Below are 68,045 nucleotides of genomic sequence, written 5' to 3'. Positions count from 1 at the left end.
CACGTATATTGTATTCGCCACATCGCCCAAAACTTCATGCGGGAGATCAAGGACAGACATCTAAGAAAGGCCCTAGTCAATGCTGGTTATGCGTTGACCCAACCCACATTCCAGCATTATCGGAGTGAGATTGTAATGACAAATCCAGAGGCAGGTACTTGGGTAGATAATCTTTCCAGGGACAAATGGACAAGGGCTTACGACAATGGCGTGCGATGGGGCCATATGACAACTAATCTCGTGGAATCCATGAATGGCGTTTTCAAAGGCATCCGTAACCTTCCAATCACAGCACTGGTGGAAGCCACATACTTTAGGATGGCTTCACTCTTCTCAACAAGAGGCAGGAGATGGGGTGATGTTAGACAAGCTGGTCAACTATTAAGCGATAGTTGCATGAAATTTGTGCAACAGCAAGCGGCAAAAGCGAACACTCATCAAGTGACTTCTTTCGACCGATTCAATCGCACGTTCAGTGTGCGCGAGACAATTGACCACAATGAAGGGCTGCCAAGGCAACAATATAGGGTTCTGCTTGACGAAGATTGGTGCGACTGTGGAAGGTTTCAAGCTTTTCGTATGCCTTGCTCACACGTCATAGCTGCATGTGCGTATGCCCACCGCGACGCTATATCACCACTGTCTCCGATTTACAAGACTCAGACGTTGCTCAGAGTTTACAGTGTTGCGTTTCCTGTGGTGGCCAAGGAGGATTACTGGCCTGAGTATGATGGAGAGGTAGTTTGGCACAACGACGCAATGCGGCGAAAGAAAAAAGGGCGTCCCAATAGTACACGGATTAGGACCGAAATGGACGTCCGCGACAAAATGGAACGAAAATGCAGCATTTGCCGTCAGGTTGGGCACAACATAAAGAGATGCCCTAATCGTGGCTCGTCATCGTCGCAAGTTTAGTATAATCTGTATTTTTTTTAATGCAATGTTTCAGTTTCGCTTACTACCTCTTGTAACCGTTCACCTCTTGTAACCGTTCATCGGTCTTTCGTTAATAAATAGAGCTTTAATAAAAAACCGATATCGATGACGCATACATTACATTATTTAGGGTTAATAAGATTTTACAGACTTGATTTATTAGACGTTTTGACGAAAATAATAAACCGAAATTGAAAACGGTACGCGAAAATACCCGAAACGGGTTAATTTTGAAAAAAAAAATGGCCCACACATAGGAGCCAAATGGTTTGGCGCCTATGTGTTACTCCATGGCCATATGCGCCATTTCAAATGGCTTCCACATTCTTGCCCTAATTTTTCCTTCTTATGCGCCAAATGGTTTGGCTTGTGTGACATGCATGCGCCATTTCATTTGGCGCATTCTCTTCCAGTATGTCCCAAACCTAGACAGTTTGGTAAATACCCTGAAAAGGTGGTTTTTTCTGTATTTTATTTATTAAACCTGGTTATTTTAATTTTTTTTTCGATAAATGAAGTAATGTCAGAGAAAAAAGGTTGTTTCATTGTAACAAATATAATATAACAAAGTAAGATTAGAAACAGTAGAGTAACAAGATATACAAAAATTTGTGGGCAAAACAACAATGAAAAACGGAAACACACGTACCTAAGACAAGATTACCTGAGACCTTGAGAGGAGCACACTCTTAGAACCCAAGCATTTCACCGCTAGACCACACACACGCACGCAAGAGAGATGTAGCATAAATGAAATGGTGTGTTTTGTTTGTCTGTTGGGTAATGCAAAGGTTCACAAACTATAGCAAATAAAGGGTGAAAGAAAAGTTGTATAACATTGTCTATTGGGTAAACGAAAATTTCAACAAAAAACTCTACAATTTGAAAAATGTGTGCCACTTGGATGAATGGAATAATATCATTGGTTGATTAATTCCATTGAATTAGCAAGTTACCAAAATGACCTTTGTTTAGTGTAAATTTAATTTTAATGGAAGAGCAATTAAGGGTGTTAATATTTAATAGGCATGTTTCATTATTAATTTTATTAATTAGGTAGTTGATAGGTATTGTTTGTTTTAGTTGTGAAAATCTGCACGACATAGTACTTTAGAAAAAGAGTCTCGTTGGGTCAAGTAGTATGTGAATTTTATATAATTTAATCTTAATTTCAATTTTCAAATAATGCGAAACTAATTTGGCTAACACGGAAAAACATTCATGTGACAACTCTCAGGAAAATACTTAGATGGACACAGCCATAACACGTGGATTTACACACAACCAATCATATTTTTTTATTAATTAAATAATAAAACTAAAATTATCTCTCTCCTCCATTATCACAACCACCCTCCATGTTGGCAATTAAAAACGAAATTAAATTTTAAATAAATTTAAATTCTCTCTTTTCTTATTGGTTGTTCCTAAATATATGGATTTAGGTTCGTGTCCATGCAAGAATTGCTCCAACTCTCAAAACAATAAGTATTGCTAGAGAGACAAAAAAAAATTACTACGGTAGAACCTCTCTATATTGAAATGATTTTTTTTAAATTTAATAATTATTTAAAATATATTTTTTATAATATTTTCTTCAGCACGCATTTCAAAATATAAACAAACATTTTCATACTTATTTAAACTTAAGTCATTGAAAACTCTTTTATATTTTTAATTTAGGTTTAATTGAATTTTTATTCCTTCTATTTTACCTTAATCATAAAATTAATCTTTCTATTTTAAATTCAAACATACATATTCATTCATTTTACAATTTTGCATTTAAAATTGATGATGAGTTCTTTTTTTAATGATGTGTCATTTGTTAAACGTGACAAATCAACATTTAAAATTTTTTTTTGTAGAATTTTAAAATAAAATATAAGTTATATGTCATTAAAAATAGTCACGTCATTAATTTTCAATAAAAGAAAGTAAAGACTCATTGTGATCCCTCAAAAAATTACACAACACAAATTAGTCTTTCACAATAACATGAACCCGATTTAGTCTCTTACAAAATTTAACCGGACCATACTAGTCCTTATGTTAATATTGTTAATATTTTTTTTAAACCAATTTTTCCTAGTTTTAAACCGTGATTGGACTACCACATTGAATTTTATTTATTTTTCATTTTTTAAATACTAAATTGATTTCTATTTTTAATTTCATTTTTAAACAATTATAAATTAATATATAAAAAAGCCAAAATTATTTTTTATAAGGAGTTGAACTCAAGCCCTTTAAAACACATCTTATGTCTTTACCACTAGACCAATGTACATTCATGATAAGTAATTCTCATGATTTATAGTAATCTTAAACAATTCTGAATTTAACACAAAAAAATATAAAATTTGTACCAATAGGATCTCAAACCCAAGTCCCTTCAAATTAAATGAAAGTCAACTTAATGCAATAAAATTTGATTTGTTTATTTGTAAATGATAGTCATTTTACAAATAATAGAAATTCATTTATCTAGGTGTAAATGATAATCACTTTACTAACCGTAGAAATTGATTTGTCTAGTTGTAAATGATAATCACTTTATTAACAATAGAAATTTATTTGTCTAATCGTAAATTATAGTCACTTTACTAACAATTGAAATTGATTTGTCTAGTTGTAAATGATAATCACTTTATTAACAATAGAAATTGATTTGTCTAGTTGTAAATGATAGTCACTTTTTTTTGGATAAAGAGAGGGCCGAAGCCCAAAAGAAAAACAAACTACAAAGAAAACTCTAGAGAGTTTAATACTCCTAAAGCATCATCCTCCAAGAGAGGCTTCAAAAAACTCGGCGACTGGTCGAAAATAGTGGAAACCTTTGTCATGCAACCATGATTAGCTAACATATTCACGCATCTATTCGCAACTCTATAGGAATGGGATATTATCACAATCTCATGCTCATATATAAGCTGCTTGATATTTCGCAGAATAGCAACACACTCTAAATGCCTTATCGTGCCTTTTTCAATAGCCTTTACTACTATTGTTGAATCTACATTAACTTCCACACTTCTTATTCCTATAGTCTTAGTTAACTTAAGGCCTTCAAATACATCCCAAAAATCCACAAGTAACGCACTACATTCACCTAGGAAATTTAAGAAACCTATCCTCCAAGCACCCATGTGATCTCTAACAAGACCTCCACAACCAGCCATCCCATTACTTTTGCTAGCACCATCAGTATTTAGCTTTGCCATAGTCACCACTAGAGGTTGCCATCGAACATCTCCTCTTATTATTCTTTCTCCCTTGAAAGATTGGTAAAGAATTTGAGCTTTAGCATACTCATTCTTCCTTTGAAGAATATGCATTATCGGTTCATAAGGGCGCTCAAATCCTTTTATATGAATTTCCTTATTTCTTTATTCCCATAAAGTATGGAAAGCAATAACCCACACAACTTCCAATTCTCGTTACCCACACAAATTCCAATTCTCGTTACCATTATTCATTTGGCTAGAGTCAATTCCTTTGGCTTTCCCAATATTCATTCCATCTTCAACCTGATATTTGTTTTTCAAAAATTGACACCAAAGCAACTGCGAATCCGTACAAACTTTCCAACTCAGCTTCATAAGGCAAATCACATTTAGGTTATGGAGATCCCTTAAACCTATACCACCCAACTCCTTTGGTTTTGTTAAGGTGTCCCATTCTATATCATGCATCCTTTTTTTTATCATTGCTATCCCCCCATATAAATTTCCTTTGTAACTTTTGAATATCATCAATGCATGATTTATGTATCATGTTTGTCATTATCAAATGCAATAGAATGGCTTCAATTACACTCTTAGCCAAAGTTATGCAACCTGCCAATGACAAACAATTTCTCTTCCAGCTATTAAGCTTCAAGGCTACTTGATCCATAATGTATTGAAGATCCTAACTACCCAGCTTCTGACCACTAATCGGGACTCCAAGATAATTTCCAAAGCACCTTGTAACTCTAAAGTTAGAAATCTGCAACCATCTTGTTTTCAAATCCCGAGTAACATCTTTAGAGAATTGTATACTCATCTTTTCATGACTAACTTCTTGTCCAGACATGTCACCAAATTCCCTCGAAATTTTCATGACACACTGTTGTTCTTATGTAAAAACATTAGTGTGATAGAGCTTGCCCTCAGAGGATAGGAAAGCTTGCAAGCACTATGATATTTGTGGGTAGCTTAGGGGATTTGGAAGTAGTGGGCTGAGCACTGTGTTCCAAGATGAGTGTCTTGCTTATCCCTCTGGCGGGAGCCCCTTTTATAGTTTATTTTGGCCTTCATAACCTCATTAAAGAGGTGACTTTTGGCCTTCCGTCGTTACATACATTGGCTTAGCCATTAATGCGAGGTTCACTGATGACACATTCAATCATTAGTCACTGTCGACTTGTACATAACGGCTAGGCGTTACTTCCGGACTATATCATGACCCTTCGTATTCCATCCCTACTCGGCCCTTTACCAGTACTCGACTGAGGTATTTGTTTATGGGGCATCGACACCCGGCTATGACAACCCGGATGAATCCGTATACCATCCCATATCCGGCTAGTGAGGTGTGTATGAGTATGCTCGTCTGCAGGTCGCGACCTGACAAGAATCCCGAGCCCGGAACAACTACATTTGTTTCTCATAAGCTTCTCCAAATAACAGTAAATCATCAGCAAACATGAGGTGAGAAATCACTATCCCATGTCTACCAACTTTAATCCCCTTCCACTTTTTGCTCTTGTTGGCTTCTTCAATCAAATGTGAAAGCCTGTCCATGCACATAACAAATAAGTAAGGAGATATTGGATCTCCTTGACGGATTCCCCTCTGAGGTCAAAAATAAGAGTTGCTAGCACCATTCCAATTCACATTTGTCTCCACGCTTGTTACTTCATGCATTATCACATTGATCATATGATTATGAATTTCAACTTCTTGAAGAACATTCAAAATGCACTTCTAACTCAACTTATCATAGGCCTTGGAAAGATCTACTTTTATGGCAAAATGTCCCTTCCTCCTTGTAACTTTATCCATTGTGTGCAAAACCTCCTTAACAATAATGATATTCTCATGTATTAATCTCCCGGGAACAAATCTGGTTTGAAATGGCAAAATCAACTTATGCATATGCTTCTTCAATCTACACACAATCATCTTACTAATTGCCTTGTAGATTGTATTACATAGAGATATCGGCCTGAATTGAGCTACTGTAGTGGGGTTCTCTACCTTCGGAATTAAACAGATATTTGTTTGATTAGTGGTTGCTGACTCAGTTGGTCTCTCCCACAACTTCTTGACAAACTTACAAACATTTTCCCTAACTAAATCCCATGACTTTTGATTAACGCCAGCAGGAGATCCATCAGGTCCCGGTGCCTTCCACGGTTTCATGTCATAAATTGCATGCTTAATCTCCTCATTGGTAACTTGCGCCTTCAGCTTCTCAATAGCTTCATTCTCAAATTTTGGAAAAGTTACTGTTGTTTTTCTCCAACTCTTCCAATTATTATTATAAGTGAAGAGTTTTATATAAAAATCATTCACCATGGCTTTTAACTAGGCTTCCTCTTCCACCCAAACACTTACATCATTTTTGCGCATCACTATCTTATTTCTCCTCCTTCTGGTCACATCCTATAGGTGATAATACTTTGTATTACGATCTCCACCGGCCATCTATTTGGATGTCGAACATTGAAACCACATAATATCTTCCTGTTCAAGGATAATATTGAGATCCTTTTGCAACTTTTTCTCCAGTCTCAATAAGGCTCTCACATTATATATGTCTTGTATGCTTTTTTGGATCCCATGCAATCTGGCCATAAACTCCCTCTTAATCTTCTGGACATGCTTTAGCGTAGTACACCTCCATTCTTGAGCATCAGTTTCAATCTTCTTTAAATTCTCCAAAAGATCAGTATCATTCTTCCAGATGCCCCGAATAGAAATTGATTTGTCTAGTTGTAAATGATAGTCACTTTATTAACAATAGAAATTGATTTGTCTTGTTGTAAATAATAGTCACTTTACTAACAATAGAAATTGATTTTTCTGGTTCTAAATGATAGTCACTTTATTAAAAATAGAAATTGATTTGTCTAGTTGTAAAGTGAATATCATTTAACCTGAAGGGACTTGGGTTTGAGACCTCATAAGTAAAAATTTATGTTCGAAATTTGTTAATATTAGTAGAAATCATGGGAATTACTTTTCTTGAATGTACATTGGTCTAGTGGTAAAGACACAAAGATGTCTTTTAAAGACCCTGATTTAAATTCCTTATAAGAAACAATTTTGGATTTTTTGACATTATTAATTCATAAATGTTTAAAAATGAAATTAAAAATAAAAATCAATTTCTGAAAAAAAATTGGTTTAAAAGTAGAAAAAAACCGGTTTGAAAAAAATATTAGCAGAAGGACTGATATGATGCATAAAAATTAATTTAGTATTTAAAAAATAAAAATAAAATCCAACGTGGCAGTCCAGTCACAGATTAAAAGTATGAAAAAAATGAATTAAAAGTAGAAAAAAAACCGATTTGAAAAATATATTAACAGAAGAATTGATATGTTAGCAGAAGAACTGATATGATCCGATTAATTTTTGTAATAGATTAAGTCGTTTATGAGAAACCAAAATGAATCTTCACTCATAAAAAAAATTGAAAATAAAACCAAACACCTTTGTAGAATTTAAAGATAAAATTTATAAGTTAAACTTCATAAAAAAAATTGATATGTTATCAATTCTCAATTCAAATTTTTTAGAAGAGGGACCAACATTAATTAAATTTAAAATGGAAAACTATTTATGTGAATGAGGTAAAATGGAACTGTAATTAATGGTTAGACTCACGCATATTAAGATCATTCATATTTAATTTATAATCGATTGCATGCTATTTTATTTTCATGACATAAATTGATCATCTATAAATATTAAAATTGACTCATAAATCTCGTGTGATATAACTATATGAAAATAACAAATTCATATCGAGCAATATAACATGCCAACTATATATTTTTATTTTATTTTTCACACTCATACAAAATACAATCACATGGATTAATTATGAAATACTTTGTATTAGAAGAAAATAGAGATACAAACACTTGTTTAAAAAAACATTTTCACCAATCTTACTTTCTATCTAAACTATTTTATTTATTTTCGTTATTATATTTTTAATATACTATAACTATAAAATGTAGGTAGGGATTGTGGTATATGCAGAGTTATTTTTTTTTTTTGCTCATTTTTTCTTTTATATTTTCTCCTATTTTATATATTAATGTGTTTGAAGTTGGTTAAATATTTTATAGTTTGAATCAGTAGTTGATCTATTAAGAAAATAATTTATTAGGATTATTGAGAATATAATATTTTAATATTCTATTTTACAAGATTTATTATCAAGGCAACCCAAACTCTTTTTTAGTCTCAACAAAACAAAGCAAATTACTTATAAATGTAACATGAAATTATTGTTAAAAAATGGAAAACTTAAAAAAAAATTATTATTAATTTTAGTTTTGTGTTCCTTATTAGTAAAACTTTCTTTGATGGTAAAATTGTTTTGGATTTATAATTTAAAACCAAAATTTATTTATACACATACTAAATAAAATTAAAATAAATAAATTATATCTAAATTATATCTAAAATATTCTATCAAACTCAACAAATGGAATCAAATGGCATAGTCTTGGTGAAAGAATCATTGAAATGCATGTCTTTTTTCCCATGTTTGATTGAATTTGAGATAGAAGATAAAAAATAAGATATACTATTTTAATTGACGATTACTATGATTCTTTTATATAATCATGTTTAATAACTTAGAAAATAAAATTGAGTTGTTGTATAATTTACTCTTATTTTAAAGATTTTGTGAGAAGTAATGTAAGCTCTTGCGTATGTGATCTTTACATATGGAATAATTCTTGATAATATGGAATAATTTATAATCATAAAAAGTAAGTGTTAATTTTAGAATTGGTTTCATTTACCCTACAAAATTTACCCTGCAAAATCAAATTACCTTTGAGTGAGTGCTGACAGTAAATATAAGGAGTAGTTATAGGTGCGCATTGCTTCTACAATTGTTTCCTTATTAGTCCTTGATGTAAAGGCTTTCTTTATTGTTGATTATAATGGTGGAATATACAGAACTATTATGGGTTTTAAGCTTTTATATGTGTCTATACAAATGTGTGTGCATACAAAATTGTATTATAAATGAACGGTATCCTAGAACCTGTAATAAGAGATTTTGTTTGTGATATGTTTGTTTAAATTTTAATCTACAGATGGTAAATCAAATACTTCAATTTATTATTGAAAAATTTGAACGGACACTAATACACTAAAAAATAGTGACATTTTCATTTAATTTATGTGATAAAAAATTTAAAAATCAAATGTTTATTTTAAGAAGATCAAAATTTTTTATTATAAAAATGTTATGTTGATAGTGACATTCTTTTAACTTATTCGATAGTGATTTATTTGGAATTAACTTATTTATATTTTTAGCTTATTTATATTTTATTTGGTTTTTTTAAGTATAAAAAAAATGGAAATGGTTATTTTAAACAATTATTAGTAATAATATGCATGTTGAAAAATCTAAAATCAATTACTATAATATAATAAAATGTACAGTATAAGTATACAAATAGTTAGACATATATATAAGATAAGAATGAAATTACCTATGTAGACGCACGGGTCACTATCACAACAATATTTTTTTTTGTAAGTATTTATAGTTATTAGTCATATATTTAAATATTTATAATTATTAGACATATCTAAAAAATAGCCATGGTTAACAAAAAGTTTAAAAAAATAAAGGCTAAATTACAGTTTTTGTCTCTATTTTGTCTGATTTACGAATTTAGTCCCCTTATTTTAAATTTAAACAGTTTTGGTCCCCCTATTTTATATTTAAACAATTTTAGTCCCCCTCTCATATTTTGACAAAGAAAATCGATGAAATTTTTTATTTTTTAACTTATATTTTTATCTACAAAATTCAATAATAAATTTATATACGATGATTTGTCATGTTTTACAAGTAATTTGTCATTTAAAAAGTGAAAATATTGTTAATTTTAAGTGAAAAAAGTATGAAAGGGGGTCAAAATTGTTTAAATATAAAATAGGAGGACCAAAACTGTTTAAATTTAAAATAGTGAGATTAATTTCGTGAATCCGAAAAAATAGGGAGACCGAAACGGTAATTAAGCCAAAAATAAAAGTTATTAACAACCCAGTCTTTAAGTTTTAGATATTTATCAAAACATTTAATCATAGGTAGAATATATAAAACATGTTAAAATACTTTAATATTATGTTAGAGCATCTTTATTTATTTTCTCAGATCAATTTCTTATATTCTTAACGTACCTAGATTATATCATTATATCAATTTCTAAATTCGTCTTTCCTATCTATAACAAATTTTCACATTATTTAAGGTTTGTGTGTTAGAATTTTGGGTTACAAATATAATTTTTAATGTGTTAGGATATTATTTAATTTGTTAAAATTAAAGTGATCTAATTGATATTAAGTCAATGACTAAAAACATACATGTCATGAAAGGTTAATGTGTAGATAACATAAGTTAATATTTAATTTGACGAGGGGCCAAATTAGAATATTGAATACCGAGAAGTAATCCTAAAACAATTACTTATATGGGTTATGGTCCTAATTTATAGAGGAATTATTCATACGGTTTATCTGGCTTTCTCTCTTCATCCCCATCAGAAAATAACCCTAAGACACTCTACAAATCAGAAGATCATATACCCACAAACCTTCAACAATTTCAATGGCAAACTCAGGTACCTTCTGCTTTCACTCTCATCTTGAATTCAAGTATCGGTTCATAAGGATATGAGATCAGAAAGATTAGATCAAAATTGTGTTCTTGATTCCTATATCGGTAGAAATCATACAATTATGACCAAATCTTATAAGTGGTATGAGAGCCACGCATACTTGATTAAATTTGATTTATTGGAATTTTTTTGAAATTAAGGTTCCAAAATTTGGGATTTTTTTTTATCTTCCAAATTTTTATGATGTTCGTCATCAAACTCATGTTGGATGCTAAATTAAAATCAGTCAATTTTGCATAAAATCGCAGTCAGGGAGCAATGACGTTCGCCACCCTTAGTGATGGGCTGAACGCCATGTTCCAAAGCCCAGTTATGGGCGCGATTTTGCTGATGACCGTCGGGGCTGGCTGATGAGTACCCCCTTTTAGATGGCGACTGACATCGTTGGGTGGCGGGTAATCCTAGACGGTCATCGTCTGGTGACGACCTTCATGGCCTGTGACGACTAGACCATCACCCTAACTGATTCAATGTCGTTTTTTTTAAAATTCAGCAATATATTGTTTTTGTTGTGAATTCAATACCAAGAACAAAGTATAATGCAAGGGAAGAATAAAGAACAAGGAAGAAGAAGAACACAAGAATTGGTTATAACTGCTATTCTTCTACTTTCTCTTAAAACAAGATTACAAGTTTACAAGAATAATAAATAACCTCTCTCACCCTAAATTAGGATTTTCAGCTTAGCAACGATGAGAGACTAGTATGCTATTTATAATAGAACCTAACATACTAATTAATGGGCTTTTTCCACAAGGCCCATTACACAAGCCAACTTAATAAACAAGCTAACTCAATAAATTAGGGTTTAAATACTAAAACCTAATTTAACATGCTAATAACCCTAGCATCTTTGACACAAGCATGTGAGCAACCTTCGACTTCATGCTTAATCCCGTCGAACCAAAAAGCTACACTTCGACCATACTAGAGTTCGATCCAATATCTCCCAGTTTTTGTTGTGCTTCACATATCAAAACAAACACAAATTGAAACACGAGCATGCTGTACTAGTTTGCATGGTCGTGTCCCTTATTTGTTAATCCATTAATTTTGGTACAATTTTGTTCAATTTTTTGCTTCGAATGTATTTTATACAATATTTTAACATTTAAAATGAGTCAATTAAAATAAAAGGTCACCAAAGTTACATTTTTTTAGATTACTTACAATAAATGTTAAATGATTTGTTGGTGTGTTTATCCATACAAGTATTAACTAACCCAAATGACAATGGATGTTTGGCCAGATTTCATACGCACCTATGATGGTAAACATGTGATAATTATAAGGATTCATATTTGAATGATAAATCAATCCAAAAAGGACTTTATTATTTGTCATGTTTTATTATCAAAGTTTGACCATTACAACAAGAGTAGCACTAGCAATTGATATTAGTGTCCAATGACTTGATATTGAGGGTTACTAATAAGAATCAAGTGAAGATGATTTGTGGTACTAAAAATAGATGTTAGGGCAACTTATAACCAATTAATTATAAGTACACACTAACTAATGGCACAATAAAAATAAAAATATTTTTAATTAACTCATTATCCCTTTTTGTCGTGAATCTTGTCTTCCAATCATGACATCCAATCATGACAATATGTTTTTTCTTGTATTATTTTAAAATGAAATATTACAATTAGGTAGGGCTGGACATCCACACGGTTTGACCCTAAACCTACAAATCGAACCAACCCACATGTGAGATTGTAAGACTCTACTTCTGACCATATTTTTTTTCCGAGTATGGGTTCAATCAGTTTGGCTTAAGCCTATGTATTTTCTCAAGTTCGGGTTAGAGCTTCACACAGAAAAAATAACTCCCAACATGATAAATACAATAAACTTTAAAATAAAAGCGAGAAAATGAAATAAAAGTAAGAAAATAAAATGAAAGTAAGAAATAGAAACAAAGCAAACAGAAAACCAAACAACCCTAAAACTAAAAGGGATGCTTGACTCATATTAGGGAAAATTCCCCAGAATAGTCGTCAGTTGTCGCGGCCGTGTTTGCGCTGAAAATTCGTAAACAAGCACTAGTCCTCCAAAAACAACTATGTTCTAGTTACTCGAAGAATCGACTAGATTGATCTTAAGACATATTCTAGATTTCGAGATTTTGCCATTTGTTTGGTACACATTCTTTTAGTTGTTATGGTAATTAATTTGTAAGTAAAAGGATGAAGTAAATGCATAAACGTAAAGACATCGACTTTGAAAGGTAAAGAGAATTTAAAAGACTTTGATGCAATAAAGGTAAAACTGGTAAAAAAACTAGTAATTGAATTAAATGGTGGTGAATCATACATACATTTTTCAGCACTCGTTTCTCGATATATGTTGGTGCTTTGAGTATAACTGAGTATTTGTAGAGATTTGAACACACTTAAAATGTAATGCTAAGATTCTAATTTATACTAATTCAACCCTAACCGCCTTTTCCTAACAGAATGTCACGTTCGCCATTTGGATGCTTCTCGACCTCTAAGGCCTCCACGTGTCCTTTTTGGATAAGACTCATCATTTGAATTTAAATCTTCTTCCTTTTGAGGCGCCAAACTTAATTAACGTGACCGTCGAAGCTTATTCTTCACAAAAGCTCCAAAATATTCTAAGTCTTTATCTTCGTTTCAATGATATTTCCTTAGTTAGCACTTGATATGATTAAACCCTTTCAAACACTTGATATTTTGAATAATCTTCGTAAGCTAGATTTTGCATCTTTCTTTGAAATAACTTTCTCTTCAATAATCTTCATCTCACTTTGTAACACTCTTCTAAACCCCGCGGCAATTAATAGATAAATCAGAGTAAAACATGAAACAAGGGTGTCACAATTATTTAAAAACAATCAATAACCAGCCTTAGTCTTAAGTCATGCTTCATTAGGAAATGAATTATCAAAACATAATCATGTTCATCACAGCAGAAAGAATACATCGCCAATACAACCAATGGAAATAAAATTCAACACCAATTAAAATAGAGTAATCTCATAAAACTCTAAACTATCATTCCCCGGTGTTACAAGATCAGAGCATGACCGACACGACCCAAAATAACAGATAAACTTTACGAGTCATCCTCACCGAGCACTAATGCTGCTACTCCTCAATCTGAAAAATGACAACAAGTAAGGGTGAGTCTCATTCACAATTAACCAATGTTATGCATTCATAAACAACAAAACATCATAATATATCATTCACCCAATTTGTCATATATTCAGATTTCAATCATCATTCATCAACCACAGCAAATACACACCAAACATAATACTGAAATCATTTCAATCATGTTATAACAACAATGCATATGACCAACTGATACTATGCATGTGGTACCAATAAACCGTGGAAATAATCCACCTGACCGATCTAAATCTCATCGAGATACGGCCCAACCGACACAAATTCCACACAGTGGGAATTATGTCCACCATTAATCCAATCATCACCGGGATCCATCACCGAATGCATATGAATGAATGCACACATATAACATACTTAAAACATCACCGATCCGATGCAACGCATCGTCTCACCATAACTCACCATTTTCATCACTGATAAAGTATGTCCATGTTTGCACAATCATTCAATTATTCACACATTCATTACGACAACAACAATCATAATTCATCCAGCATCACACCAAAATATTGTCATATTCACACATTCATATATATGCACAATATTCCATTTCACAAGCAATTAAACAAATATTTAAATTTAAGTCGGGCCACCGCCCATCTCACCAATTCATCTTATAAAATATTCAATTTGCTTTACAACGCCCAAAACGGCACTAAGAAAGGATACACGGATCAAAAGATACGCTATTTCAAAGTTCTAATAATTTTCTACGCTACAGGGTCCGATTAGCGACCTTCAAGCATGCTTATGCATCTAAAATTCAATAACCCCGCTTCAAGCGACGCATCACAGTAGCTTTCTACGTTGGGACCTCCGCTTAGCGCACCGGCTCCGCTTAGCATGCCCTTTTATTTTCTAAAATACAAACAGCATCCGCTTAGCGAGCCTAGCTCCGCTTAGCGGACGTGCGATTTCACACATCCTCAACCCAAAATTGATTCCAAACACCAATTACAGACATATAATCATCAATTACATCGTCATACATCATCATACATCAATACAACACATTATCAACCAACAATTCATGCAATTTCATCAATTATCATATCCTTAAACCTAGCAATTCCAATCCCAATAAACCCAATTGAATCGAATCATATCTCAATCCATTCTATCCCCTATAATCGCATAATAGAAATTAACCGGAAGAGTCCCCCATTACCTTGGTTAAAATCCTTGAAAGCTCTTCCTCTTCTTCTCTTTTCTCTGCTTCTTTCACGTTCTTCTCTTTTCTCCAAAATTGGTTCTAATTTCTCTTTTTCCACATTTACTCTATTTTATGACAATAGAATAAACTTTAGTAAAAGGCCTAACCATCACACCTCCCCTTTACTAACTACAACACAAGCCCAATAACTTTCTTATCCATAATCTTTAAATAATTCCAATAAAATGCCAATTAATTTCCAATAATTAATTTAAATCTTAATTAAATTAAAATGGAAAATATGGGGTGTTAAAACTCTCCCCCACTAAAAGAGTTTTCGTCCTCGAAAACATACCTCAAGTGAAAAGTTCAGGATATGAGTCCTTCATCTGACTCTCTAGCTCCCATGTGACATTTCCACCTGCTGCTCCTCCCCAAGCTACTCGCACCAAAGCTATCTCTTTACCACGTAACTGCTTTATCTTTCGGTCTTCGATCCTCATAAGCAATTAGGGTGTTTTGAGAAATAAAGCTGTTGTTCTGGTGTAGCTCGCGTCGCGCCGGATTAGGGCACGTCGCGCGTTGTAGGAGCAAAAGAATAAATTTTTGGCAGAACTGAGAGTGTGTCACGCCGGATTAGGGCGCGTCGCGCGCTATGGCAGTTTGGTACATTTAGTACAGGGCGCGTCGCGCCCACTCCGAAATTTTGTTTTCGTATAAATAGTTCAGCTTTGTGTTTTTAGGTTTTTATCACCTCTTCTTGGACAAAGTTGAGCTTTGGTCCATTCTTTGTAGTTTAGAGGTTCAAGCAACACTATTGGATGTCTCATCATGTCGATTTAGCTTGGGTGGTCTTCGATTGTGCCGACAAACACGAAAAGTTTCCGCTTGATCTTCTTCTTCCTTGTGACCCATTCCAATGGTGGGGTTTGTATGTATATATTTCCTCTCTTGTATGTATATTTGTTGATCTTGGGATCGTTTATATATTCACTTTACAAATCATCATTGTTGTTGTTTTTGATCTTTTTGCTTAAATGCTTCGGATTTGTGTTGTGTTAGGAGTAAATTAATGGTAAATTCATGTGTTAATATAAGTGATTTCTTCTCTAAACCAATGCAAAAATGTGATGAATCCATAGGTTTTTATTAAGAATTGAACTGAATAAGTTTAGTTCGTGCGTAAAGCAAATCGAATCACTTGTGGGTGTTATTGTTGCAGGTTTTGAGCTGAATAAGAACTTAAGAAGAACATGAGGAGGAAAGAAAGCTGGAAGTCTCAAAGGCTGAAGAAAAAGATGGAAAGTACAAAGGGCGCGCCGCGAGAGTTCCTAGGCGCGCCGCGAAAATACTTCTGTTTGAGGGGCGCGCCGCGCCAGCCCGTTGCCGCGCCGCGGCCTCGGCGTTAAAAGCCCAAAAGTTCTGTTTTAAAGCCCTAGTTTTCCAAGTGGTGAGAGATACTTTGGTGGGAGCGAAATTAGGAGAGCTATCTGATTCTGAAGCTGAGAACAACAATTGAAGGTGGATTCTTTACCAATCGAAGACATTCTATTGATGAAGATGAATTCCTCCATTGATTCTTGTATGTTCTTCATGTCTATGGAGAGCTAAATCCCTCTTGTTGAGTCTAAGGTAGTAGTTAACCTATGAATATACATTACCATTGATTAATTCCTGTGAACAATTGTTTGAATTTATTATCAATAAGAAACCTTGCTTTTAATTTACATCATTGTTGAATCTTTGATCGAAAGAAAGGATTTAACTTTTGCCCTAGGTTACTATATTGATTCAATTGCAATTTGCAGAGATGGAATTGTAATTGGGTTTTCATAATTATCGTTCTTAATTACTATTATCGTTATTGTGATTTGGAGAGATCGAATCTCATACCGGTAAAAGTTATCTAATTTGATTTGCAGACATGGAATCTTATTTGAGGATAAGTGAAGATAATGATTCAAAGGATTGTTCTATTGAGAATTAATTGATAATTGTATAGGATTAGGTTGATGAACCCTAAAGACTCAACATCTTTCTTTAATTGTTAACACAAAGTCCTTTACTTGCTTTTATTTTATTATTTGCTTTTGATATTATTATTAGTATAAAACAAACCAAACCAAATTTCTTAACTCAAAATAAACAACTATAGAACGGCAGTGATATTAACCAATCCCTGTGGATACGATATATTACCGAAAATATTTACCCACAAATACTTTCAACAAATTGGCGCCGTTGCCGGGGATTGGTGTCAATATTGCATGCATTGCAATAGTTCTTATTTTGAGTTTTAATTTTTATTTTCTCTATTTGGTTGTTTCACGTGTTTGCTAGTTTTGCAGAAGATTGTGTATGCGCAGCAAAGTTTCTAGCGATCAACTTCTTTTTGATCCCGAGATCGAAAGGACCGCTAGGAGGTTAAATAGCAAAGCACGAAAAAGAGCGAACATAGCAAAAGCAAGAGACAACGCAACCGCGACATCGTCACAACAACTTGAAACCATTGACGAGTCGCAAGAAGGATTCTTCTTTCACGAACTATTCACGGAGGAAGAACCGGAAGTTTTTATACAACCTACTGTTGGCAACATGGCTGCTAATGGTCCATGTGCTAATAGTCCAAGACTCAATCCTCAGTTCGCGAGAACTGCCGCCAACGGGCGACCGACAGAACTGAAGACCGGTATCATACAATTGATTTGTGCAAGTCCTTTCGCCGGATTGGACCATGAAGACCCGTACACGCATCTTACTCGATTCTATGAGTTAGCGGGTACTACGGGTGTCGCTCAAGCTGATGAGGAAGCATTATTTAAGAGGTTGTTCCCACACTCTTTGCTATCTAAGGCAAAGGATTGGTATCTGGATCAACCCGAGGTAGTGATGACAAATTGGAACACATTGGAAGAAAAATTTCTGGAAAGGTTTTACTCTCAAAACCGATTCTTCGAAGCAAAAACAGCAATAGCAGTATTTTCTCAAGGTAGTAATGAATCTTTGAATGAAGCATGGGAAAGGTATAAAGCTATGTTGAGAAAGTGCAAAGGACACGGTTTTTCAGACGTTGACCAAATCCATATGTTCCGTAACGGTCTCACAGCTACAAACAAGACACTTTTGGACGCCACAGCTGGTGGTTCTCTCATGTCCAAAACACCTGAAGAAGCTACTCAGATAATAGAGCGAATGGCTCTAAATGATCGTCAAGGCAATCATGATCGAACAGTAAGAGATAAGAAACCCGGAATGTTAGAGTTGAACAACAGTGATGCTCTACTTGCTCAGAACAAATTGCTAACTTCACAAGTGGAACTTTTGACACAACAAATGTCTAAATTACCACAACAGATCAAGGAGCTGAACTGGGTATCTAATTCATATCAAGTTGCTAAGTGCGAATTGTGCAAGGGAGATCATCAAACAGGATTCTGTCCACCAGTGCAAGAAGAAGAAGTGAATTACATGAACAATAACCAAGGACAAAGGCAGAATCAATATCAGAACCAGCCATACCAACAAGGTTATCCACCAAGATATAACAATCAAGGGTACCAACAAAGGCCACCGAATCAAGGGTATCAACAACAAGCATTCCAACCATACACTCAACCACCACAACAACAGCAAGGAGGACAATCCAAGTTAGAGGAGACAGTGAATCAGTTCATTCAAACATCAGTAATAAATCAGAAGAATCAGGAAGCGGCAATTAAAAACCTGCAAACTCAAGTGGGGCAAATAACACATCAACTTACTCTACAGGCACAAGGAGCCTTACCAAACTCAACCGAAAAAAAACCGCAAGACCAGGAGAAAATTAATGCTGTTACAACAAGGAGTCAAAGGGGTTCAGAATCGGAAAAAGAGAAAGAAGAGATAGGTGACCCTATGGCGATGGAGGTAGATCTGGAAATAAGAGAGGACCTAAAAGAGCCAGAAGTTGGAATACTACCAATGAAACCAGTTGAAGAAAAAAATAAGAAAGATGTTGAACAGGTGATTAAACCATCCCTCCCTTTGCGAGTAACAAAGAAGGATTCAAAAGAGAAAGACGTTCGGAAATTTACGTCCTTGTTCAAAAAGTTAGAAGTGAATTTACCTTTCTTTGAAGCACTGGAACACGTACCTGTGTATAAGAAATTTATGAAGGAGGTATCGGCGAAAAAAAGATCACTAGAGGGAGAACCAAAAATGGCAATCGAAAAATGTAGTATAGTCGCTGCAGCAAGAAAAATCCCAATTAAGAGAAGAGACCCTGGGGCGGTGGCGATACCATGCACTATCAAGAATATATCATTTAAAAAGGTACTTCTCGATTCTGGCTCTAGTGTGAGTCTAATGCCGTTATCCATTTTCAAAAGGCTTGAATTAGACAAGATTAGTGAAAGTAAGTCGCAATTACGGTTCACCGATCACACTATTAAGAAATCTTATGGAGTAGCGGAAGATGTACTAGTAGAAGTTGATAAGTTTGTTTTCCCTGTTGACTTCCACATCATGGACATTCCGGAAGATGAAGAAACTCCGATCCTTCTTGGGAGACCCTTTTTGTCGACAGGACGCTGTAATCTTGACATTGAAAAGGGGACGCTAACGCTAAAATCATTTGATGAAGAAGTAACCTTGAAGATGCTGGGAGTCAAGAAACACAGGTCAGGGGTAAATGAGAAAAATTCAACTGGTATACCGGAAGGTGCACAAGAAAACAAAAATCTCAAAAACCTCCAAGAAAAAGTCTCTAACATATCTTCTCCAATGAAACCAAATTATGATGATGTCAAAAGTCAAAAGAGGGCTAAGGAGAGTGATAAGAATGGGGAAGATAAAGTGAAGAGAAAAGCTATCCATGCTTTTTATCTTCATGAGTTTGTGGGTATGGAAGTACAAAGTAGCGAGTGTTGGAAAAGGAAATACCCTCCATAAAACAAGGGGTAATGGACCGTCGAGCCATGCGACGTTAAACGAAGCACTTTGTGGGAGGTAACCCACACTTCTAATGTTTTATTTTTGTCTATTTTTATTTCAGGAAATAATAAGGGAACCTTTCTGGTTAAAGCTAGGAAGAGGCAAGTAATATTGTAATACCCTCTATGAGTCAACCCTCTCGGGCTTGTTACGAAACATTGAGGTCAATGTTTAGTTTAAGTTTGGGGGTGGATTTACTCTTTGCATTTTTTATGTTCAATTTTATGTTTTTATGTCTGTTATGTACTCCCAGTTAGAGTAAGTAGTCCCGTAACAAAGCGAGAACCTCAAGCGAAGTATCAACAATGAAGCAACATGTATGAAAAGTGGTAGGAAGTGAATGTTCAAAAATTTTTCACTTTCACTTTCTTTTTCAATAAGTAACAAAGCAGGTATGAATTTTTGAACTCAAACTCTTAATGTGTGCAATGAAACTTAAGGTGTTAGTAAATACTGTCAGAAGTTCTTTATGGTACATTGTTTGTTGGATCGGCTTAGCCTTAACCATTGTGAGGAAAGCTTTCCATTGTTTACTATATGTAGGAGACCATCAATTATTTTGACGTGTTGGTATCATGCTAAACCGTTTGTTGCATCGTTTGTGGAAATCTGTGAAAGTGATTGAGGCACTTGTTTGAATCTGAGAGTTCTTTTAGCCTATTCCAATGAAAAAACTTATTTGCTTCTGTGAGAGTGTGATCCTTTGCTAACCATTCTTTGAGCCTGAGGTCAAGGTAAGTATCATAATATGCACCAAGGAAATACCTGGTGAGTTTGATCTCAATAAAAAGTTTTGTTTTGGACCATCAACCATAAAATTTGGTGATGTGTTTTCTCTTTGACCTTTTTAGAAAGTAGGGGAGCATTCATATAATCTGAATACAGGTTGATCTCCAAGTTGGGGAGAGTCACATTCAAAAGAAGAGTAAGTACTTATGGTAATCGGTGAAAGATAAAAGAAGTCGTAGCTTGAGAAAAAAGAGAAGTAACAACGTTAGAATATAACGGTTGCTGAAAAAAAAAAGTGAAAAAGAAAAACCAAGCTACGAATGAAAAAAGATGGACAGGTAAAGGAAGTAGAGTTTTAGAGAAAAAGAAATAAGTTATGAATTGGATGCTTCCCTAGATTAGGAACAACCCTTGATTATCTTCTTTTCTTTGAATCTAAACCACATTACAACCATAGAAAGACCTTCTGATTCTCAGATTCCACAAGACTTGATGCGAGCAATTTGGTGAACGTATGATATGGATCTTTGTTGATTTAATTGTTTGGATGAGTGTTTAACCCCTCTTTTATTCATCATACTTTTTGATGAGAGTGATTAGTGCTGATTCAATTACAATTGTGTAGTGTTTTGAACTTCTGGAGGTAATTTGCTTTCAACGTTTGTTTCATGTGTATATTCTGAGTTTGCAGGTAGAAGAGGAGTATTTGACTTAGTTACTGGATTGAACCACTTGAGAAAAACTTTTTGAAAAACTTGTTGCTTGATTGTCGGTAAACTTTGCTGGAGGTAAGTAATTTTGTTTAGGGACAAACAAAACTCTAAGTTGGGGAGAGTTTGTTAGGAGTAAATTAATGGTAAATTCATGTGTTAATATAAGTGATTTCTTCTCTAAACCAATGCAAAAATGTGATGAATCCATAGGTTTTTATTAAGAATTGAACTGAATAAGTTTAGTTCGTGCGTAAAGCAAATCGAATCACTTGTGGGTGTTATTGTTGCAGGTTTTGAGCTGAATAAGAACTTAAGAAGAACATGAGGAGGAAAGAAAGCTGGAAGTCTCAAAGGCTGAAGAAAAAGATGGAAAGTACAAAGGGCGCGCCGCGAGAGTTCCTAGGCGCGCCGCGAAAATACTTCTGTTTGAGGGGCGCGCCGCGCCAGCCCGTTGCCGCGCCGCGGCCTCGGCGTTAAAAGCCCAAAAGTTCTGTTTTAAAGCCCTAGTTTTCCAAGTGGTGAGAGATACTTTGGTGGGAGCGAAATTAGGAGAGCTATCTGATTCTGAAGCTGAGAACAACAATTGAAGGTGGATTCTTTACCAATCGAAGACATTCTATTGATGAAGATGAATTCCTCCATTGATTCTTGTATGTTCTTCATGTCTATGGAGAGCTAAATCCCTCTTGTTGAGTCTAAGGTAGTAGTTAACCTATGAATATACATTACCATTGATTAATTCCTGTGAACAATTGTTTGAATTTATTATCAATAAGAAACCTTGCTTTTAATTTACATCATTGTTGAATCTTTGATCGAAAGAAAGGATTTAACTTTTGCCCTAGGTTACTATATTGATTCAATTGCAATTTGCAGAGATGGAATTGTAATTGGGTTTTCATAATTATCGTTCTTAATTACTATTATCGTTATTGTGATTTGGAGAGATCGAATCTCATACCGGTAAAAGTTATCTAATTTGATTTGCAGACATGGAATCTTATTTGAGGATAAGTGAAGATAATGATTCAAAGGATTGTTCTATTGAGAATTAATTGATAATTGTATAGGATTAGGTTGATGAACCCTAAAGACTCAACATCTTTCTTTAATTGTTAACACAAAGTCCTTTACTTGCTTTTATTTTATTATTTGCTTTTGATATTATTATTAGTATAAAACAAACCAAACCAAATTTCTTAACTCAAAATAAACAACTATAGAACGGCAGTGATATTAACCAATCCCTGTGGATACGATATATTACCGAAAATATTTACCCACAAATACTTTCAACATGTTGTTGCAGAAATGGACATCATAGATCTTGATTAGGAATTATATCTGTTAGTTTCTAGATTTCAGACATGGATTTAGAGCTAATAACCGTAATGGGTATCGATTTTAATGCCTCTGTATTGTTTGTGTCAGTGGAGAAATCGCTGATGTGAATAGTACGGTTGAGCTTTCGTCGGTGTTGCAAAAATGGACACTGATGTGGCGACTCAAATGATGCTTGGTGATTTTGATGCGTATTGCGAGTGTCGAACGATAGATTTTCAGATTTAAGTATTCGACGGGTTAGGTAGAAATACGATTATAGACTGAATTCTCTTAAGCTACAATAGATTGTTTAATTGCTTTTGTTTACTTTTCCCGCATTTTACCTACCGCACCCAATCATGAAACTTAGAACGCGAGATAGTCGAACGACAGTTTTTCTCTACCAATCTCTGTGGACTACGATACGATATAACCTATATCACCCGGTAATAAATAATACCTATTACTTTTGTTGTTTGCCGTTTTACCGCTTCAACACCCTCCCACTATGGTCCTCTCCAAGTGAACTTAGAACCAGCAACAGTCATATCAATCAAGTAACACTCATTAATTCAGTTGTCAAATCGTAAATCTAACCATGTTGACTCCTTGCGCCCCCTTTTTCTCCTCAGGCCCCAAAATTCATTGAAATCCCTTAGCATCATTCTAGGTGTTCATATGTTAACAAGTAACAATTTTTTTTTATCTCCAAACCATGTTTTTCTTATCTTCCTCTCTCTAAGATTAACATACGTCATAGTTAATTATCAGTTTTGAGAGTCACCATTTTTAACATTAACATGTAGAAAATATTGATTTTCATGAACCGAAGTAATATGTAAGTCGTATTTGCTCCACGTTACCCAAATACCTCCAAAGAACCCACGAGCCTTGATCCAATTTTTGCAAAATTCAAGTCTCTTGGTCGTATTATTGGCCTTAACACTACTACATTTAATCTCTTGAAGAAAAACCACATCCATATCAAATTGCCTATAATAAGTTTTAAGTGCTCTACCGAAATTTCTTTCTTGAGAACCCATGCAATTGAAATATAAAATAATCATTTAAGACAATAAAATTAAAAGAGAAAAATATTATAATTATGTTAAAGAATTTGCACGTGGTCAACAGTCGCCATTATTAACCTTCACTGCACACAGACTGATGACATATATATATATATATATATATATATATATATATATATATATATATATATATATATATATATATATATATATATATATATATATATATATATATTCTCTTTAATTTGACATTTTTGATAAGCCAAATTTCGGTGTCCAATGAGAGCTAACGAGGTAGTGACCGAAGATCTTCCAAGACCTATCTAAGATGATTTTTATTTATTCGTAGATAAGTAGATTGATTAAAATTAAAGAACAACTTCTACCCGTCACAAAAAGTTGGACAGTATATCTTCAATCAATCACAGATCCTATTTAATTTTAACATCTTTAGTTAATTTAAAAAAATACAATTATTTATTGTTTTCAAGACATTTTACACTGAAGATAACTTTACTCAATTTTTTAAGTTGGTTAGATAAGAATTCACCACCGCATAAAATCTCTTATCATTGTTCATAATCTTAAATCTTCTTTGGAGTTTTCAAACTTTAGAGAGTCACTCCTTCATTGTTATATCTAATGTTTTGTCCAATAGTATAACGATGACAACCTTAACCCAAATAGCATATCTTTAAGAAAAACAGTTACATCTAAATAAACCTTAGGCATGCATTTGTTTCCATTTTCAATTTCTATGAGAACCTAATTTTTGGTCATCATGTCCTCTTTTGACATACAATAGGAACTTAGGTTGTTCCTATCACATAATGAGATATTTGGTGCGAATGGCTTGTAAGAGATATCATAAAAAAAATTGTTGGATCAAAGACAATTTTTTTCATGAAAAAATAATTTAACTTTGAATTTAATTAAAATACATTGACGATATAAAAAATTTTTACAACGTCAATACGTCAGTGAATTACCGTCGTTGGTTGATTTATTAAAAGTGTTTGACTTTAAAAAAAATATATATAATTGAATGATTGACATAAATAGTGTAAAACAGTTTATCCTAGTGCATAACAATTAAACATCTTTGACTTTTAAGTTTTATTTTTTTTCCGATTAAAAATTCAATTAAACATCTTTGAGATAAAAATATATTTGTAGAATAAATTTATTTTTATCTTTTATTTTTTTATATATCATTTGCTAGTAAACTTGTAGAATAAATTAGCTAAAACATTACATTTAAGAACTAAGTTGAAATTTAAAAAACAAATTCAAAGATAAAAATAAAAGACGCATATAAATATTTACGTATTAAAAAAACATGATGATTTCCCCAAAAAAAAAAAAAAATAGAATTGCAAACACTGTGAACATAACAGAAAACAGTAAAATCTCAAAGTTAGAAATAGTAGCATATTCAGGATGAGTCAAAAGGAAGTAACTCACCCAACCACCCAACCCAAGTTGAGTCACTTTGACCGAAGATTCATTCATAACAAACTCCCACTTTGTAATTTTCACAAACAGATAGAGCATGTCGTCACCGAGATCGGTTGCAGTTGCCGTCAGCGGTGGCTCCGGCGCCGCCAAGGGTAGCCGACGAGCTTTGCTGTGGGCGATGAAGAATGTAGTGCCTCAAGCAGATAGGCTTATCTTAGTTCACGTAATCCCTAGAATCACTTCGATTCTATCCCCAGGTATCTCAATCTCATCTCCCTCACCTTACTCCGATCCATTCAATGTTTTTGAGATCAATTTTAGAGTAGCATAGTTATTAGTTTTAACTAATTTGTAACTAATTATAACCAATTTGTAATTACTTTTAACAAACTTCAACCATATCTAAGAAGTCTCTAATTATGTGCTTAATGTATAACTGGATATTTTGGGAGTTTACTGAGATACTGAAAACACTCATCTATGTGCTTGATGGATTACTGAATTCTTTGAAAGCTTGATTGCAGAGCTAGTATCTCATTGAGTAATAGTTGATTTGCCTTGAGTTTGAAAACTTAATACTGCCTCACAATGATATGCACAACAAGATGTACTAGCAATAAATCCTGCCTCTGTTGTAGACAGGTTAATTGCTGGTTGCTTATTTGATCCTGAGCTCATTCAGCTTGGATTCATTTACATTGAATATTTAAAAAAAATATTCTCAACTAAATTTTAATTGTAGGATTACGAGATAGAACGCAAACAGACAATAAATTGCGCGCGCCGCTACCCTTTTTTGGATGGTGAAAACAATTATATTAAGAACTACATTTAGTGACCTAAGAGACACAACATTGTTGTGCATGAGCCTTTTGGCTCTATGTAAAAGGTCAACTGCATCTGGTGCTAAGAAATCAAAAGTGTCAAAAGCAAATGGTACGAAAGCATGTTGATTGTCGGAATGGTTCTTCTCATATTTGACCACTTTACTTGAAGCAACTTTAAGTGTAAGCGGCTTTAAGTGTTGTCTGTCCCATAGTTAAACCTCTCGTCTTCAGTCCCACTAGTGGGGAAAATCCAATCAAGTACATCACATGCATGTTTCCCTCCTATCCAACCGTACACAATGACATGTGCTGACCTAAGTGCCGATCTCCTCTCCTGTGAATTAGTCAACAAATTCACAAGTGCCTTTTCTTCACATATACTCCATCCAGCAAAAATATAGTATCAACTACGGCATCCCTAACAACGTAATTTTTCTTTTTTAAATTAAGGAAGCTTTGAAATGTTTCTAAGAATGAATTAGGTGTGATTGAAAAGTCATATGATCGTCTACCATATTATTCTTTCATTTTTTGAAAAAATCTCAAATATATATAACATACTTAGCGCTTTAACCATCCTCTCCTTAAAAACTCTTCTTCTTTTAGATCCATTCCGCTCCTGCTTTTTTTCTCTATCAGCCAAATTCTTATGTTCCAATCTTTTCTATTGCTTCCATTTTGGAATCCATGGCTCTTCTCCAATTTCTGCTCTTATCAGCATCTTCTAAATAAATAGGATATATGGTAGTGGAGACACCAACAAAAAATGCAAGTAACTATGCTTCATTATCTTCATCTGGAAGTCCTTTTCTAGCTTCAAAATCTCATCGAAATTGTCAGTCCCCTGTTCCTCTATTCAACAAGGCAAATGCTTCTTCTTTTGTCTTATCCATATCTAAGTAAGCCATCGATAACATCACATCTTCTCTATGAAGCACGTACACCTCTAAAATTAATCGTGTTGCGGTGTCCGACACGCGTCGGTGTCTGAGACTTGTATGACACTCCTAAACTCCTGTCGGAAAACTCAATCAAATGTCTCAAATATTAAATTAAATTAGAATGTCTCATAGGTAGCGGTGTTGACGTGTTTGTGTCCGTGGCTTATAGCTTGCGTGGTTGGCCTCCTTATGCTTGTTGGGCATTCCCATTTGAAATGTCTTAACCTTTGACATTTATAGCACTCCACTGTGGCTATTCTGGCTACCTCTTCCTCTAAAGCTCCAAAGCCTCAACCCTTTCCTCCAAAATGATATCCCTGAGTGATTTTCAAGGCTTGTTCTTCTTCGACATGAAAACTCTTGCGCTCAAGAATATGTAGGTTTCCTTGCATTTTTCTATGTTTATGGTGTTGATTGTACACAAGAACCATTAGTCATACTTCAATTACTACTAAAATACAGAAAAATTATGTTTCTAATTTGAGTCGGGCTCGGGATGGAACTCCAATACCAGATGTTATGTTGACTGAAAAAAAAGGAAAGTAGGAGAAATTTCTCTACTTCATTCAAGAACTGACTTTGGCTATTCTACAGTCTTACATAACAAAGTGCAACAATAAGTGAAACTTCAACATATTCAGCACTATAAAATCTTGGAAAGATATGAAAACTACCATATAGCCCCTACACTTAGGAGCCTACTAAGCTAAGTACAACAGAATATACAAATAAACCTAACATTGAGGGGCAATGAACCTTGAGAATTGACTGGGCAGGAGACTGATATTAAGCAATAACATGGGTGTAAATACAAGTACCCTTTTAGTGCAAGTGTTTTGTTAGTCTTTTATGATTGGAAACTGATTTTGGTGACTGAAATGCATTGCTGCTGTTTTTGGATTTCAAATTCACAGCTGGAGAGTATATTCCCATTTCGGAAGCAGACACCCATGCCTTTGCTGCCTATGTGCAGGATGTGAAACAGAAGTCTGAAGAAATCTTTGTTTCATTCAAAAAACTATGTGAATCAAACACGGTGTGTTTCTTTCTACAATGTTCAGATACATGTATAAGTAATTGGTATGCTAAGCAAAATGCGTGACTTTGAAAAAATCACGGTCTCTTTTCTTTGATAAATGATAATGTCTTTTGTTTTTATTTTTTGTTTTCACCTATAATCATAACAATGTTATGTCATCTTCTTTTCACATCGTTTATCTTTTTAAAAAAAAATTATATTGAAAACAGTATAAGAGTCCTTTTGATGTAAAAGGTGTTAAGGAAATAAGATTAATCTGAAAATTTTGTAGATAGAAACCTTTTTGCTAGAAGATGACAATCCGGCAAATGCACTTCTTAGCTTTATCTCGGAGTCTGGGGTACAAATATTAGTGCTAGGTTCCGACGACTCAAATTTTATTACAAGGTATGTGTTTCTAAATATTCAAAGCATTAAAGCAAGCATTATCGGTTTTGAAGTTTTTTGTTATTATTCCGTGCCAGAAATTATATATGTCTATGAGCTTTTATGTAATAAATTGGCTTGATTTTCACTTCCCGCAGGAAGCTAAAAGGACCTGGCATACCGAATACCATTCTAAGATGTGCTCCTGACAACTGTGATGTATATGTTGTAGATAGAGATAGAATTGTATCAAAGTTAGCTGATTCTTCATCTTCACGTTCTCGTGGTATGATTGAATTTCTTGTCTTATAAGATATTAGTTCTTGCATCACCTTACGGTGTGGCCATCTTATTTATGGATTAGATAATCCTTTTTATCGAACTAGGGTTTTAAATAAAATCTTTGTGGAATAATTTATCAAATTTGTGATTTTCATATGTTTCATCCAATAGAAGAAGGCCAAAGGTACATCGTGTCAACTCAATTAAATAAATCAGACAATGGTGCTGGCATTAGTGGACAAGTGTCTGGAATCAGTGCATCCTCTGCAGAACTTAAACTTCTAAAAAATTTCAGATTTCTATCAATATCAGAGCGCAGTTACATTGGTCTGCAAACCTCTAGTCGTAGGAATTCATTTGAAAATTCTACCATAAGTGAAGAAGCAAATCCAGATAACTATGGAGACTTTGTTGATACTATCAGTCTCCACTCATTTGATTCCATTGCTTCTGCACATCGTGAGCCGGTAACTTTCTTTTGCTTGGTTAGACCTTAATTACTTGCGGCCACAGTGCTATGTTTTGGGACCAACATGGAATGGCTTTCATACGGTATGTGCATATGCAGTTAGTCATGGAAGAAGTAGAACAGTTGCAGCTGGAGTTGCAGAATACTATTGCCATGTACAAACAAGTTTGTGAAGAACTGGCCCATGCTCAAAGTAAGGTGAGAATTTTGATAATATTTGGTTTATCTTTTGTTTGTACAAAGAAATACATACAAAAAGTATCACTACCAAAAATTTGTTAAAAGATATGAAAATGTTTTTCCCCAAAAACATATAATCTTGCTTATTAATATTCCGTGTTTAAATTTTGAATAGCTAAAGCTTGATTCACAGCATTGTCATCAAAATTTCGTAAATAAATAAATAAAAACAAAAATGGAAAGTAAATCGATACTGTGTATTCAAACATAAAGTATGTGTCCTCTTTGAGTTCAATATAATTTTCCATCCAAATGTAGTTCATTGGAAAACACCTATTAATTTAATAGATATATCATTTGTTTAAGAAATAATAGAAACCGACTTTGATCTTTTCTTTTATTCGGAAAAAAAGATATGTTTAAGTCAAATGACTTGTATGTTGGAACATAGAATAGAATAAGCCCTTCCGCTGGAGGAGAGAAGTGGCAATTGATTCCTAGGAACAATAAGATTTAATCCAAAATATCGATAGATTCTTGTAGAGTTAGAACCAAAAAGGTATTAAAAAGAAAAAAATATCCACTGGTTCGAATTTAATTTCTATTAAACCTTCTTATTAAATGAGAATAATATGATTTATCGCTCGGCGTTCCAAAAAATTTGTACTCTTTTTACATGCATGCCTTCATTTTCAGGCCCTTTTACTTTCTTCCGAGTCTCTTGAAGAAGCTAAAATTGTAAATGCTTCCTTAAAAAGAGAGGAAACTTTGAGAAAGATTGCCGCTGAAGAGAAAGCAAAGTATTTAAAAGTCATGAAGGAACTCCAGGAGTCAAAAAGTATGTTCGCCAAAGAGTCATATGAAAGGCAAATGGCTGAACTTAATGTCCTTAGAGAATCCATAGAAAAACAGAGAATTGTCGATACATTGCTCTCAAATGACAGGAGATACAGAAAATATACCATGGATGAAATCAAGATCGCTACAAACAACTTGTCTGAGGACTTGGTAATTGGTGAAGGAGGATATGGGAAAGTTTACAAGTGCAATCTTGATCACACACCAGTTGCTGTAAAGGTTCTGCATCAGGAAACAGTCAACAAGAAAGCGGAGTTTCTGAAAGAGGTTTTTCTTGAGCTTTGGTTTTTTTCCCTTCCTTTTGACATTGTTTATATGAGAGTGAGTTTTTAAGCCTTCCTTCTGTTGTCTCTGATTTATTGCAGGTAGAGGTTCTTAGTCAACTACACCATCCAAATATGGTTTTATTACTTGGAGCCTGTCCTGAGAATGGTTGCCTTGTTTACGAATACCTGGAAAATGGAAGCCTAGAAGACTATATTCTCAACAGAAATGGAAAACCACCACTTCCTTGGTTTTCTCGATTTCGTATAGTTTTTGAAATGGCCTGTGGTCTATCGTTCTTGCATAATTCAAAGCCAGAGCCTATTGTTCATCGAGATATAAAACCCGGAAATATCTTGTTAGACAGAAATTACGTTAGCAAAATTTCAGATGTTGGACTTGCTAAACTCATTTCAGACGCTGTTCCTGACAATATCACAGAGTACAGAGAGTCAGTGCTTGCCGGTACTCTTCATTACATGGACCCAGAGTATCAAAGAACTGGCACTGTTCGACCGAAATCAGATACATATGCTTTTGGAGTAATAATTCTTCAGTTGATAACTGCTCGACATGCACGTGGACTTATTACGACTATTGAAAATGCAATTACAAATGGATCCTTTCGTGATATTTTAGATAAATCAGCTGGAGACTGGCCACTGAATGAGACAATTGAATTGACTGAAATTGGCCTTAAATGCACTGCCCTTAGATGCAGAGATAGACCAGAACTTGATACTGAAATTCTTCCACTACTCAAAAGACTTTCTGATATGGCAAATGCTAGTGTCAAGATAGGAAGAAAGAGTGTATCCACTCCAAGCCAGTATTATTGTCCAATCCTTCAGGTATAAACCGGCATTTATCTTTTTCTTCAGTAGGAATTGAACTCAGTATTCCAATTGCGCTAGACCTTGTTGATATCTCCACTTATCTGATGAACATATGGTTAATTGTTATTGTGTTTTCATATTTTTGTGATGCTTATATCTTTTTATTAAGATGTATTTTTTTCATTCTTATTTGGCCGGTGAGTACCGCAGGAAATCATGGATGAGCCGTATATTGCCGCGGATGGTTTCACTTATGAGTACAGAGCAATCAAGGCATGGCTGAGCAAACACAATGTATCACCAGTAACAAAGCATAAACTCCAGCATTCTGTGTTGACTCCAAATCATACTTTACGTTCTGCAATTCAAGAGTGGAAGTCAGAAGTGGCATTACTTGATCAATAATAGCATGCTGTGAATTCTCTACCTTCATCTCAACCTTTTTTCACTTGCAGTATGAAAACTGCCAGAATTTGGACTGTACAAAAGGATTGTAAATAATTTTGTAATTCTTTTAAAGATTAAATATGTTTTTGGTCTCTACAAAATTGAGATTTTCTAAATTTACTTTCTATTTAAATTTTAATAAATATTTAGTCCTTCATATTTCTACCGTTTGCTAGTCCCACTCCTCTTTAACCAAAAAAAAAAAAAAACCATTGATTGATGTGGTGGGGAAATCTTAAATCACAAATCCAGAATCATATGAATAAAGAACTAAGACAAAATTTGCAAACAAATAGAAGAACATAACCTAAGTTAACAAAGAGAATGTTACCAAATAACTAACGCATTTGACAAACTAGAACAAAAACAAAAGCTATTAAGAGAAATCGTCCATATGAACAAAAACAGACATCATTAACATTGAAACGAAGTTGTGGAATAAAACAAAATTCAACATGAATTGGATGAATTGGAGTCAATAGAAAACCAAACAGGTGAGAAGATGCAATAAAGAGTGTATGAAGAGTAAATGGGTCTAAAGAATTAAAAAAGAAAAATTAGTGTCTTTGATCCGCTAAGGTGAAAATTCTTAAATATTTTTAAAATTTGAATTTTAAACTCCGGACACTTAAAAATAAATAAAAAATAGGTTAAATAGAAGAAGATCGGAAGGTCAAATTTTTTTTTAAGAGATTAGATTTCGGACTGTCTCTCACCACACCACACCAATTTCTCATAGACAAACCAATTTAACACTTAATTAATTCGGATTCGAATCTAGTAATTGTTACGCATTTCAATCCTGTGTGCTTGATTAATAAGTTTGCACCAGACATTTTCATCTTCCTTCTTCATTTCACAAACTCAAACCTCCACTCCACTTTATTCAATCGATGTTTCTCGATTTTAAGCTTTTCTCACAATTTGGTAAAATTTTCATTTCATTCTTTTTTTTATTTGAGATGAATGCATTGACTTACTTTATTTTGAGAATGATATATATAACACAATTCAATTATAATTTGCCTAGATTAGATTCCGCACAATGTTCACAATTTGCATCACAAGCATTGTCTCATTTTGTGATATAATCCAAGTTGTAGTCCAACCCCAATTTAGTTAGGGTTGGGGTTTATTATGTTAGTTACTTAATATATAAGTCATTTAGTTGTATATAAATACATATTGTAATTCAGTTTTTACTGTCACCTTCAATAATAACAATCCTTATTCTTCATTCTCTCTTTCTCTCCTCACTAAAAGTGTCTCACACACTAACAAATGGTAACCATGGTCAGTTCTACTGAGTTACAATGCCTGAAAATAGTTGTCGACCACAAGAATAGTTGGTTGTGGCATTTGAGGTTTGACCATTTGAACTTTAGGTCTCTCAATCAACTTGTCACAAAAGATATGGTAATAGGTATACCAAGTCTTGTGATGCCCGAAAAACTCTGTGAAGGTTGCTTAGTAGGGAAATAATCCAAAAAGTCTTTCGTTTTGACTATGCCGATGATATCCTCCTGCATACTCAAAGTTGTACATTCAGATGTATGTGACTCGTTCGAGGAGCATACCATTTGTGAAAACATGTATTTTGTTTCGCTTTTCAGTGAGTATAGTTGAAATTTTGGATCTATGTGATCAGCGAAATAACGAAGTATTTGAAATCTTTAAGAGATTCAAGACGCTTATCGAAAAATAAAGTGAAAAGAAGATCAAGGTTCTGCGAACAGATGGGGGTGGTGAATACACATCCAAGATGCTTGAAGAATTATGTGCATAATATGGTATTGATCATGAGTTAACGGCTCTTTATACTCTTAAACATAATGAAATACCTTAAAGAAGAAACGAGACTATATTGGATATGACTGGATGCATACTGAAGCTGAAGAATTTACCAAAATTCTTATGGGGTGAAACAGTCACCACTGTTGTCTATATATTGAACAGGTGTCCTACAAAGAAACTAAAGAACAAGGTTCCTGAAGAAGTTTGGAGTGGCAAACGATCATCAATGAGTCATCTGAAGGTGTTTGGCTCTATTTGTTACAAGCATGTTTCTGATGTAAGAAGAAGGAAGCTCGATAACATGAGTGAACCTATGATTTTGGTAGGATATCATAAAACTGATTCATACAGACTATTCAATCCAATTAATGAAAATATCGTGATAAGTCAAGATATTGTGATTGATGATAATTCTGTCAGGTATTGGAATTCTGGTAATGCATTTAACAAGCCTCTGATGAGTTATGGCGTCGATGAAGAAACTGATGAAGTTGAAGTCGAAGCAGTTGCTAACATTCCCAACACACTCAAAGTCGAAGAGGGTGTTGCTAGCACAAGCCAAAGACCTCAAAAACTACAGTTCTTCCAGCAAGTCTTCAAGACTATGAAGTGGTTAATGATGATGAAGTCTCACCGGACGGAGAATGTTTATTTTTCTTTACTTGCAGGTGCTAAACCAATCAACTATAGCAATGCTTTAAAGAATAAACAGTGGAAGTCAACTAGGGTCGAAGAGTTACAAGCAATCAAAAGAAACAACACATGAGAGTTAGTCGAATTTTCAACATACACAAAAGTTGTCAAAGTGAAGTGGGTGTTCATGTTGAAACACAATGTTGATGGGTCAATAGCAAGACATAAGGAAATATTAGTAGCTCGATGATTTCTTCAGAGAGCGGGACTTGACTACTCTGAAGTATATGCACCAGCCGCAAGATTGGAGACTGTCATATTGGTGGTAGCCTTAGCATATAAGCAAGGTTGGTCGACATTTCACTTAGATGTGAAATCAGCATTTTTGAATGGTCCTTTAGATGAAGAGGTATATGTCACACAACCTCTTGGTTTTGTGATATAGGAGGAAGCAAAGAAAGTATAAAAATTTCTCAAAGCGCTCTATGGTCTAAAACAGACACCTAGGGCACGGAACAAGAAAATTGACTCATACTTAGTCGAATTGAGATTCGTCAAATGCAAGTCTGAGTATAGTTTCTATGTTAAGTTTGTGGCAGAAGATATAACAATCATCTGCTTATATGTCGATGACTTGCTGGTAACTAGAAATAGTGTGGAGAACTCATCGAAGTTCAAAGAGCTGATGTTGAGGGAATTTGAAATGTCGGATCTGTGAAATTTATCGTATTTCCTAGGCATGGACTTTCAAATTACCAAGCAAGGTATGGTGCTGCATCAAAGGAAGTACGTCAAAGAGATACTCAAAAGATTCAGGATGCATGATTCGATTCATGCATCTTCGTCTCTCAAACCAAATTTGAAAATAGAGAAGCATGGAGAGGAGGACAAAGTCGATGTAACTTTGTTCAAACAAATTGTCAAATCTCTGAGATATATGTGCAACAGTCGACCTCATATAGGTTTCTCAATTGGATTGGTGAACAGATATGTGAGTGAACCAAGGGCGTCACACATGAATACTGCAAGAAGAATTCTGAGATACTTAAAAAGATCAATAAATGATGGAATTTTGTTTCTAGGAGATTCTGAAATCAAAGAAGCTACAATTACTTTCTATTCAGATGCTGATTGGTGTGAAGATAAGGAAGACCAAAGAAGCACAACTCATTACTTCTTTCAAGTATTTGGTGCCCCAATCTCATGGTGCTCGAAAAAGCAACATGTGGTGGCATTATCATCATGTGAGGCTGAATATATAGCAAGATCATATGTTGCGGGTCAAGCAATTTGGATCAGGTCTATGCTGGAAGAGATAGAGGTCAAAGTAAAGAAACCTCTGGTATTGCAGATAGACAACAAGTCAACCATTAATCTTGCAAAGAATTCAGTTCTGCATGGAAGAAGTAAGCACATTGAGGCTAAGTTTCATTTCCTGAGGGAAAAGGTAAACCAGAGTGAACTTGAAGTGAGGCATTGCTCGAGTGAAGCACAGTTGACCGACATTTTCACCAAAGGATTGAAGATCGACATATTTTTAACTTTGAGAAAGAAATTAGGAATAATTCAGATCGACTATGATTAGTTTGTTCGACAACTTGGATTATAGGAGGTATGTTGTGATATAATCCAAGTTGTAGCCCAAGTCCAAGTTAGTTAGGGTTAGGGCTTGTTATGTTAGTTACTTAGTATACAAGTTATTTAGTTGTATATAAATACATATTGTAATTCAGTTTCTATTATCACCTTCAATAATAACTATCCTTATTCTTCATTCTGTATCTCTTTCTCTCTTCACTAAAAGTGTCTCACGCACTAACATCTCAGACCTCCGAACCGTAACAACCTTCCCAAGACAATTCTTTCACGAACGTGAGAGAAGTTTTGGTCAAAACTTTGAAAAAAAGAGAAGGATTGAGTGAAAAGAATAGAAGGATTTTGGTTGGAAGTGTTTTGGAAGGTTTGCTTTTATTCATAACACCAAAAATCTTCTAATTTGGTGAACTCAAAATTTGTATTAAATAAAGTTTTGGAGAACTTGCATAAAATTTTCAAATATATTTTATGTTGTTATAGAATTATGAAAATTAAAAATATTATAATAATAAACACTCTTTTATCATTTTATGCAAAATTATTTTATCAAAACATGTAAAATACTATATTTTAAAAAAAAAATTATTTTTTAAAGTTCTCCTTTTTTTTATCCTCTAAACTCCCGAACAAAACTTTTAATATTATACATAAAACATAAACTCGTGTATTGCTTTCATAAACTTGCATTTCTCTAGTTATTTTAAAACAATCCAATTTAAATAATTATTTTATGAACTACACATTTAAGTTAGTTATTCATTTCATATTTATATATGTATATAATATAATATTATTATATAATATTTTTAAGTGTGTAAAATAAATTTATCCGTGAAGTTATGTTAGAAAGTTTTTTTTTGTAATTGTACATATTTTGATTTCGATGCGCCAATTGAATTTTTTTAACATCAAAAGGGCAAAGGTCTAGTAAAATAGAAGTCCACGTGTTTACTTTTAATAGGTAGATAATAAAAACATTACGTGTACATAATTTTTCTCTTCAAATAAAACTCTAATTATAAGAAAGGACTACAAAAGCTTAGTTCAAAATACCGCCTTATTTCGCACTCACAAGTCTCGCCCCCTTCTTCCTCACACTGATTCAACAACGTTCAGGTATTTCCTTCTTCTTCCTCTCGGTTTTTACCTTCAATGTCACACATACCTTTCTCTCCATTTTCATTCATCGTTAGATCTAACACTTTCTCACCCAATCCACTCGTTTTTTAGGGATACTCTGATTTCAATTTTGAGTAGTTTTTTTTTTTATGGTTATAATCATAATAACGTAATAACGCCACAATAGATCTAGATGAGCAAATAACTGTTTTAGTTCTTGAAATTGTAAAGCCTAGTCAATTTGGTCAAATTTGCAGAATAGCACAACATTAATTCCTTAAATTGAAAAAATATCAATAGATTTTGTATTTTTGTCAAATTTTGCACTACATTTAAGATTTCTATGGTTGATTTTGATGGAGAGACTGAATTGATTGATTTTGGTGGAAAACTATTAAGAAATATCTAGAGATTAATGAGCCAGATTGATGTATGATATTTGAAAAAACAATATGGTGTTGTTTGATACATATAGTTGATTCCGCATAATGGAATAAGGCTTGATTGTTGTTGTTGTTAGTGCTGTTTCGGAATTATTTCTTTTTAATGTCGGTTGTTTTTGAATAAAATGTCTGTGAGCAAAATGTTATGATTGTTGTTGGGACCAATATTGCCATCAGAATTGTGGCACATTAGCCTTGTTTGTTCCTTATTTTCCATAATATCAAATCGTACACAACTGCAACTACTACAATTTAAAACCTTAGTACTTCTTTAGGGTATATCAAGACTGAATTATTGGAAATGACAATATTAGAGAGAGTGTTGGGTAGCACCTATAGTAGAAAGCCTGAAGGAAAATAGATTTAGGTGGTTTGAGCATGTAGAGAGAAGACCTATAAATTTTGTGGTAAGGAAAGTAGATCAGATAGAGAGGGGTCAAGGTAGAGGAAGACTTGCAAAAACAATAAGAGAAGTTATTTAGATTTCAAGATTAACGATTTGGATATAAGTATGGTCATGGATAGAATATTATGGCGGAAGTTGATCCATGTAGCTGACTTCACTTAGTGATATAAGGCTTGGTTGTTGTTGTAACCACTTGTGAGACTATATAAAAGAGTTTACGTAAACAATTAATGCCATGTCCATAAGCGGTCTTTCAGCTTATTTCTGTAAACTCTTCAGAAAAGTTTATGAAAGTAAATTATAGTTTATATAAAAAATAGTTTAATTTTGTTGTATTTTTTTGTTGTAGAACTAGCTTATACATAAGTACTTATATGTAAATGTCTATGCTATAAAAGTTTAACCAAACTGTTAATCAAAACCGGGCCTTAATCTGTGTTAGTAAATGCAATATTAATTATTAGTTGGAATGGAGGGACACCAGAATTTTATGTTGCACAAAAACATGTATAACCCCTTTCAAGACTTTCAAAGTTCCTTGTATTACTTTCAAAGTTCCTTGTGTTTTGTATGTTTGTTAGGGAGTAATAATGTTTTTGGCGTTCTTTTTCTCAGTGGCTGAGTGTTTTTCTCTTGATTGCTTCATTAGATGGATTGGGAAGGGCAAAAGCTAGCAGAGCAACTGATGCAGATAATGCTGCTTGCATTTGCTGTGATTGCATTTGGAGCTGGATATCTCCTTGCTTCTTTCCAAACAATGATTCTCACATATGCTGGCGGTGTAGTTCTCACCACATTAGTCACTCTTCCGAATTGGCCCTTCTTCAACAAACATCCTCTTAAGTGGTTGGACCCAAGTGAAGCGGAAAAGCATCCAAAGCCACAACCATCTGTGAATGTAACTGCAAAAAAGAAATCCGTCAAAAAGTAGGTTTATTTTTCTTTTTGCTTATGTTGTACTAGCTTTTTCTTGAAGTTGATCCTTTGATCTTTGACAGAAATTCGCATTTCTTTCTGCATAATACAATGGACCTTCTTAGTGTACAACTAAACTATATACTTGTTTTGGATATTGCTCGTCTCCGCAGACATTTACCTTGATGCATGTTTACTCTCTCTCCCACTCCATTTTATATCTTTTAGATATTGATTGAGTTGGCTAATAGGATTGCTGATGTTTATGACTACTAAAAAGGAATTGCTGAGAAAAGTTTGTTTGGCTGTAACTCCAAAAGAACAACTGGTCTTAGTTTTTTTTTCCGCAAATTACAAAATGATCCAGTGATATAAATGACTTTAGGGAGGCTGCCTGAGATAATTTGGAAAGATATATCTGACTACAATTTTTCTTTTTGGACTATACCAGAACAGTCAAAACTAAATTAAACAAACTGGTCAGGTCGTTCACCCTCTAAAACCAGGAGGGTTGATATTCTAATCAAATTGAATCCTCTACATTCACATAAATCATGGATTCACGTATTTAGAACTTCTTTGACCATTCGATCGAGATATGAACCATTCCCTCTTGATCGAGGTCACTAAATCTTTGAATGCATAAATGCGTGTTTATTTGACTGCAACTGTAAAATGTTGATGAATTATACATGAAACACATTTAGAATGTCAATGGCAGTGACAAGGCAAAGTTTCCTTTTTGTGTTAACAATGGTTATTTAACTTGTTTCGTTTCACTTTACATTTAAATTGGCCTCGTTGTCGGGGACTCTCTGTCGATTTTAACCAATGTTAAAGTCATAAGAATTGTATCCCCGCGTTCTGACCCTTGAGTTCTTGCATTTCTGGCCTTTATGCGACCAAGTGTAAAAAATTCAATTTTTTTGAAAATCGACTATGAATCGAAATTTTACATGTCATTTCATCAGAAAAAAATCAGGGATCAAAGTCTCATATATTGCTATAAATATGGGACACCACTCTAAAAACCTTCTATATTTTATTTGATTTATTTTATGTTTTCATATTTTTCAAAAAAAATTGAAAAATTTTGTAGACTCTTAATTTGATTTTATTTAATTTTTATTTGTGGTCCTAAGTGGTGGAGAAACACCTTATGAAAATTCAAAATGTTCCTAGGAATTTGAAAGTATATTTTCGGACGTACCGTAGTTTACACTCAATTCATTCGTAAATGAGACTCACTTCTATTTTTTGCATAATATGAAGATGCAATTCCACAATAACCTCATATGCACCTCACCTACTCGTAAATGAATCGCATCCTCATTTTGTCATGATTTGGTTCGAAAATGCATCTCTGTAGTAAAATATTGATATACACTTTCGTATTCACCCTTTAGATAGTAGAATTGGACATTTTTTAAAAATACACTGATGTAATAGACCAGGTCTTATAACTATATCATCCTAATAAATTTTTTATCAATCAAACCATACAATGATGTAATGAGATGAAAATTTCATATATTATAATCAATCTTGAATCCATAATACTGTCAAAATAACAAATTATCAACCGATAATACAATCCATAGTCTATAAATACAAATATTATCGTACTGGATATATTAGACTCCCATCTTCCTTCACCGCCTCCTGCATTTCAATGTCGTTTGTGACTTAGATAAAATGACATCTACGATGACCCTCGCAGAAGTTCCTTTCAAAAAGTTTCCTTTGTCTATATTTGTTCAGCAAGATACATAATACGACGACATGCATGTAATACGTTAATAACATGATCTGCCCTAATTGGTTCCTCTAATATCTCTTGATGAGCTGACTTATGTGGCTCTCCCTCTGCATTCGGTGTCATAAAAGATGTGACACTCTAAAATACCACTAGACCTAGCCGTATACACAACTCTATTCGTTAGAAGCTATGATACCTCTTGCTCCAGACGGTACCAAATAATTAAGGAATCACCATACATGACATCTACATCTCTACGGACCATAGTACAAAAGGAGCACACACGAATGAAACTCTTGGAAAAATATGATTTGGCGCATGAATCGCTCAGGCAGATGTGGATGCATCATACAAGACCGACAAGTCAACCATCTAGAGTAGAAAGGTTATGCCATATAAAGGACGTGTCTGACGGTGATCGTCGTACGGTCGAAAGCGTATATGGTCTATTGATGTGCAGTCAAGATACACTCTAAAGGGCTCGATAGAATGATTTCCTCTGAGCAGAACAAATGCACAAGCATGTGATTGATTCTTAGTGTAGTCACAACAAATGACATTAGCCGAGATGCGTTGAAAGTGTTGGAGGATCCAGCTTGAAAATGATAAAAATATTTGTGATATAAGGTCGGAACTCGGAAATGTGTGGATATACCAAACTGATCATGTAAAGAAAAATGTTAAAATTAATAGTCTATAAATACAAATACTATCGTACTGGATATATCAGACTCCCCTCTTCCTTCACCACCTCCTGCACTTCGATGTCGTTTGTGCCTCAGATAAAATGACATCTACGATGACCCTCGCGGAAGTTCCTTTCGAAAAGTTTCCTTTGTCTATATTTGTTCAGCAAGATACATAATACGACGACATGCAGGTAACACGTTAATAACATGATCTGCTCTAGTTGGCTCCTCTAATATCTCTTGATGAGTTGGCTTATGTGGCTCTCCCTCTGCATCTGGTGTCATAAAAGATGTGACACTCTAAAATACCACTAGACCTAGCCGTATACACAACTCCCATTCGTTAGAAGCTATGATACCTCTTGCTCCAGACGGTACCAGATGATTAAGGAATCACCATACATGACATCTACATCTCTATGGACCATAGTACAAAAGGAGCACACACGAATGAAACTCTTGGAAAAATATGATTTGGCGCATGAATCGCTCAGGCAGATGTGGATGCATCATACAAGACCGACAAGTCAACCATTTAGAGTAGAAAGGTTATGCCATATAAAGGACGAGTCTGACAGTGATCGTCGTACGGTCGAAAGCGTATATGATCTATTGATGTGCAGTCAAGATACACTCTAAAGGACTCGATAGAATAATTTCCTCTGAGCGGAACAAATGCACAATCACGTGATCGATTCTTAGTGTACTCATCAACAAATGACTAGTGGAGATACATTGAAAGTGTTGGAGGATCCAACTTGAAAATGATAAAAATAATTGTGATATAAGGTCGGAACTCTGAAGTGTGTGGATATACCAAACTGATCATGTAAAGAAAAATGTTAAAATTAATAGTCGGACTAGATAACTGGTTGCTTGAGACGTAATTTTTACACACCTTTTAACATTTCACATGAACAAACTACTGCTGAATGATTATAATGCATCCAGAAGATTTTCAGACGTGGCAAAAGTAACTCCTTTCATTAATTAAACTAAATCAAATTGATCTAGTTCACAAACTGTCGGTCATTGTTTTTGTGCAATTCAGTTCGGTTTTTTCAGTTTTTTTAACAATCTAAAGTAAACTAGTTAGTGTTGGGCTGCTGGCGGCTGCAATATTGTATTGCATAACCAGTCAAAGTTTGAGCATATATAATGAACTTCTTATTTAAGCTCTTGGGTGATGAGAAAGTAGAAAGCAGGGTCGGTTATAATTTATAATAAAATATATGTACATATAAACTTCGTCTGTACTCTTTACCACTTTGGATTGGATATGTACACTGATACAATTTGTTAATTACTATTTGCTAGTAATGCTTTCTGACAGAGCATAAGAGAAGGTTAAGCACAAATAAGTTATATATCGATTCTAATGGATTTCCTACCTGTCTTCATTTGCTGGAAAAGGTTGTCGTAGAAAAGTGATATTCTGTAAGTGGATCAGCCATACAGAGAAGGAATGTTCAACATGAAAAAAGCTTAATTGAATTTTGATAATAGAGACAAATTTCAAGCATAATGCACTCCCACGATGCATTGTGATGTATTGGCATTGGGGAATGGATCAAATTGCATCACTTTGATTGGGCTAGGACATATAGTTATTAATCCTATGCTAAATAAATGAAGATGCAGACATGCATGAGGGCATCTATTACAAGGAGTGTATAGGATAATTTTATATGTGAGTGATAGGAAGAGATAACAATCATTTGATTAAAATAAACGGTTGAGATTTAATATCTCATCACGTGATCTTCTTTTTTTTCAACTGAAAACAGTTAAAAATATTATAGATAGGAAGAATATATTTACTCTAAGAGTAAGTTATTATAATTTACTCTACATCTTGATCATTTATTCTTTTCAATCTAATGGTTAAAAATAATAAGTACTTTGACACCTTTGTGGCATTTAATCATATCCATATATATATTTATATAGAGGCAGGATCCATTGTCACCAGGTGTAAGTCTAAAAAATTTACACCATATCTCAACTGTTAATAACATTCAATCAAACGGTCTTATAAATAGTCTATTTTTTAGAAGAATGAATATGTTATATATAGACCACGAGCTGAAGTCAACATTACATTTGTTGAGAGATGACACTCGAAAACACCCTCTTTTAATCCACATACAGGTGAGTTGAACCCCACCTAGATGGTGTGTCATATCTGTTGGATTTTAGATGCTTATAGCAGAATTTTATGAATCTAATTCCTAGATCATCATGCATATATCAATATTAATCATGCTAAGTATAAATTTATATATCTTTGGTGTGTGAATAAACGAAGGTGATAGCTTTCAATGAGCTCTTCGAGAACGTCAAGCGTCGTTCCTCTAGTGTTGGTCCACAAGCAACAACCGGATCCCCACATATACTAGTACATAAGGAGTGAACGATCTCTCTTTACTTTTATGGCTAGAGAGAAGCTAAAGATGGGAGTAAGAAAGCACAATCACATCTCTTCTTTCCTATGTAATCTCTATCTTATATAGATTTAAATGAAGGAGAATTGATTAATCTCATAATGTTATACATTGTGAGGCTTAATCATGCCTATTACTATCATTTCTCTTCCAATCCATAATCTCCTAATTTAATTTTTATGTTACTATTTGTGTGACCTCATAAAACTAAATAATATTAGGGGCATTTCTTGGTCTACTAGACCTATGGGGGCAGCAATAGGAGATTTTTTCTTCTCAACATATATATTGAGAATTAGATTCGAGTGGGACAATAGAAGGCTCGTTCACTAAAATAATTTCCTCCAATTCATGGTTAGACATGGGAGAAGATTCATGTATTGGATGCACTACTTCGGCCCTAACATCTAGCACTTGTGCAACTGCCTCTGACATGGACTTAACTACGTCTATTTGTTTCTCTTCTCGAACTTCTTGGAAAAAGATATTACTCCCACTTGACTATTTGGAAATGAAATACCTTTCCAAAAAGGAACCACAACGAGCAACAAACATGTTGCCCTCGGTGCGGTTATAGACATAATAGCCCTTTGTGTCTTTTGGATAACCCACAAAAAAATACTTATCAGATTTAGAAGCGAGTTTATCCGAGAGTAAACGTTTTACATAGGCCTTGCAACCCCAAATTTGTAGGAAATATAAACTGGGAAATTTCCACTTCATATCTCATATGGTGTCTTTTCTATTGCCTTTGATGGAGTTCTATTAAGCGTGAAAGCAGTAGTTTCAAGAGCATATCTCCGAAAGGATATCAGAAGCTCAGTAAAATTCATCATTGATCGAACCATATCAAGTAGGATTCGATTCCGCCTTTAGGATACACCATTCAATTACAATGTACCCGATAGAGTTAGTTGCAAATAAATTCCATAATTGTTCAAGTGATCACCAAACTCTTGACTCAAATATTTACCACCACGATTGAATCGTTGTGCTTTAATCGTTTTGCCAAGTTGATTTTGTACTTCATTCTGAAACTCTTTGAACTTTTCAAAGGATTCTGATTTATGCTTCATTAAATAGACATATCCATATCTACTTAAATCGTTAATAAAGGTAATGAAGTATCCAAACCCTCCCCTAGCTTTTGTGTTCATTGGTCCACATACATTAGTATGGATGAGGCCCGAAAAGATCACTGGCTCTTTCACCCTTTCCAATAAAAGGAGACTTTGTCCTCTTCACCATCAAACACAATTCACACACATCAAATGGAAAAAAGTTAAAAGATGTTAGAAGTCCCTCTTTGTGTAACGTTTGAACGTGTTTCGCGTTGATATGGCCCAAGCGACAATGCCATAGATAGGTATGATTATTATCGCTCGATCTATGATTTTTTGTTGTCTATGTTAAGGATATCTTAATCTAAGTCTAGATAACATAAATCATTGGACTTTTTAGCAACTGCATAAAACATTGAATTCAAGTAAATGGAGACAAAACCTTTCTCAATTATAAATGAAAAACTTTCATTATCTAATATAGTAATGGAAATAATGTTTTTGGTAATAGCAGGAACATTATAACAATTATTAAGATCTAATATTAATCCAGAGGGAAAAGGCAAACTATAATTCCCAACTGTGAGAGCTGCAACTCTTGCACTATTTCCAACGTGCAGTTTTACCTCTCCTTTAGCCAAGGTTCTACTCCTCCTTAGTCTTTGCACATTCGAAACAATGGGAGAAACGCAACCAATATCAGATACCCAAGAAGCAGAATTTGCTAAGTTGATATCAATGACAAATATACCTGAAGTAGAATCTCCAGACTTCTTGTCCTTCAGATACTTGGGACAATTACGCTTCCTGTGACCTATCTCATCACAGTAGAAGCATTTGGCTTCGGACGCCACCTTTGGCGCATTAGCATTTCTAAAGGCAACTTGCATGCCTTTATCTTTCTTCTTCTTGCCAGCCCCGTCCTTTTTAAACCCTTTCCCTTTGCGCACCATAAGAATATCTTTTTATGTGCAACAGGGATGTTTTGCCCGGCAGTCATGAGCATCCCGTATAACTCAGCGAGGGTTTTTGATACCCTGTTCATGTTGAAGTTCAACCTAAATTGGTTGAACCCTCCATGAAGGGAGTGGAGTATAATTTCAGTAGCCAACTTTTGGCTGTAGGGAACGCCTAACCTCTCTATCGCCTCAAAATATTCAAACATTTCATAGACATAAGTGGCGACCGGCTTCCCTTCGTCTAACTTACACTTAAGAATCGCCTTACAAATCTCGTACCTCTCAATCCGAGCTTGTTGCTAAAACATAGTTTTTCAGTTGTCGGATGATGTTGTAGGCATACATTCTTGCAAATTGCTTTTGCAATCTTAGCTCCATGGTAGATTACCTCAAACCACAAAGTGAAGATCTGATCAACAGCTGTCGAACAACCCATGAGGACAGTCAAAAGAGTCGGCCTTAATATTCCTTCACAATCCTAGCTTCATGAATGAAATTAAGGATTTAGGGGCAACTGTTATGGGTTGACCCCAATAAGGCTGGCCTAATTCGAGTGGTCCAAGAAACCCTCTAGACAAAATACGAACAGGTAAACCCTCTTCAGAAGGCCGCGCACTAGATTTATCTTACTTGCTGGTCATAGATCGGCCGTCAGATCTAATCAAATGGCATCCCCCACCCCCATGCCATGCCAAACCGGAGAAGTTCTAACCTCTCATTGTACATATAGGCTCAGCCACGCATCATAACAAGTATTCATTCATTTACTCTTACAAAGTTACATCTCTTTGGCTTCACTTACTTGGACGTTGGAGTGTTAACTTTATTAGTACAACCCAGTTCAACCGCATCAGAGGCTCATACCACTGCATTGGAAAAACTCATTCCATTTACTTCACCGATCTCATGTTCCACGCCGGAATAGAGAGAATATTTAACTTAAGAATTTTCCATTAGTGTAAGCTGTAGGCTAGTATACATTAAAAAATTAATTTCTTTAAGGATACCCACGATTATCATTTAATTAAGATATTGTCAAATTCAGTCAAACACGATGAGCACTAAGACGAAGCAAATAAAACCAAGTGGTTATTTATAGGAATATATACATGTAACACTTTCTAATATAGTATCAAACTCTTGTCTATAAATTAACCTTGATCAAGTTTCCACATTCATCGTGGCCTACCCTCTAGCATAATCTTTATCCTAGAAATTTCATCTTAGGCTATTAATTAAGTAATTAACAATGAATAGATCGAGTAAACTGGCTTGTTATTACTTCTTGCTAATCAATATGTTTGTGTTACATTTGACAGTAAGGTCTCAGCTAACAACAAATTTTTACAGTTCATCATGTCCTAACCTTACCAAAATAGTAAGAAAAGAGGTTATAAAAGCTCTTATGAATGAGATGAGAATGGGTGCTTCTTTGCTTCGTCTTCACTTTCATGATTGCTTTGTCAATGTAAGTAACTAGTTAATCTATATACATATGCATGCATGGTTTTGCATATATATTATATACTTGCTTTGATTGCTTAAATTTTCAATTTTTTGTGTTTATCAGGGTTGTGATGGATCAATATTACTAGACGGTGGTGCTGATACTGAAAAGTTTGCATTTCCTAATGTGAACTCTGTTAGAGGATTTGATGTTATTGATACAATCAAAACTTCAGTGGAGAGTGCCTGTAGCGGTGTTGTCTCTTGTGCTGATATAGTTGCCATAGCTGCTAGAGACTCTGTTCTCCTTGTAATTATTCTCTTCATTTTTATTTTATTAATTCTTACTTATTTTTTCCTATAATCCACTTTTCTTTTTTTTTGCGAGCTGGTGCAAATTTTCCAACCCGCACCCTCTACTTTGACCATATCACCCTTTTTTTTTGGGCCTTCCGGTGCAGATCTAAATAGAACAGACATGTTTGTTTGTCACCCTTAATTAATACAAAGCTTTTCTTTTGCTTTGGTTTCAATCTGTTTTTATGCTAATGGACGATGAGATTAGTCCCTCGAATTAATCGGTTCTCAGTTTGAATACTATTTTTTTTTAAATGCATGGGAACTAATATGGAAAAACTACATGACCTTTCTATATTATAGTACTTCATAAAAATGAATATAACCTAAACATGACCCTTATATGTATAATGTTTGGCAGAGTGGTGGTCCTTCATGGAATGTTCTGTTAGGAAGAAGGGATGGAACAGTCTCAAATGGATCTTTGGCAAATCTGGGTCTTCCTACTCCATTTGATCCACTAGCTACTCTTATTTCAAAGTTTACTAATGTAGGACTCAATCTCACCGATGTTGTTTCTCTATCCGGTAATTAAATACTCAACTTCATCTTTCATAACCGTCTTAAATTTTTAAAAACCATATACAGATTACTCACGATTCAACCTGACATTACAAATAGAGGCCTTATTTATCCTGGTTTAACAGTGACAAATATACTATGAGTCTATTTAGTCACGGTTTAACTGTGAGAAACTAAAATTATATTTATATATTTTTGAAGGTGCTCATACAATTGGGAGAGCAAGGTGTACACTATTTAGCAACAGATTATTCAATTTTTCTGGAACAGGTTCACCAGACAGTACATTAGACACATCCATGCTTTCTGACCTACAAAATCTATGTCCTCAGACTGGAGATGGAAACACAACTGCTGTTCTTGATAGAAACTCATCTGATACATTTGACAATCATTACTATAAGAACTTGCTCAATGGAAAGGGACTTCTTAGTTCTGATCAGATTCTGTTTTCAAGTGATGAGGCCAATTCAACTGCTAAACCTTTAGTTCAAAGCTATAATGATAATAGTGCACTTTTCTTTGGAGATTTTGTGAAATCTATGATCAAGATGGGGAATATAAATCCAAAGACAGGGTCTGATGGAGAGATTAGGAAGAGCTGTAGAGTGATTAATTCTTAGTAATGTGTATGGATTTGTAAAATATGAAATAAGTGAATGATTAGGAGTGTGTTTACCTTGTTATGTTACTGTTGTTTGTAAGAGAATTTGTAGGTGTGGTGTTCTTTTTCAAACAAAATAGAATCATATATGAAATAAATAAAATTCTAAAGATAGAAATATATGTTTTTTCTCTAGGATTAGATAAGTTTTGAAGTATTTATTTTATGTGGATATGATTTTATTCTTTCTATTTTTACTTGGTGAGGAGGTTTAGGTTTGAATTGGTTTTATATAAAAATAATTCACAAAATAAACAGTTTTATGTTAAAACGATTTCACAATATTTTCCTTTTATTTTTAAATTATAATGGTTAAATTTGTGACAGATTTTTGATTTGTTAAGTTGAATAATAAACTAACAAGTTTGAGAATGATCCGACATTAAGACAAAAAAATACTGGATTAAACGAATCGGTAGTATGTGATAAAATCGAATGGAATTGTATGATAATTAATGAAATTTTATTATTTGGATTTACAAATAACGCATGGAATGAAATAAAATACGATGAAATCCATTCCATTCTATTGTTGGTTATAAATGTTTTTTTTTTTTGACAGAAAATAAATGATACTCATTCATTCAAATTGATAGAGTACATCGTTGCAATACAAATTCAAAATCGCCAAAAACAAAAAGGATGAATATGCGAACAAATCCACAACATCCATGTTAATAGCATAAAACGGAAAATTGCATATGCCTACAAATATTAATGTATTGACTGTATTGAGATGTCCGAAATATTCATGCTTCCGGATCTGTAGCGTTGACGGCACCAAAGTCATTGATTGAATCTGCACTAGATCGAAACTAATCTTTCAACCTGAAAGAAATGAACACCGCACAAAAACGGAAAAACAAAATATCCGCACAAAGACGAGAAATCAAAATACACCACAAAAATATGGGAAATCAAAACAAACGATGACCCACGAAAACACAAAAAAGACAAAAAGAAAAGGTGTGAAAATCACTTATTTAAGTAATAGATAAACAAAAACGATTTGGAGGGGTGATTTTGGATCAAAATTGATCCTAAATCACCCCTCTCTAAGAGAGAGGAAGTAAAAAGAAGAAAAGTGACGGTTAGGGTAGAAGAGGAGGAGGAAAAAGAAGAACCAATAGAACTCTCTATAAATGTTTTTAATTTGATTGGTTTTGAAGAAAATATTATTTATAAGAAAATGATTCAAAGAATCTATGCACGGAGAGAGATGAGAATGAATATCATAGAAGAGAGAAACTAAGATTTTTATTTTGCATTTATTATATATTCATTGTGTTGCAATTAAGAGAGCTATGATTTGCATATATACTAGTTGGCTACCTTGATTAGTTAATTGCATTAACTCTACTTAGAGCATTTCCAATGGTGCAACCCATTTTTGGGTTCTTTATGGGTCCCACTAGCCACATCATCTTAAAATAATTTTTATAATTTTTATTTTAATTGTATAATTCTAAAAAGTTATTATTGGGCCCACAACTTTACCTTATAAACTAATTTGATTGGGTACCACAATTTTTTCATAGTTGCATTGCAATGCAATGGTACTATGATGTGGCATGTCTAGGTGGAGAACTTATTAGAAGGAACTACCATTGGAGATGGTCTTACTTTCTAACAACCTTTCTGCACTTGTCAAAAAGTATATAGTTGATCATAGCAAAAAATATATATATATATATATATATATATATATATATATATATATATATATATATATATATATATAATATATATATATATATATATATATATAGGGCATATCATATGAGAATGACATATTTATATGAGAATATGAGAATGAATCTGAACCATTGGATTTTAAAATAAATGGTGGAGATTATGGATAAATCTTTTTTTTCTCTCTCCTACTTTATTTATTTCAAGATACAGGAGAGAGAAAAAAAAGATTCACTCATAATTTCCACCATTTATTTTAAAATCCAAGGGTTCAGATCCATTCTCACATTCTCATATAAATATGTCATTCTCATATGATATGCCCTATATATATATATATATATATATATATATATATATATATATATATATATATATATATATATATATATATATATATATATATATATATATATATATATGGTAATGCTAACATGTGCCATAAGGGCACATGTTAAGAGTTAAATATAGAAATTTTTTATTGAAAATTGTGTAATATTTTTATTAAAAATTCATAATTAATGTTTTCATTGCTTTGTTTCAAGACAAACTTTCTATTAATAAGTTTTTAACATGTGCCCTTAGGGCACATGTTAGTGAAAAACATTAATTTTGGAAGCTTTAAGGGTTTTCTAAGGCTTGCTCATGTTAGTGAGAAACATTGTTCGATGCTGTTTTTGGTTATGGAGAGAGTAAATTTATGTGAGGTGAGAAACTCTGTATTATTAGAATATTTCGTATATATTCCGAGTTATCCCTTCAACCTCAGAGTTCAGATATTTATAAATACTTATGAAACTAAATTTAGGGAACTCCTAAGAAGTGGTAACCACTACATTTTTAAAGAGAAGTTGTTGACTACATATTTTTTAGAGAATCGTGACGAAGACCTCATACAAATGTAGTTATAGGTCATGCTAGGGATGTCAATTGCATCTGTTAATGGGGATTTCTGTGGGGAATATCTGTGCGGAGATCCGAAGTTGGGGATTTTTTTTCCCGTGGGGATGGGGATGGAGGGAAAAGTTCCCCCGATAACAGTTTGGGGCGGGGATTGGGAAAGTATCCTCCGTCCCCGTGGATTCCCCGACTCCGAAGATATATGTTAATTTATATATTTTATATATATTATATAATTATATAATTTTACAATGTATTAGAAAATGAAGAGTAATTAGAAGTTATAGATTTGTCACACATAATTAACCACTTGCGTTGGACGACATCAGTATTGTGGTAGTAAATTAGTGGAAGCACGGTAGCAAGAAGTTATGTTACTATTTATTTATTTTTACATAAAAAATATTAGCAACATCAAGTTCTTTTGCTTTTTTATTTATTATTGATGCAAGATGAATTTTGATTTTTTTTTAGAAAATAAAGATGCAAATATATGCGTTTTAAAAAATACAGAAAAAAAACAAAATACTAGTGTCATAGTTTTGATCAAAAAGTATAGAAATTTTCTTAAGATTCGATCTCCGTGAATATCCGTGGGGATCTGTGGGGATGGGGATGGAGGGAAATATTCCCCCGTGGCGGAGATTGGGGATGGGGATGGGGACTAAATTTGGGAGCGGGGCGGAGAGTGGAGAAGCATCCTCCGAACAATATCTGCCCCGTTGACATCCTTAGGTCATGCACACACGTTATATATGGGTGTCATATTCTAGAGCGATTTTCTTACAAGCATATATTCGTGTGTATTATTATTGATTTTTTAAAATATATATTACACCCTCACTCTTTTTATGGTGACTCGATTTTTATAATTTTTTTGCAATAATCTAAATCAAATATTTTATTATTTCTTTTTTTATTCCATAATTATTTCCACCAATTTTTAAAATTGCCACAACAATGCAATATTTTTGCTTTTAATGTTTACAATTTTATTTTAATCCATTCAACATTTTTAGAGTTGTATTATAAATTTATGTAATATTTAATTTATTTTTTTATTTTAAAAATACTCCTGTGTAATCACTTAATACTAAATATTTTATATATTATATAATTATTCTTAACAAAGACAATTTATTAAATAAAAATGAAAAAAATGAGAATATATAATCTAATTCATTAAAAAACTAGCAAAAATTATAATTATTTATAAAATTTAAAATAAAATAATATATATATATATATATATATATATATTTTAAAACTTTAACTTACCATTCGATTGATAATTATTTTTTTAATGTTAACTCTAGAATTCTCAAAGAGTACTAAATTTTAGTGATACTAAGAAGAATTTGTTTATTTGAGTTCATTTCAAGTATAAGTTTTATGAAATTGTTTTGAAGAAAAAATAAAATTAGTTTATGTTATTTTTTATAATTTATTTAAATTTGTGTTACAAAATTTTCAAAATGATATATAAAAATAAATAAATTCTTAGATAGCGGTGATAAATAATCGAATACGAGATACTTTTGTACAAATTAATTTAAAATTTAAATTTATTTCAAAATAAAATAATTATAAAAAATAAATGTCAATATTTAATTGAATAAAGATACCGATATTCAATTAAGTTTTAGGGTATCCAAATATTTACCTAAAAATTTGTTTATTTTACTTTTTACTTTAAAAATAATTTATAATTAAATATTAATATTAATTATAATAAAGATTTGTACTCGTTAATCAATTGTTTAATCTACATATATTTAATTAACCATTTGAGTTGAATTAGATTGATGAAAATATTTGTGTACAATTTTGTTTCCCGCATAGCTTGTGTCATTGTGTGACAAAACGCAGATAGGTTGAAGAAAGAAAAGCGAAGTGAGAGCGAGGGTTACAATGTTGGGTGACGCCACGAACTGGAACGAAGACTTGTACAGAGAAACCGTATTAAAGGAAAGAGAAATTCAAACCCAAACCGTTTTCAGAACTGCTTGGTCCCCCTCTCAATCTCAAACCCCTAATCTCAACTCTCTCATCGTCGCCTCCAGCGACGGTTCCATCGCCTCTTACTCCATCGCTTCCACCATCTCTGCTTCCAAGCTCAAAAATGTTCGTATCCTTTACGCTAAACACCGCTTCCATTGCATTTCACTATTTCTTTTGTTTATTAGATGAAACTAGAAATTCTCATTTCGTTGATTTTGTGTTTGACTTGCAGCCATTTGGTTTAATCAATGCTGATACGGATAGGTATGTTTGAGTTTAGGATTGACAATTGATTTTATTGCTTCAGATTGTTAGTAGTGTTATTATTATTAGGGTTTAACTGTGTTTTTACTTGCAATGTAGTTTATTGGCTGAGCCAGATTGCTTTTTTCAAGCGCATGGGGGATCTGCATATGATGTCAAGTTCTATGGTGATGATGATAATGCAATTTTGATGAGGTTCGAACTAGTACTGCATTCTTATTATGCTAGTTCTAGACTATAATACCTATCAAGGTTTTAAATAATGGTCCGGTAAAGGCTTTCGCGATTTTGATTGTTGTCATACTGATTGCGGTTGTCGTGGTTTGATATTAACCATAATTTCTTTTTTTTTCTTCTTTTTCATCATAAAAACGATGAATAACGGTATGGTATCTGTATCGACACCTTTTGATATTGTGTTTTGTCGCGGTCGTTTTAGCGGTAACGGACCGTTTTTAAAACCTTGATACCTATCTTTTTCAACTTTGCCATTATTTTGTATTATGATTCTGCTATTCGAAATTTGAGTCTACTACTTTTGAAGCTTTTTTTTGTTTACCGAGTCACGTTTTCCAATGATGTGTGTTTAGTATTATGATTTTGGAGGAGTTGTTTGTGTGTTTAGTATTATGTTAAGTTTACCATTTGGCCCCTCTTCTGACAGTAGCTTTACCTCACAGTTGTGGTGATGATGGCCGGGTTCGAGGATGGAGATGGAAGGAACTTACAAGCTCTAAATATGATATTACTTCAGAAGGTCGTAGTATGTTACAGTTGTGATAGAAATTAAAATTAGCTCATTCATTTTAATCTCTTTTATTTCTTTGATGTCTGAAGTTACATGCATCTATTATTTTCTTACCCTGGCTATTTCATGAAGACTGTATATGTTTGTGATGCCACACCTATGAATCTTAGCTCATGGAGTTCAAATCAATATTTTATTTTAACTTTCAAGTGTTTCTTTTTTGAAATGAGAATGACACTTGGATTTATTCTTTTCCTTAGTATGACTAAATCTAGTAATTGCAATTTTAATTATTCAATATCAAATTGCAATGGGTCAATAAGAATTGAGTATTGTTTCTTTGAAATTATAGAGTAAAGATGGAAAAGGTAGAAGAGAGAAATACAACTCGAGTGCTATCATGAAAAAGCATTGATATTGGTAGTATGATATAAAACACTGACCTATTACTCCTACTTATACCAACATTTTAGGTCAAGTACTTGTTACTACAATTAGTACATAGCACAAACCAATAACACACCATACACTATAAGATTTGTAAAAGGATAACTCAATAAGAATCCTATCATATTACTGTTGAGTTCCATCTCATATTCATTTTCTTTATAAGTTGACATCAACATAGTTAATATGATGCAGCAAGACTTTTGACTTATTCCCAATATAAGTACTAAGCTTCAACTAAATTTCTCTGGTTTTCTAAGGCCTTCCATGATATTCTTTATCCTCTCCCATACACTCCCTGATTGAATGTGTATTTGATTTGATTAAGGACGAGTTGCAATGTCCATATTCACTTATGTCTTCTATGTCAACATATACTTTCTTGTTTTTACTTTTTGGTTGATAAATTGTTCAAGGTCTTAGATATGCTATCCCTTAATGTTTCAGGAAATAATATCAAGCCCGTCCTTGATGTGGTAAATCCTCAACACAAGTGAGTGTTTAGAGAATGAATGTATTCTTCCGCTTCATTGGCTAGTTATTATTTATAATTAACTGAAGTAGGGGATGGTGTTTCCTTCTTGACTTCTGAGTTATTTGTTCTCTTTTCCTGTATACTATTTGAGTATATTCTTCTACATCCGGGTTCTTCATCTGGTATTATTATTGATTGCTCCTAACAAAATAATTCAAAGTGATTTATGCTAATAAACTTGGATAGTTGAAACTATTGTTTATCTTGTATGATTTTACAATGTCAGATTTCTTTTGCTATTTGCCTAACTAGAGACCTGTTGGAGAAAGGGATTATTCAAACTATCTGAGCATGTGCAGAAAGTTTCTAACTTATTATATAGTATCAGACTATCAGTTCCATTGTTCCCCTATTTGTGGTTTTCTGATTAACCTTGATATGCCCGCTTACTGTCGTCTTTCAGAGGTCCTTGGGGTTCACTTTCACCTCTCCCTGAGAATAATGCTATTGCTGTTAATACTCAGGTTTTACTTTTTTCTTTGTCACAATATTTATCTTTCTTGTTATTTTGTGATTGAGGTAGTATCTTTATTGTTTTTACTTAACTGTAGGCAGGATCTGTTTTTGCTGCGTCTGGTGATTCTTGTGCGTATTGTTGGGATGTGGTATGTGTTTAGCTAGGGTGAACTTAATTTAAGTGTATTAAGTTTCTTGGGATAACTTGATTTATAGTTGCATCTCTGTTCATGCGCTGGTCTAACGAGTTTAATGTTTCTAGGAAACTGGTAAATTAAAAACAGTATTCAAGGGTCACTCTGATTACTTGCATTGTATTGTTGCTCGCAACTCATCCAATCAGGTTTTGGTCCTTAACCTTATAAACTCTGTCCTTTTTTGACTTGATGGTTATTGAAAATTGTTAAGCCAGAGGGGAAGAAAGCAACCTGCTTTACTAGCTTTTACAGCTATACCAAATAAAAAATTATAATAACGCATTAAACAAAAAACGCAGAACTAAAACAACAAGACTAATGGAAACATCTTTAGATATCTAACTTCAGTGACAAATTTAATACTTCACACTTTTTGTATATAAGCTACTACAGGAATGTTTGCTTTTGATTTTTATATGTTGTTTAAATTTCTCCACACGTGTTTTGTTTGTAGACATAAGCAATAGAATGTCACACAGACCATTTTGTGTGCAATTGAGATGAAAATAATGGATATAAGAGGAAAAGAAGTGGTCCTATTAGATAATAACAGTATTAAAAAAATAAGGAGAATGTAGATATAACATGGAGTTCAATTATTTAAAGTGAAATTTATAATTATTTTTCAAAATAATAATGCTCTATATGTGTTGTTTTCTTTATTAGTTTTAGAGTTATATGTAAATTCTTTTTTAACCTATAAGAGATCTAAACAGGGCATTAAAAAAGGTTACCTTATACAAGGTTATCGAGGGGGATAAAAGAAAAAGGGGGAAAATATATACTGTTGAACTTAAAGCCGCCAAAGACCTCTTGTACTTGTTACCGAAATAGTTATTCAACAAAAAAGGGTTAAAACTTTACCCAAGTAATAGAATTTTAATTCCACTGTTCTTATGGTGCTAGAGATGCATAGGATGAAGTTTTCTTATAGTAATCTTACTTATTGTCTTCTCACACAAAATGTGTTGCCCGAGATTTTAACTTGGTTCCTTTTTTGAACGATATTCAGATCATTACAGGTTCAGAGGACGGGACAACACGAATTTGGGGTATTAATTTTCTTACATATATATTTTTTACAGCACTTATTAAAGCATAACAAACTATATTACTTATACTGTTTTTTGGTGTAAATAAACAGGTTTCTTAAACACTCTCGTTAATCTTTATTTATTACTTATATTATTGTGTCTTACTTTCTAGATTGCAAAACTGGAAAGTGTATCCAAGTGATTGATCCAGCAAAACATTTGAAGTTAAAAGGACCCATGTCATGGGTTGGCTCTGTTGCTTTAGATGCAAGTGAAAGCTGGTTGGTAAGGGAATATCTATATCTATGATTTTGCAATATACTTATTGCTCCCCTGGTATTTCGGGTTTACATGTGCCAATCTGGTGTTTTGTTAGTTCTGTGATTAGTTATGGCACCATTTTCACCATTCTACAGGCATGCGGTAGTGGACGTAATATATCACTTTGGAACCTTCCTGCCTCAGAGTGCACATTAAAATTTTCCACTCAAGCTTCTGTACAAGACATGTTATTTGACAATAATCAAGTTAGTTGGCTATCTCTCTTATCTCAGTTGTTTTCAACATTGTCATAATGTTAGATCATCGTAGCTTCAGGACTCACGAGAAAGACATAAAAGAAAAGTTACTAATATAATATCATATGCATAACAATATTATCAATATCATCTACGAACATCTGCACTATCATTAACCTTAAAATAAAGCCTTTTATGTACATTATTGGGGAGCTCCCCCTCTCCTTTTATCTCTTCTTTTTCCAGGTTCATGAGTGGTGTAATAATATCTATATAGGCGGCGGCGCTACTAGTTCTTTGAATTTTAGAATATTTTCACCTACGCTTTGAATGAGTTTGTGTTCTCCAAGATTGATTATATTTGACTTTATTTTTGTACATATGCGGAAATACTAATTGCGCCAATTCTAATTATAATCTTTCATATGAACAAGACTACTAGTTACTCGTATGAAGTGATATTTTTTAAAATAGTGAAAGATTGTTAAAATATTACAAATTAATGAGAATTGTTCCCAGTTCCGACTAAAAATTTATGGATCCGATACTGACATGTATGATAACGTTGTCAAAACTTAATATTAACTTCGAAAAGCAAGAATAGGTGTACCAGAAAAAGATTAAGTTTCTCTTGGATGATGATTCTGTATCTTCATGTTTCCGAACCCTTGATTTTTTTATTATTGGCTTTTGTGTTTTTCTGGTCCAAATTGGCTTGTGCATTTTCCTCCTCTCGAGTGAGAATTGTTAATATCTACTCATTATAAATACTTCAAAATTTCAAGTATCATGTTAATATCTACTCATTATAAATACTTCAAAATTTCAAGTATCATCCTTTTATGTCGTTAGAATTGTTAATCTCTACTCATTAGATGTTCTTATAATATATGCATTGGTGTCACTGTTATTGTAGATATCTTATTACCTATTGTTAATTTTTGCATTTCAGATTCTGACAGTTGGCGCGGATCCTATACTTAATCGCTTTGACATGAACGGTGAAATCGTTTCACAAATACCATGTGCTTCTCCATCAGCTTTTTCTATCTCTTTACATCCAGCAGGGGTATGTTTTGTTTCAACATTATTTCCTATTAAATGGGGTTAGAACATTTATTTAGGTTACTAACTATTCAGCTCAAGCTTTTTACATGGCTCCTACTGTCTGCTTTCTCTTATTTATTTGGTCTATTCCGGATTATTTCAGGTTATTGCGGTTGGAGGTTACGGATGTCTTGTGGATGTTATCTCGCAATTTGGCAGCCACATGTGCACATTTCGTTGCCAATGTGTTTAGAAAATGTTGCAATGCGCAATATAGTCTGAATTTCGAAGCTTGGAGCCCAGAGCCAAAACAACAAAATGGCTTCTAACTCAATGAATATCAAAGATTACATGGATTTACAACAAATTGCCGGTAGATACGTAGTTATTTCCTCAGGGCACATTTAAAGTGTATCTAATCCAAAGGCTGGCCAGGGTAATTTTTTTTATGAGGGAACCAAATACAGTATGTCTTAATTGTAATATACTGTATATGAATTTGAATATCTAATGAGGAGTATTGTATAAATATTGTTCTATAAATACTTTTGGGTAACCATAGCTATCATCATGTTTTGATTTTTTTTTCTCTTCATTCCTATCTGAACTATAGTTTTTCTAAAATCCACTATATCTCTTTATTATAAAATCATTTTGCAATGGAAAAAAAAATAATAAACAATATTTTTTTTCGTATTTTCAAAAAAATATTTCTAAATGTAAATAGTAGATCTATTCCCATGCGAAGGATTAATCATATTTTTGAAGTGATAAATCCCCAAAATATCTAATGATATTCATGCCAATTGGAAACGGGTTGAGGTAAAAAGATAAGTAATTTTTGTTGGATTATAATTGCTACTTGGAATGATATAATTACATAAATTTAGCGTCAATATCTATTGAATTGTAAAAAGCTCATCCAAATGTTTATAAACTAATAAAATCTCTTACATTTTGATTCATATCTCATATTTTGATACAGGTGCTATTCATCTTGTGTTGAATGCAATATCAAAGAATGCCATTTTTCAACCCCATCTTAATCTTAATTCAAAAATCCTAGTTCACAAGGTCTAACTCATTTTAAAAATGTTGATATTTTTAAATTGTGCATCTTGTTTTGGATTCTAACTCAAAACCTGTGTATAAATTTTTAGTGATTTTTGTCATTTAGTCTATAATTAGAAAAAACTCAGCTGTTTGTGTAGAGAAAGAGTTACAATCACATATGTTTCCTCTGATCAATGTTCACGATGCATGAAGTAGGAGAAGATAAGTTCCCAAACTAAGCCAAGCCGGTAGTAGTAATGTTTCTCTCTAAATAATGACTTGAGATCCAATTTAAAGAAAAAAACTAGTTAAAAACACGTGCATGTACCTGTATTTAAGGTATTGATCACAATGATTAAAATCAATAATTTAAGCATTTAATATTTAAGTTTAAACATCTAAATTAAATACTAACACATACTTTAACTTGAATTCCTTATTTTAATTCTTATATTGTGAAATACTAATCATTTTAAATCTTATATTCTCATTTAATTTTTTTTTAATTCTATATTTAAAATGATTTTTTTTAATTGTTTATTGCATCCAATGTCAAAATAATATAATACTTTGATTTCTCTGATCCCTAAGCATGCTGCTGCAAAGAGTATCAAGGAGTATAGACCTATATCCTGTTGTACTACAGTCTATAAAATTAGGTGATGGCTAGGAGAATGAGTGAAGTCCTCCCAAGTATTATTAGTAAGAATCAGGCAGCCTTTGTCCCGGGGCAGGATATTCACGACCATATTCTTTTGGCTTATGAGTTGGTTAAGGGGTATAATAGGAAAGGTGATTTGCCAAGGTGTATGCTTCAAATGGATATCCAAAAAGCTTATGATTCTGTGGATTGGTAGGTTTTGAAAAAAATCATGGCCGAAGTAGGGTTTCCCAGGAGGTTTATTGACTGGACTATGTTAGCCGTGACAACTGTAAGCTATTAATTCAATATCAATGGGAGTATATCTCATAGCATGAAGTCACCAAAATGACTGAGGTAAGGTGATCCCATATCAACTCTTCTATTTGTGGTGGTAATGGAATACTTGCACAGGAAGCTTGTTGAGTTGAAAATGATCCCTAATTTTAAGTTCCATAGCAAATGTGAAAAAGTAGGGCTTATTGATATGAGTTTTGCTGATGACTTACTATTGTTCTCTAGAGGTGATGAACATTCTGTGCAGCTTATGATGAAGAGGTTCTGTGACTTCTCTTAGTCAACTGGTTTGGTGGTGAATCCTGCCAAATGTAAGGTTTTTCGTGAAGGTATGGATAAATCTCAAGAGAATATCATAAGTGATATTACATGTTTTGGCATAGGTAAACTGCTTGTACAGTACCTTGGGGTTCCCTTGGAGAGTAAGAAGTTGCCAGGCAATCAATGTATCCAATTAGTAGAGAAAATAGGCAAAAGAATTGGGCACTAGTCTGCACAGTTGCTAAGTTATTCTGGCATGATTCAATTGATTAACAGTGTGATCTTTAGCACTGCTAATTACTGGCTACAGTGTATCCCTCTTCCTAAAGGGATCACTAAGAGACTGTAAAATATGTGCAGGATTTTCTTATGGACAATAAAAGAAGAGAAATCCAGAAGGGCCCCTCTTGCTTGGAGCAAGATTTGTGAGCCAAAGAAGCAAGGTGGGCTGAATGTGTGTGACTTGGAAAAATGGAATAAGGCTTGTGTCAACAAATTGTTATGGGACCTGTGTAGGAAAAATGATAGCTTGTGGGTGAGGTGGTTTCACAGTTACTATATCAAACATGAGCAGACCATGACTGTGAAGATTAAATCCAGTTGCTCTTGGATTCTGAAGACTATTCTTAAGCAAAGAGAGGAGGTTGAAGGCATGCAGATCTAGCAGGATACTTTGATTGCAAGGACTTTCTGCAAGAAAAAGTTTTATCATGGTTTCCTTAGAAATGCTCAAATGGTGCCTTGGAGAAAGGTATTGTATGATAATGAAATACCTTAAAGAAGAAACGAGACTATATTGGATATGACTGGATGCATACTGAAGCTGAAGAATTTACCAAAATTCTTATGGGGTGAAACAGTCACCACTGTTGTCTATATATTGAACAGGTGTCCTACAAAGAAACTAAAGAACAAGGTTCCTGAAGAAGTTTGGAGTGGCAAACGATCATCAATGAGTCATCTGAAGGTGTTTGGCTCTATTTGTTACAAGCATGTTTCTGATGTAAGAAGAAGGAAGCTCGATAACATGAGTGAACCTATGATTTTGGTAGGATATCATAAAACTGATTCATACAGACTATTCAATCCAATTAATGAAAATATCGTGATAAGTCAAGATATTGTGATTGATGATAATTCTGTCAGGTATTGGAATTCTGGTAATGCATTTAACAAGCCTCTGATGAGTTATGGCGTCGATGAAGAAACTGATGAAGTTGAAGTCGAAGCAGTTGCTAACATTCCCAACACACTCAAAGTCGAAGAGGGTGTTGCTAGCACAAGCCAAAGACCTCAAAAACTACAGTTCTTCCAGCAAGTCTTCAAGACTATGAAGTGGTTAATGATGATGAAGTCTCACCGGACGGAGAATGTTTATTTTTCTTTACTTGCAGGTGCTAAACCAATCAACTATAGCAATGCTTTAAAGAATAAACAGTGGAAGTCAACTAGGGTCGAAGAGTTACAAGCAATCAAAAGAAACAACACATGAGAGTTAGTCGAATTTTCAACATACACAAAAGTTGTCAAAGTGAAGTGGGTGTTCATGTTGAAACACAATGTTGATGGGTCAATAGCAAGACATAAGGAAATATTAGTAGCTCGATGATTTCTTCAGAGAGCGGGACTTGACTACTCTGAAGTATATGCACCAGCCGCAAGATTGGAGACTGTCATATTGGTGGTAGCCTTAGCATATAAGCAAGGTTGGTCGACATTTCACTTAGATGTGAAATCAGCATTTTTGAATGGTCCTTTAGATGAAGAGGTATATGTCACACAACCTCTTGGTTTTGTGATATAGGAGGAAGCAAAGAAAGTATAAAAATTTCTCAAAGCGCTCTATGGTCTAAAACAGACACCTAGGGCATGGAACAAGAAAATTGACTCATACTTAGTCGAATTGAGATTCGTCAAATGCAAGTCTGAGTATAGTTTCTATGTTAAGTTTGTGGCAGAAGATATAACAATCATCTGCTTATATGTCGATGACTTGCTGGTAACTAGAAATAGTGTGGAGAACTCATCGAAGTTCAAAGAGCTGATGTTGAGGGAATTTGAAATGTCGGATCTGTGAAATTTATCGTATTTCCTAGGCATGGACTTTCAAATTACCAAGCAAGGTATGGTGCTGCATCAAAGGAAGTACGTCAAAGAGATACTCAAAAGATTCAGGATGCATGATTCGATTCATGCATCTTCGTCTCTCAAACCAAATTTGAAAATAGAGAAGCATGGAGAGGAGGACAAAGTCGATGTAACTTTGTTCAAACAAATTGTCAAATCTCTGAGATATATGTGCAACAGTCGACCTCATATAGGTTTCTCAATTGGATTGGTGAACAGATATGTGAGTGAACCAAGGGCGTCACACATGAATACTGCAAGAAGAATTCTGAGATACTTAAAAAGATCAATAAATGATGGAATTTTGTTTCTAGGAGATTCTGAAATCAAAGAAGCTACAATTACTTTCTATTCAGATGCTGATTGGTGTGAAGATAAGGAAGACCAAAGAAGCACAACTCATTACTTCTTTCAAGTATTTGGTGCCCCAATCTCATGGTGCTCGAAAAAGCAACATGTGGTGGCATTATCATCATGTGAGGCTGAATATATAGCAAGATCATATGTTGCGGGTCAAGCAATTTGGATCAGGTCTATGCTGGAAGAGATAGAGGTCAAAGTAAAGAAACCTCTGGTATTGCAGATAGACAACAAGTCAACCATTAATCTTGCAAAGAATTCAGTTCTGCATGGAAGAAGTAAGCACATTGAGGCTAAGTTTCATTTCCTGAGGGAAAAGGTAAACCAGAGTGAACTTGAAGTGAGGCATTGCTCGAGTGAAGCACAGTTGACCGACATTTTCACCAAAGGATTGAAGATCGACATATTTTTAACTTTGAGAAAGAAATTAGGAATAATTCAGATCGACTATGATTAGTTTGTTCGACAACTTGGATTATAGGAGGTATGTTGTGATATAATCCAAGTTGTAGCCCAAGTCCAAGTTAGTTAGGGTTAGGGCTTGTTATGTTAGTTACTTAGTATACAAGTTATTTAGTTGTATATAAATACATATTGTAATTCAGTTTCTATTATCACCTTCAATAATAACTATCCTTATTCTTCATTCTGTATCTCTTTCTCTCTTCACTAAAAGTGTCTCACGCACTAACATCTCAGACCTCCGAACCGTAACAACCTTCCCAAGACAATTCTTTCACGAACGTGAGAGAAGTTTTGGTCAAAACTTTGAAAAAAAGAGAAGGATTGAGTGAAAAGAATAGAAGGATTTTGGTTGGAAGTGTTTTGGAAGGTTTGCTTTTATTCATAACACCAAAAATCTTCTAATTTGGTGAACTCAAAATTTGTATTAAATAAAGTTTTGGAGAACTTGCATAAAATTTTCAAATATATTTTATGTTGTTATAGAATTATGAAAATTAAAAATATTATAATAATAAACACTCTTTTATCATTTTATGCAAAATTATTTTATCAAAACATGTAAAATACTATATTTTAAAAAAAAAATTATTTTTTAAAGTTCTCCTTTTTTTTATCCTCTAAACTCCCGAACAAAACTTTTAATATTATACATAAAACATAAACTCGTGTATTGCTTTCATAAACTTGCATTTCTCTAGTTATTTTAAAACAATCCAATTTAAATAATTATTTTATGAACTACACATTTAAGTTAGTTATTCATTTCATATTTATATATGTATATAATATAATATTATTATATAATATTTTTAAGTGTGTAAAATAAATTTATCCGTGAAGTTATGTTAGAAAGTTTTTTTTTGTAATTGTACATATTTTGATTTCGATGCGCCAATTGAATTTTTTTAACATCAAAAGGGCAAAGGTCTAGTAAAATAGAAGTCCACGTGTTTACTTTTAATAGGTAGATAATAAAAACATTACGTGTACATAATTTTTCTCTTCAAATAAAACTCTAATTATAAGAAAGGACTACAAAAGCTTAGTTCAAAATACCGCCTTATTTCGCACTCACAAGTCTCGCCCCCTTCTTCCTCACACTGATTCAACAACGTTCAGGTATTTCCTTCTTCTTCCTCTCGGTTTTTACCTTCAATGTCACACATACCTTTCTCTCCATTTTCATTCATCGTTAGATCTAACACTTTCTCACCCAATCCACTCGTTTTTTAGGGATACTCTGATTTCAATTTTGAGTAGTTTTTTTTTTTATGGTTATAATCATAATAACGTAATAACGCCACAATAGATCTAGATGAGCAAATAACTGTTTTAGTTCTTGAAATTGTAAAGCCTAGTCAATTTGGTCAAATTTGCAGAATAGCACAACATTAATTCCTTAAATTGAAAAAATATCAATAGATTTTGTATTTTTGTCAAATTTTGCACTACATTTAAGATTTCTATGGTTGATTTTGATGGAGAGACTGAATTGATTGATTTTGGTGGAAAACTATTAAGAAATATCTAGAGATTAATGAGCCAGATTGATGTATGATATTTGAAAAAACAATATGGTGTTGTTTGATACATATAGTTGATTCCGCATAATGGAATAAGGCTTGATTGTTGTTGTTGTTAGTGCTGTTTCGGAATTATTTCTTTTTAATGTCGGTTGTTTTTGAATAAAATGTCTGTGAGCAAAATGTTATGATTGTTGTTGGGACCAATATTGCCATCAGAATTGTGGCACATTAGCCTTGTTTGTTCCTTATTTTCCATAATATCAAATCGTACACAACTGCAACTACTACAATTTAAAACCTTAGTACTTCTTTAGGGTATATCAAGACTGAATTATTGGAAATGACAATATTAGAGAGAGTGTTGGGTAGCACCTATAGTAGAAAGCCTGAAGGAAAATAGATTTAGGTGGTTTGAGCATGTAGAGAGAAGACCTATAAATTTTGTGGTAAGGAAAGTAGATCAGATAGAGAGGGGTCAAGGTAGAGGAAGACTTGCAAAAACAATAAGAGAAGTTATTTAGATTTCAAGATTAACGATTTGGATATAAGTATGGTCATGGATAGAATATTATGGCGGAAGTTGATCCATGTAGCTGACTTCACTTAGTGATATAAGGCTTGGTTGTTGTTGTAACCACTTGTGAGACTATATAAAAGAGTTTACGTAAACAATTAATGCCATGTCCATAAGCGGTCTTTCAGCTTATTTCTGTAAACTCTTCAGAAAAGTTTATGAAAGTAAATTATAGTTTATATAAAAAATAGTTTAATTTTGTTGTATTTTTTTGTTGTAGAACTAGCTTATACATAAGTACTTATATGTAAATGTCTATGCTATAAAAGTTTAACCAAACTGTTAATCAAAACCGGGCCTTAATCTGTGTTAGTAAATGCAATATTAATTATTAGTTGGAATGGAGGGACACCAGAATTTTATGTTGCACAAAAACATGTATAACCCCTTTCAAGACTTTCAAAGTTCCTTGTATTACTTTCAAAGTTCCTTGTGTTTTGTATGTTTGTTAGGGAGTAATAATGTTTTTGGCGTTCTTTTTCTCAGTGGCTGAGTGTTTTTCTCTTGATTGCTTCATTAGATGGATTGGGAAGGGCAAAAGCTAGCAGAGCAACTGATGCAGATAATGCTGCTTGCATTTGCTGTGATTGCATTTGGAGCTGGATATCTCCTTGCTTCTTTCCAAACAATGATTCTCACATATGCTGGCGGTGTAGTTCTCACCACATTAGTCACTCTTCCGAATTGGCCCTTCTTCAACAAACATCCTCTTAAGTGGTTGGACCCAAGTGAAGCGGAAAAGCATCCAAAGCCACAACCATCTGTGAATGTAACTGCAAAAAAGAAATCCGTCAAAAAGTAGGTTTATTTTTCTTTTTGCTTATGTTGTACTAGCTTTTTCTTGAAGTTGATCCTTTGATCTTTGACAGAAATTCGCATTTCTTTCTGCATAATACAATGGACCTTCTTAGTGTACAACTAAACTATATACTTGTTTTGGATATTGCTCGTCTCCGCAGACATTTACCTTGATGCATGTTTACTCTCTCTCCCACTCCATTTTATATCTTTTAGATATTGATTGAGTTGGCTAATAGGATTGCTGATGTTTATGACTACTAAAAAGGAATTGCTGAGAAAAGTTTGTTTGGCTGTAACTCCAAAAGAACAACTGGTCTTAGTTTTTTTTTCCGCAAATTACAAAATGATCCAGTGATATAAATGACTTTAGGGAGGCTGCCTGAGATAATTTGGAAAGATATATCTGACTACAATTTTTCTTTTTGGACTATACCAGAACAGTCAAAACTAAATTAAACAAACTGGTCAGGTCGTTCACCCTCTAAAACCAGGAGGGTTGATATTCTAATCAAATTGAATCCTCTACATTCACATAAATCATGGATTCACGTATTTAGAACTTCTTTGACCATTCGATCGAGATATGAACCATTCCCTCTTGATCGAGGTCACTAAATCTTTGAATGCATAAATGCGTGTTTATTTGACTGCAACTGTAAAATGTTGATGAATTATACATGAAACACATTTAGAATGTCAATGGCAGTGACAAGGCAAAGTTTCCTTTTTGTGTTAACTATGGTTATTTAACTTGTTTCGTTTCACTTTACATTTAAATTGGCCTCGTTGTCGGGGACTCTCTGTCGATTTTAACCAATGTTAAAGTCATAAGAATTGTATCCCCGCGTTCTGACCCTTGAGTTCTTGCATTTCTGGCCTTTATGCGACCAAGTGTAAAAAATTCAATTTTTTTGAAAATCGACTATGAATCGAAATTTTACATGTCATTTCATCAGAAAAAAATCAGGGATCAAAGTCTCATATATTGCTATAAATATGGGACACCACTCTAAAAACCTTCTATATTTTATTTGATTTATTTTATGTTTTCATATTTTTCAAAAAAAATTGAAAAATTTTGTAGACTCTTAATTTGATTTTATTTAATTTTTATTTGTGGTCCTAAGTGGTGGAGAAACACCTTATGAAAATTCAAAATGTTCCTAGGAATTTGAAAGTATATTTTCGGACGTACCGTAGTTTACACTCAATTCATTCGTAAATGAGACTCACTTCTATTTTTTGCATAATATGAAGATGCAATTCCACAATAACCTCATATGCACCTCACCTACTCGTAAATGAATCGCATCCTCATTTTGTCATGATTTGGTTCGAAAATGCATCTCTGTAGTAAAATATTGATATACA

General features: G+C 33.5%; 5 protein-coding genes across 9 annotated transcripts; all 5 read left to right on the top strand.

The window, feature by feature from the left end:
* Positions 1-25,382: 25,382 nt before the first annotated feature.
* On the top strand, positions 25,383-32,051 carry LOC131629544 (U-box domain-containing protein 34). 2 transcript variants are annotated; one of them, XM_058900336.1, is made up of 9 exons: positions 25,383-25,672; positions 28,098-28,219; positions 28,494-28,609; positions 28,747-28,874; positions 29,045-29,337; positions 29,439-29,537; positions 30,216-30,644; positions 30,743-31,492; positions 31,688-32,051. In XM_058900336.1, the coding sequence occupies exons 1-9, from the start codon at positions 25,510-25,512 to the stop codon at positions 31,880-31,882; spliced, it is 2,295 nt and encodes a 764-aa protein (XP_058756319.1). In that variant the 5' UTR covers positions 25,383-25,509; the 3' UTR covers positions 31,883-32,051. The 2 variants fall into 2 exon arrangements, with proteins under 2 accessions (XP_058756319.1, XP_058756312.1); XM_058900329.1 differs by having other exon boundaries at positions 25,384-25,672; positions 29,042-29,337.
* Positions 32,052-36,968: 4,917 nt separating this feature from the next.
* LOC131601621 (signal peptidase complex subunit 1-like) lies at positions 36,969-39,020 on the top strand. Of its 2 annotated transcripts, none has more exons than XM_058873489.1 (2): positions 36,969-37,063; positions 38,565-39,020. In XM_058873489.1, the coding sequence occupies exon 2, from the start codon at positions 38,565-38,567 to the stop codon at positions 38,844-38,846; it is 282 nt and encodes a 93-aa protein (XP_058729472.1). In that variant the 5' UTR covers positions 36,969-37,063; the 3' UTR covers positions 38,847-39,020. The 2 variants fall into 2 exon arrangements, with proteins under 2 accessions (XP_058729472.1, XP_058729480.1); XM_058873497.1 differs by having other exon boundaries at positions 36,977-37,063; positions 38,531-39,020.
* Positions 39,021-46,867: 7,847 nt separating this feature from the next.
* Positions 46,868-48,714, top strand: LOC131601611 (peroxidase 59-like). Its single transcript, XM_058873480.1, has 4 exons — positions 46,868-47,210; positions 47,313-47,498; positions 47,907-48,072; positions 48,269-48,714. The coding sequence occupies exons 1-4, from the start codon at positions 46,992-46,994 to the stop codon at positions 48,688-48,690; spliced, it is 993 nt and encodes a 330-aa protein (XP_058729463.1). The 5' UTR covers positions 46,868-46,991; the 3' UTR covers positions 48,691-48,714.
* Positions 48,715-53,124: 4,410 nt separating this feature from the next.
* LOC131629528 (THO complex subunit 6-like) lies at positions 53,125-59,113 on the top strand. 2 transcript variants are annotated; one of them, XM_058900320.1, is made up of 13 exons: positions 53,125-53,447; positions 53,557-53,588; positions 53,688-53,783; positions 54,269-54,345; positions 55,231-55,276; positions 55,722-55,782; positions 55,870-55,923; positions 56,037-56,117; positions 56,984-57,023; positions 57,178-57,290; positions 57,422-57,532; positions 58,476-58,592; positions 58,734-59,113. In XM_058900320.1, the coding sequence occupies exons 1-13, from the start codon at positions 53,235-53,237 to the stop codon at positions 58,821-58,823; spliced, it is 1,131 nt and encodes a 376-aa protein (XP_058756303.1). In that variant the 5' UTR covers positions 53,125-53,234; the 3' UTR covers positions 58,824-59,113. The 2 variants fall into 2 exon arrangements, with proteins under 2 accessions (XP_058756303.1, XP_058756297.1); XM_058900314.1 differs by having other exon boundaries at positions 54,269-54,351.
* A 5,684-nt stretch (positions 59,114-64,797) lies between these two features.
* LOC131601600 (signal peptidase complex subunit 1-like) lies at positions 64,798-66,849 on the top strand. 2 transcript variants are annotated; one of them, XM_058873463.1, is made up of 2 exons: positions 64,798-64,892; positions 66,394-66,849. In XM_058873463.1, the coding sequence occupies exon 2, from the start codon at positions 66,394-66,396 to the stop codon at positions 66,673-66,675; it is 282 nt and encodes a 93-aa protein (XP_058729446.1). In that variant the 5' UTR covers positions 64,798-64,892; the 3' UTR covers positions 66,676-66,849. The 2 variants fall into 2 exon arrangements, with proteins under 2 accessions (XP_058729446.1, XP_058729453.1); XM_058873470.1 differs by having other exon boundaries at positions 64,806-64,892; positions 66,360-66,849.
* Positions 66,850-68,045: the final 1,196 nt, after the last annotated feature.

Source organism: Vicia villosa, linkage group LG1 (genome assembly GCF_029867415.1).
Source record: "Vicia villosa cultivar HV-30 ecotype Madison, WI linkage group LG1, Vvil1.0, whole genome shotgun sequence".
In the NCBI taxonomy this organism is placed as follows: Eukaryota; Viridiplantae; Streptophyta; class Magnoliopsida; order Fabales; family Fabaceae; genus Vicia; species Vicia villosa.
The sequence above is the reverse complement of the archived record's forward strand: the minus strand, read 5'-3'. Positions and strand labels throughout refer to the sequence as shown.

Bases quoted from the DNA above. Each gene is read 5' to 3' on its own strand.
- LOC131629544 (XM_058900329.1), top strand. From the start codon at position 25,510: ATGTCGTCACCGAGATCGGTTGCAGTTGCCGTCAGCGGTGGCTCCGGC. The intron at 28,220-28,493 runs GTGTGTTTCTTT...AAAATTTTGTAG, and splicing joins AACTATGTGAATCAAACACG to ATAGAAACCTTTTTGCTAGA. The intron at 29,538-30,215 runs GTGAGAATTTTG...CTTCATTTTCAG, and splicing joins TGGCCCATGCTCAAAGTAAG to GCCCTTTTACTTTCTTCCGA.
- LOC131601621 (XM_058873489.1), top strand. From the start codon at position 38,565: ATGGATTGGGAAGGGCAAAAGCTAGCAGAGCAACTGATGCAGATAATG.
- LOC131601611 (XM_058873480.1), top strand. From the start codon at position 46,992: ATGAATAGATCGAGTAAACTGGCTTGTTATTACTTCTTGCTAATCAAT. The intron at 47,499-47,906 runs GTAATTATTCTC...AATGTTTGGCAG, and splicing joins CTAGAGACTCTGTTCTCCTT to AGTGGTGGTCCTTCATGGAA. The intron at 48,073-48,268 runs GTAATTAAATAC...ATATTTTTGAAG, and splicing joins CGATGTTGTTTCTCTATCCG to GTGCTCATACAATTGGGAGA.
- LOC131629528 (XM_058900314.1), top strand. From the start codon at position 53,235: ATGTTGGGTGACGCCACGAACTGGAACGAAGACTTGTACAGAGAAACC. The intron at 53,589-53,687 runs GTATGTTTGAGT...CTTGCAATGTAG, and splicing joins ATCAATGCTGATACGGATAG to TTTATTGGCTGAGCCAGATT. The intron at 57,291-57,421 runs GTAAGGGAATAT...ACCATTCTACAG, and splicing joins ATGCAAGTGAAAGCTGGTTG to GCATGCGGTAGTGGACGTAA.
- LOC131601600 (XM_058873463.1), top strand. From the start codon at position 66,394: ATGGATTGGGAAGGGCAAAAGCTAGCAGAGCAACTGATGCAGATAATG.